The 72,089-nt window shown below is 42.2% G+C and overlaps 1 protein-coding gene across 4 annotated transcripts; it reads right to left on the bottom strand.

Annotated features, from left to right (window-relative positions):
• Positions 1 to 27,035: 27,035 nt before the first annotated feature.
• ATP5MC2 (ATP synthase membrane subunit c locus 2) lies at positions 27,036 to 57,251 on the bottom strand. Of its 4 annotated transcripts, none has more exons than XM_030198343.1 (5): positions 57,166 to 57,251; positions 51,469 to 51,544; positions 44,257 to 44,334; positions 35,707 to 35,897; positions 27,036 to 27,298 (listed from the first exon to the last, which is right to left on the bottom strand). In XM_030198343.1, the coding sequence occupies exons 1-5, from the start codon at positions 57,207 to 57,209 to the stop codon at positions 27,184 to 27,186; spliced, it is 504 nt and encodes a 167-aa protein (XP_030054203.1). In that variant the 5' UTR covers positions 57,210 to 57,251; the 3' UTR covers positions 27,036 to 27,183. The 4 variants fall into 4 exon arrangements, with proteins under 4 accessions (XP_030054203.1, XP_030054207.1, XP_030054204.1 ...); XM_030198347.1 differs by lacking the exon at positions 57,166 to 57,251 and adding an exon at positions 56,956 to 57,159; XM_030198344.1 differs by lacking the exon at positions 57,166 to 57,251 and adding an exon at positions 53,997 to 54,034.
• Positions 57,252 to 72,089: the final 14,838 nt, after the last annotated feature.

Genomic DNA, 72,089 nt, shown 5'->3' with positions numbered 1-72,089 from the left:
ATTTCTGTCAGAAACGGGCTTTTTTTACTAGTATAGAAATAAAGGTTATGATTCACTTATAATTATTAGTATTCAAATAAATGCCAATTATTGTATTTATTAATTTATTTATGCATTTTTGCATCCCACTGTTATTCAAAAACAAGTTTCAGTTCAAAGTGGCTAACAATTGACATTTTGATTGACAGTTACGTTTGTATTTAACTGTTATGACATGGAGAGGATATTGATATTCTTTAGAATTTCCTGAGGGGCTATTTTGAAGGAGGTAGAACTACGGTTTATGTAGTTTTCTAAAGAATTTTGATGAGGTAGGTTTGAGGAGGTGGGACGTTGACAGAGGTAGGACAATAGTTTGTATGGATTTCTGAAGGGTTTTGATGAGGTAGATTTGTAGAAGTGGGATGTTGTTAGCTTTTGTAGCTTTGTAGAAGTAGATTTGTAGAGGTGGGACGTTCTTAGCTTATGTAGTTAGTTATAGAATTTTTTTTAAAGGTAGTTTTTAATTTCTTTCCTGAATTGGAGGTACTTACAGACTTATTTTCAATAGAAATCAAACAAAATAAAACAAGGAAAAGAAAATAAGATGATACCTTTTTTATTGGACATAACTTAATACATTTCTTGATTAGCTTTCTAAGGTTGCACTTCTTCGTCAGATCGGAAAAAAAAAAGAAAGGGGTATTAGCTCTCAAAAGCTACTAAAAAAATTATATTGGTCCAATAAAAAGGTACCATCTTCAATTAAAAAATACATTAACCTTATGAAACAGATAAATGTTGAACAACGTCCTCCTGCAGGCACTCATAACACGTTGCTGCACTAGCAGCACTCAAAAGAACATGCAATCTGACAGTTTAGTGCTCTAAACTGGATTCCAGCTTCAGTTCCAAGGTGGCAGTACCTTCAGCAAATTACTCTTTGGTGGCACCTTGTGGCTGCTGTTGATAGAGCAGCACTGGAGCTTGTTCAGAAACATCCTGTCATCAGAGGCCTTAGTTACTGCAGAGAAAACTTCAGAGGATATGAAGGATACATTTTGGCAGGGAAGGCATAAGGAATGAGGCCTTACAAGAGAAGAAAAACAGAAATAAGAAATGTGTAAAACTGCTACAACTGCCAAGGCAAACACAGTTATACTCCATCTGTGGCCTGAAAACAAAGGCCTGTTCTTCATACTCAGGATCCTGTTGCCTAGAAACCTGCATAAAGATTGCATTCCTGTTCTTGTGCTAGTTGATCATACCTGTGCTCTGTGTTTGCTGGGACGAATCAGTAGCTAATTAAAGAAAAGAGCCTGAGAAGTGCTGAGATTGGCAGATAGCTGAGAAGAACATTAGCATCTTGACCTTAAAGACGGGAAGTGAAGGGCAGTATGAAAGAGATGTACATGGAATAGATTTCCTAACTGGATTGTGCATAAACAGGAAGCATGGGATAGAGCAGGCACCTTGGCTATTGTTTATGATTGTCAAGATGTACTTTAGCTGCTCAAGTGTGTTTTAGATACATCTGGTTGTGCTCGTTGGTTGCACTAGTGGAAGCTCTGGACTTGATTGAGGAGTCCTTGTGTTTTAGATCTCCCTTGATGTGCTTTATGAATATCAAGGTGTGTTTAAAGTGCCCCAGATGTACTTTAGGCCTGTGTGGTTGCATATGAAACACTGCACTTTACATAGTTTTGGATGCTTTTATTATAAATTTGTCTTGTAAGAAAAATATTGCAATGTATTTGCTGAATCTGAATGCCAGTTGGTTACAAAGCCAGAAGTCTCGGAGAATACATTTTTTCTTAAAATTAGATAATCTTTTCCAGAAGTTCTCTGATTCAGCCTATCTGGGAGCTAACAAAGGGAGCATCCAGAAGAGCTAAACATGAGGTTTCTGGCCTTTAATAGATGGACAGTGAGCACATTTTGCTGTTGGGCCAGCCTGGTGTGTGACCATGGTTGCCAATAGTTTCTAAATGTATGGCCAATCACTAAAAAAGAAGTAAAATATTACATCTACACTGCATGGAAGTCATGGCCTAAGCCTAGAATGCTGCATGCATAGTTATAGTGTTCTGCCTTCACCCATCTGCATCTCTCAAGCATTGTGTGTAGGCTGTATCTGTCAGCAGGTACTATGCCACAGGAAACTAGAGGAGGGAGATCCTTCAGAAGCACTCATCAGCTGGAACATAGGATAGGACTCCTGAACACTCTCAGAAATCATCCAGGCAGCCACTACTGAGTTTACAGCTGCTTGATCTTCTGCATCTCTCTCCGCCTTCCTTTCCCCTGCAGTTTTCCCTCCCTTCCCCTTATCTACTTTATCCTCTGCTTTGCACTACTGCTATTATGTTGTACTTTTCTCCTAACATTGTACGCCATATAGAGCCTGTCTTTGTGGGAAATGTGGGATATAAATGTTCACAATAAATAAATAATTTCATTTTAATTGAATTTATTTAAATTTATAAATCACTTTTTTATAGGTTATAGCAATGTAAACGAAGCAGTGTACATATTTTTAACAAGGTATAAACAACGTAAAAACATATGCATCCCTATCAGGCTGCATATAAATATGTAATTAAAACCAAAGTCCAATATCCTGACACATAAATATATATAATTGATAACTCGACACTTTTGGAGCCATCCAGCAGCCCAGGGGAGAACTTTAAACATAGAAACACAGAAAAATAAAAGCAGATAAGGACCATATGGTCCAGGGGCAGTGGAACACCTTTTTGTTTGAGGGGGCCAAGTTCCACCCCCATCCCTACCTATGCTGTTCCCCTACCTCCAGCATCTCCCCTTACCTACCATCCCACAGTCACCTCCTTCCCACAGGATTCAGCATCCTTCCATATCTTTGAACTCCTCCACCATAATGCCCAGCATTCCTCTCCTCCCCTCTCTTCCCCCATAGTCTCCAGCACTTCTGTCCAGCTGCCCCCCCCCCGTGACATGTTTAGTGCCTTACATCCTTTCCGTGGGGTGTCAATACTCCAACTGGCACAGCACCAAAAGCACAGAGAGCCAGCGGGTGTGGGTCCTTCAGCATCTCTGCATGCTCAAAGCCTGCCAGTGCCCTCCCCCCTCCAAACTTTCTATTTCATGCTCAAGGTCCCGTGTCTCAAGAAAGATATAGTGGAATTGGAAAAGGTGCAGCGAAGGGCGACTAAAATGATAGCGGGGATAGGACGACTTCCCTATGAAGAAAGACTAAGGAGGGTAGGGCTTTTCAGCTTGGAGAAGAGACGACTGAGGGGAGACATGATAGAGGTATATAAAATAACGAGTGGAGTTGAACAGGTGGATGTGAAGCGTCTGTTCACGCTTTCCAAAAATACTAGGACTAGGGGGCATGCGATGAAACTACAGTGTAGTAAATTTAAAACAAATCGGAGAAAATATTTCTTCACCCAATGTGTAATTAAACTCTGGAATTCGTTGCCCGAGAACGTGGGGAAGGCGGTTAGCTTGGCAGAGTTTAAAAAGGGGTTAGACGGTTTCCTAAAGGACAAGTCCATAAACCGCTACTAAATGGACTTGGGAAAAATCCACAATTCCAGGAATAACATGTATAGAATGTTTGTACGTTTGGGAAGCTTGCCAGGTGCCCTTAGCCTGGATTGGCCGTTGTCGTGGACAGAATGCTGGGCTCGATGGACCCTTGGTCTTTTCCCAGTGTGGCATTACTTATGTACTTATGCCAGCCTCAATTCTTTTGGTTCTATGCCAGTTGGAGTATCACCACCCTGGAGGAGGGAGGTAAAGTACTAAACTCATTGCGGGGGATGAAGAAGATGCAGAGAAGGAGAAGCTGGAGCAATGTTCTTTCTAAGGACTGAGCAACAGTTTCAGTTACATTACATTGTGAGCACTTCTTACAGATAACACAACACATACATAAAACATTCACAGGGAGGCTGGAAGAAAGTCCATGAGCCATGCCCTGCATGCTTTCCCTCCTTGTTTGCCTTTAGTTTAACTATGTTTATAGCTACTCTGAATTTGACTCAGATGTAGAGTGCAGTTTAGAGGGAACACTGCTCCCTCTGTACAAGCAGTACATTAAAAAAAAAAGGGACAGTAGGGGCACTTTTGAACACAGCAGGGAAGGATCCCTTCACTGTCCACCAGCTGCCTCCCCAATACCTCTGTTATTGATGGTATTATGCACACTGTAATACACTGCAGGGAATTATGTACCAAAAAAATCAAAATAATGCATGGCAAAACAATGCAGCACATTAAACAGAAAAGTATTTGCAGTAATCTGGAAATATATGCAGGTACTTTGATACTTGGCTCTCTGTTATCACTAGTTTACCCATCCAGCATTTTCCCATTGGCCATGTGATGTTCAGCAGCACTATAATAGAAATCCTGAAGTTACTGGCAACCATATAATAATTTACCTATCAATGTTTTTGATAGGTTGCCAAATGGCCACCAGCCTTCAGCTCAGCTAGCCTTTAGTAAGCGGCTGAGTTACCAAAGATTAGGTACAGCTAATATAGATAATATGTGCTATCTGTATTAGCTGTACCTAATTGAGCTGCAGGCTGAGAAACAGGGAGGCCACTGCTGCTCCTTGAAATCTTGGACGTCATTAAACCCTCCATTGAATCAAGTACAAAACTTAAATTGCAAGCCCTCCAGGGACAGGAAAATATCTACTGTACCTGAGTGTAACTTTCCTTGAGCTATTACTGAGAAAGCTGCGATCTAAATTTAAATCTAAAATCCAATCATGAGTGGTGGAGTGTGTCTCGTGCTCTACAAAGCTCTACTTATGCTAATCACAAGTGCATCTCCCACTTGTGAAAATAGGTAGGTCTGCTTGTCCTTAGAGAACCCACTAACACCCCAAAAGTGTGTTATCTGTATTGTGCCTACACACAGATGTTGACAAAGTCTAGGACCCAGTAGCAACTCCAAGCTGGGGGTGATGAAGGTCAGGACTGGCCACAGACAAACAAGGACTGGAGCAGACCCAATGTCTAGGCAGACAGCAGGCAAAGTCAGGAACAGGCCAGAAGTCTAGACAGGCAGTGAACAGGCAAGGTCAGGAACAAGACTAATGTCTAGGCAGGCAGCGAGCAGGCAAGGTCAAGAACAAGACTAAGGTCTAGGCAGGCAGCAAGCAGGCAAAGTCAGGAACAAGGCAGAGATCTAGGCAGGTAGCAACCAAGCAAATTCATGAACAAGGCAGAGGTCTAGGCAGGTAGCAAGCAAGCAGGCAAAGTCAGAAACAAGGCAGAGGTCTAGGCAGGCAGCAAGCAGGCAAGGTCAGGAACAAGCAGGGCAGGACCAAACAGGCATGAATACTGGAACAAGGCAACACATACTGATGCCTGTATGTCGGGACTCAGATGATTGCATTAACACTATAACCCAGGTCCTGGCACATAGGAGCAGGAGAGTGACAGTCCAGGGGAAGAGCAGATGCAGGAAGGTAAGGGGGCAGCAGCGGCCCAAGTAAGGGGGCGGGGAGCAGCGACAGCCTGAACGGGGGGAGGCAGAGGACGGCTGTGGTGGCCCTGCTCCAAGCCTGGCTCTGTCTCTCTGCAGCCCTGCACGAAGCCTGTTGCTGAGGCACTGGTTGAATGGATAGAACTTCCTTATATACTTTGGCAAGATGTGATGGTCATCAGTCAGCGCCATCTCGCAGGGCTTTAAAAAGGAAGTGCAGCATTCCAGGAAGTAGAAAAGATTCTTCAGGCTTGGGAGGCTGCCGGACCCTAGAAGACTTCTGGCACAGGTGAGGGGCATGACATCACCCCCTCATCTAAACCCCCTCCCCGGCTCCTTAGGCTTGGACTTAAGGGGATAGAGGTGATAAAAGCATCTGATAAGTGTAGGGGCATGAACACTGTCAACAGGTTCCCATGTATTATCCTCGGATCTAAAGTCCTTCCTAGCAAGCAAATAATGTAGTTTTCCCCTAATCCTCTCAGTATCCAGTGTGTCTTGTATCTTGAATTCCCATGTATTATCCTCAGGTCCAAAGTCCTTCCAAGGAAGCAGATAATGTAGTTTCCCCCTAATCCTCTTAACGTCCAGTATGTCTTGTAGCTCAAATTTGGAGTCGTGCAACTGCTGGTGTGGGTGGTGGAGGGTGAGTATGCATGGGCTTATTTCTAGCACAGTTGACAAAAGACTTGACATAGTTTTGCACATTACGAGAGTTTTTTTTATTAATGGGCACCTTGCAAGGTTGGTAACTGCATGTTGGTAACAGGCTGGAAAGCCTCACTTTGGTTATTGGAAAAGTAATGGAACCAATGTTGAAGGAAAGGATAGTGAATTTCCTAGAATCCAATAGGTTACAAGATCCGAGACAGCATGGTTTTACCAATGATAAATCATGTCAAATTAATCTGATTGAATTATTTGGGTGACCAGAGAATTGGATTGAGAATGGAAAAAGGACCCAAATGGAGAAAATAAGAAGCAACATAAGCACTGGTAAGTCAGATGCAAAGCATTAATAAAGAAGGCTAAAAGAGAATATGAAGAGAAACTTGCTACAGAGGCTAAAACTCACAGTAACAACTTTTTCAGGTACATCAGAAGCAGAAAGCCTGCGAGGGAATCCGTGGGACCGTTGGATCACGAAGGAATAAAAGGGGCACTCAGGGAGGACAAGGCCATAGCGGAGAAACTGGATGAATTCTTTGCTTCTTTCTTTACGGAAGAAGATGTAAGAGATCTGCCTGTACCGGAAATAGTTTTCAAGGGTGATGATGTGGAGGAACTGAAAGAAATCGTGGTAAACCTGGAAGACGTACTGAGCCAAACTGACAAATTAAAGCGTAGTAAATCACCTGGACCAGATGGCATACATCCAAGGGTTCTCAGAGAACTCAAGCATGAAATTGCTGATCTGCTGTTAGTAATATATAACCTGTCATTAAAATTGTCCTTAGTACCTGAAGATTGGAGGGTGGCCAATGTGTTGCTGATTTTTTAAAAAGTGTTGTAGGGGTGAACCGGGAAATTATAGACCAGTAAGCCTGATGTTGGTGCCAGTCAAAATAGTAGAAACTATTATAAAGAATAAAATTACAGAACACGTAGACAAACATGGTTTAAAGAGACAAAGTCAGCATGGGTTCAGCCGAGGGAAGTCTTGCCTCACCAATTTTCTTCATTTCTTTGAAGGCGTGAATAAACATGTGGATAAAGGTGAGCCAGTTGATGTAGTTTATCTAGATTTTCAAAAAGCTTTTGATAAAGTTCTTCATGAGAGACTCCTGAGAAAATTAAAGAGTCATGTGATAGGAGGCAAGGCTCTAGTGTGGATTAGGAATTGGTTTTTGGACAGAAAACAAGAGGGCAGGGTTAAATGATCATTTCTCTCAATGGAAGAGGGTGAACAGTGGAGTACCACAGGGATCTATACTGGGACTGGTGCTATTTAACATATTTATAAATGATATGGAAATCAGAACGACGAGTGAGGTGATGAAATTTGCAGATCATACAAAACTATTCAAGGTTGTTAAAACATGTGCGGACTGTGAAGTATTGCAGGAAGACCTTTGGAAATTGGAAGACTGGGCATCCAAATGGCAGATGAAATTTAATGTGGACAAATGCAAGGTGTTGCACATTGGAAAGAATAATCCAAATTATAGTTACCTGATGCTAGGGTCCACCTTGGAAGGTCAGCACTCAAGAAAAAGATCTGGGTGGTGTTGTAGATAATACGCTGAAATGTGCTCAGTGTGCAACGGCAGCCAAAAATGCAAACAGGATGCTAGGCATTATTAGAAAAGGGATGGTGAATAGGACCAAAAATACTATAATGCTTTTGTATCGTTCCATTATGCGTCCACACCTTGAGTATTGCGTTCAGTTCTGCTTGCCATATCTCACAAAAGATATAGCGGAATTAGAAAAGGTTCAAAGAAGAGCAACGAAAATGATAAAGGGGATGGAACTCCTCTCGTATGAGGAAAGGCTAAAGAGGTTAGGGCTCTTCAGCTTGGAAAAGAGATGGATGAGGGGAGATATGATTGAGGTCGACAAAATCTTGAGTGATGTAGAATGAGTAGAAGTAAATTGATTTTTTACTTGTTCCAAAAGTACAAAGACTAGGGGACACTCGAGGAAGTTACATGGAAATACTTTAAAAACAAATAGGAGGAAATATTTTTTGACTCAATGAATAGTTAAGCTCTGGAACTCTTTGCCGGAGGAGGTGGTAAAGTCCATAGTTTGCTGTTGAGACAGACATGGGAAGCAGCTGCTTGCCCTGGGATTTGTAGTATGGAGTATTGCTACGATTTGGGTTTTTGCCAGGTACTTGTGACCTGGCTTGGCCACTGTTTGGAAAACAGGATACTGGCTAGATGGACCATTGTCTTATTACTCTTATGCTCTGTATGACATGTGCTAGATGTAATCTACTTAGATTTCAGCAAAGCCTTTGACACGGTTCCTCATAGGAGGCTCTTGAATAAACTTGACAGGCTGAAGTTAGGACCAAAGTGGTGAACTGAATTAGGAACTGGTTGACAGACACCAGAGGGTGGTGGTTAATGGAATTCACTCGGAGGAAGGTAAGGTGAGTAGTGGAGTGCCTCAATGATCGGTGCTGGGGCTGATAAGTACATAAGTGTTACCATACTGGGACAGTCCGAAGGTCCATCAAGCCCAGCATCCTGTTTCCAACAGTGGCCAATCCAGGTAACAAGAAACTGGCAAGATCCCCAAACAGTACAATACATCCTATGCTGCCTGTCCTAGAAACAAGCAGCGGATTTTCCCCAAGTCTATCCTAATAATGGCCTATGTTAAATATATTTGTGAGTAATATTGCCAAAGGGTTAGAAGGTAAGGTTTTCCTTTTTGCAGATGATACCAAGATTTGTAACACTTGCTAAGGATGTAAAATGTCTTGACGTGGTCCAGAAGAAAGTGACAAAAATGGTATGGGATTTGTGCCAAAAGACGTATGAGAAGAGATTGGAAGACCTGAATATGTCAACCCTAGAAGAGATGAGAGACAGGGGAGATATGATGCAGATGTTTAAATACTTGAAAGGTATTAATATAGAAATAAATATTTTCTGGAGAAGGGAAAATGGTAAAACTAGAGGACATGAATTGAGGTTGTGGGGTGGTAGACTTAGGAGTAATATCAGGAAATTCTTTTTCATGGAGAGGGTGGTTGATACCTGGAATGCCCTCCGGAGGGAGGTGGTAGAGAAAAAACCATGATGGAATTCAAAAAGGAATGGGATCAGCACAAAGGATCTCTAATTAGAAAATGAATGGTATAAAAAAAAACCCAAAACTTAAATGGTTGCACGTGTGTTTGCATGTTGAGTGGCGCTTTAGATGGCAACTCTAGCTGTGAAGAGCTACCGGTGCTGGACAGTCTTGTATGGTCTGAGTCCCATATATGGAAATATGGTTTAGGATAGGCTAGAGAGGTATTTGACAGAAGCTCCAGTAATTTGGAATGTTAGGACAGTGCTGGGCAGATTTTTACGGTCTGTATCCTGCAATTGATAAGACGGATTTGGATAGGCTGCAGTGGGCTTCAATGGTAACTTCAGTAAGTCTGATGTGAGCTACCTCTGGTAAAACCTGGCTGTCTCTGATCCTGCATTTTCTGCACAAGCTCCTCAAGTCTTGCCACGGTGCACACAGCAGCATATGTACAAAAAGGAACGACGCAGCTCACACAATGACAGCCATAGCAGCCTAGGCTGGTGGTTCTTAACCCGGTCCGAGCACACCCAACCAGTTGGGTTTTCATGATATCTATTCATTGTAGATATGTGATACACCAAGATACATCCCAGGTACGGGAACAAACCCCACTCAAACCCAAACCCGGATTTCGGTCTGGTTTTAGTGCCGAATCTGAAACTGAAAATCAGTTGGCCTCGAACACAGACCATGATTCGGTGCTATCATCTCCATCAAGAGTCCTTGAGTGATGCAATCTTCTTATACATTAACATGGTATTATGTGGTATTTAACAATGGACAAGGTAAACCTCAATTATATACATCAGCACAATTGTGACAAACAATAAGGGGGCAATTATATAAAGGGCACTAAAATTAGGAATCCAAAATCTTATGTTAAGAAAGTATTCTATAACGGCATCTGGGTGCCCAGATTCCATTTTAGCTTAATTTGGCATTTGGGCACCAACATTTAGGTACCAACATTTACACGATGTCTCTCCCTACACCCCCCCTCGGGTACTCCGTTCTGTTGATAAATCTCTCTTATCTGTCCCCTTCTCCTCTACTGCTAATTCCAGACTCCATTCCTTTTATCTTGCTGCACCTCACGCCTGGAATAGACTTCCCCGAGCCTGTACGTCTAGCCCCCTCTTTGGCTGTTTTGAAGTCCAAACTTAAAGTCCACCTCTTTACCACTGCTTTTGACTCCTAACCAGTGCTCACTTGCCCTGTCCTTTTATCCTCTCCTCTTTATTCCCTTACCCTTAATTGTTCTGTTTGCCTGTCTTATCAAGATTGTAAGCTCTTTGAGCAGGGATTGTCTTTTTTGTGTATGGTGTACAGCGCTGCATATGCCTTGTAGCGCTATAGAAATGATAAGTAGTAGTAGTAGGACAAGGCCAGGTGGACTTCAATGGTCTATGTTCCAGAAATGCCAAAGAGAAACAATGATCAAGTATTTTATATCACATTCATTGCTGGTTTAATTATGACTTGATAATGAGTGTGACTGTTGGGCATACTGGATGGACCATTCAGGTCTTTATCTGCCGTCTTTTACTATGTATGTTACTATGAAGCATGAGGGCAGATAGGAAAGCTTCCTTATGCTTTGAGATGGCCAGCTGCATTTCGGGCAACCACTTGTGTGTGTCTGCCCCCTTTCGAGTGAGGGCAGTAAGAAGGGCCGTAAGGCTAGAGTAATTCTGGATAAATTGTCAGTAATAATTTGCAAAGCCCAAGAATCTCTGGAGGGCCTTGAGGCCCATAGGTTGTGGCCAGTCTTGAATAGCAGCAGATTTGGCTGGGTCCATATGGAGGCCCGAAGATGAAATTATGTATCCCAAGAAGGGAAGGGCCATCAGCTCGAAGGAACACTTCTCCAGCTTAGCATATAGGCCATTCTCCCATAGGTGCTCTATCACTGTCTTGACATGGATTTGATGTCAAGGGAGTGATGTAGAATGCACTAGAATGTCATTTAGGTACACTGAAACACAGAAGTAGAGGAGATCTCGAAAAACTTCATTAACAAAGTGCTGAAATACTGGTTGAGTAGATGGAACTTCCTTATATACTTAGGCAAGATGTGATGTCATCAGTCAGTGCCCTCTTGCAGGGCTATAAAGTGAAGTGCAGAGTTCCAGGAAGCAGAAAAGATTCTTCAGGCATGGGAGGCTGCTGGGCCTTAGAAGACTTCTGGAACAGGTGAGGGGTGTGACACCCTTTCAATCAAATTCTGTCTCAAGAAAATTCACAACTTAAGAATCAAGTTCTTAAAAATGAATAAATAAGAGGGGAGGAAAGAAAAGCCTTGTGACCCAATCCTGATAACCAGGGAGCGAGTGTTAAAATCCCACTGCCACTTTGTGGGATTTTGGACAAGCCACTTTACCCTCTTTTGTCCCTGGTACAAACTTACCCCCCCCCCTCCCCCCGTTTACAAACCATAACAGCACTAACTTCAAAAAGTCATACAAATGCCTATCTAGAAAAATGCTACACCATAAAACATTGCAGTGGCCAGTACATCAATACACCTACTGGACAACTGAAGAAGCTGGATTAGTAGAGATCAATCCTACACAGACATTTGATGCTATTAGAATACCTGATCTCGCACACACGCAGAGCACAGATATAACCCATACTAAGTATAGAATAAATAACCACAAATTAAATTAGGTAAACAAAAATTAAATAGAATCCCCAAGAAGCCAGACTCTTGTATACAGTGCAATGCCAGAGAAACAATGGGCCCGATATCCATCCGGTGGCAATCAGCGTTTTGCTGACTGCCACAGGCATTAAACCCAGAAATTAAATGCTGGGCCATGTCCTGTCTCCAGCATTGAATTTCTGGGTATCAGGAGCCGGCTAAAACATAACCAATTAAGTGCAATATTTGGCACTCAAGTGGCTCCGAAGAACTGCATAAAGACAGGACTGCGTTTTATGTGATCCTGTTTATGCGATCTTAACCGCATAACATTATCCCCTGCCCTACTCAAAAGTCATCCAGTATGGATACTGGAATCCTGGATATGTTCTCTTTGAGGCTGCCAAAACGCCATCCCAAGTTTTGGTTGAGGAGCATGCTGGGGTTTTGGTTTTTCTGCTGTCTGAGACAAGAGTGAGATCCCTTCTGTACTCCTCTGGAATAAGGAGGAAGAATACACCTACACCTTTTGACAGAAGTAGGCTTTCCTTTGTTTCTACTCATGAACCTCTTAGAGGACAGAGAAAGTAACTGAATATCATGCATTTCTATAACAGCACTATATATGATAAATGGAGTGGAGTAGTGGCCTAGTGGTGACAGCACTGGTCTTGACATCCAGAGGTGCCCAGTTCAATTCCCACTGCTGCTGCTTGTGATCTTGGGCAAATCACTTAACCCTCCCATTGCCTCAGGTACAAACTTAGATTGTGAGCCCCCAAGGGACAGGGAAATATCCAGTGTACCTGAATGTAAGTCACCTTGAGCTACTACTGAAAAAGGTGTAACCAAAATCAAAATAAATAAAAGTAGGGAGAGGTTGGGTTGGAGAAGGTCTAAGAAAGGGACCTAAGTATTGTGCAGTGCTCTTTTACAAGAGAAGCTGCCTGTTTGACCATCTGCCATGCTTACATAAGAAACATATTTATTTATTAGGATTTATTTACCGCCTTCTTGAAGGAATTCACTCAAGGCAGTGTACAGTAAGAATAAATCAAACATAAACAATTGACAATTACAGCAGTAAAAATATTCAAATAACAATACAAAGTATGGCATAGTATACTATTTATAATGTCAACACAAAACATAATAAAACATTTTCATAAACAGAGTAGGGTATAAGCAAAGATGGAACATATAGATAGGTAAGAGAGCAAGAGGATTTAGAAAATAAGGGGACTATCTCAACTAGGGTAGGAATGGATAAACATGCTCTGCTCCAGTATGTGCAGCCCGTGTTACTCCTTGTGTGTGTGTGAGAGAGACTAACTAGTAGACTAAGAACATAGTAAATGACAGCAGATAAAGATCTGCATGGTTCATCTAGTCTGCCCAACAGTAACATTCATTATCAAGACATTTTTGAACCAACAATCCAGCAGTATTATTACAACCTTTTACTTGCTAAGTATCACTATACGTTGACTTCCTGTCCCCCTCTGAGAGAAATAAGACCTGCAATCATATGATATGAATGTGGTATAAAGTACATATACTTGCTCCTGATCAATCCTTGCCATTTTTAGGGCTCAGACCATAAAAAGTCTGCCTTGCACTGACCCTACTTCCCAGCTACTGGAGTTGCTGTCAAACCCACTCCAGTTCATCCTGATCTATTTTACCATAGATCCCTTTTCAAGCCCTACACAAAACCTGCTTGAATACCTCCTGCATCTTTCTGAGTCTGGTTTGAAAACCAACTCTGTAAGGGTCCATCTCAGTACAATTGGCACTTATCATTATTGTGTAAGAGGCGAGTCCATCTCTGTATAGCCTTTAGTTTGCTTCTTGAGAGGTTTGTTGTTGACAAAGAGGGGCATTTTCGAAAGGGACGTCCAAGTTGTGATTTGGATGTCCTTGCAAAACGGTGAAATCCAGGGGCGGGGAAACCCGTATTTTTGAAATAAGATGGACATCCATCTTTCGTTTAGAAAATACCATCAGGGACGTCCAAATCTTTAAATTTCGCCGTCCCTAGACATGGAAGTTTCTGACTTTCGGTGATTTTCGAAACCAAAGACGTCCATGTCAGAAACAACCAAATGCAAGCCATTTGGTTGTGGGAGGAGCCAGCATCTGTAGTGCACTGGCCCCCCTGACATGCCAGGACACCAACCGGGCACCCTAGGGGGCACTGCAGTGGACTTAATAAATTGCTCCCAGGTACATAGCTCCCTTACCTTATGTGCTGAGCCCCCCTAAAACCCACTACCCATAACTGTACACCACTACCATAGCCCTTACGGGTGAAGGGGGGCACCTAGATGTAGTTACAGTGGGTTTGTGGTGGGTTTTGGAGGGCTCGCTGTTTCCTCCACAAATGTAACAGGTAGGGGGGGATGGGGATGGGTCCGCCTGTGTGAAGTTCACTGCACCCACTAAAACTGCTCTAGGGACCTGCATGTGCTGTCATGGACCTGAGTATGACATCTGAGACTGGCATAGAGGCTGGCACGACATATTTGTAAAGATGTTTTTTTGAGGGTGGGAGGGGGTTAGTGACCACTGGGGGAGTAAGTGGAGGTCATCCCCGATTCCCTCCGGTGGTCATCTGGTCATTTTGGGCACCTTTTTGTGCCTTAGTTGTAAGAAAAACAGGTCCGGGTGAAAACGTCCAAGTGTTCGTCAGGGACGTCCTTGCTTTTTTCGGTTATGGGTCAAGGATGTCCAAGTGTTAGGCACGCCCAAGTCCCGCCTTCGCTACGCCTCTGACACGCCCCCTTGAACTTTGGCTGTCCTTGCGACGGAGTGCAGTTGGAGACGTCCTAAATCGGGTTTCGATTATACCGATTTGGACGTCCCTGGGAGAAGGACGTCCATCTTCTGATTTATGTCAAAAGATGGACGTCCTTCTCTTTCGAAAAAAAACCTGAAAGTCCCCTACCAAATCTCCCATTGTATCATAGGATCTCAATGTTGTCCTCACCCACCTGCTGAAAGCTCCATTTGAACCTCTGGATACCTGCCATTAGAAATGCTTGACCTGTAAAGTAGTGTTTCTGGTCACAGTGCTGTAACAACTAGGCCACTCTGCCACTCCTCCACTCCCTTGAAATTTGGCCATCCCTGGGGGGGGGGGGCAGTTGAGGACGTCCAAAATGTTTGAAAGAAGGACATCCACGACACATACATACCTCCCCCCCTCCAGGGACATGCATACTGCCCCCCCCCCCAGGGATGGCCAAATTTCAAGGGAGTGGAGGAGTGGCAGAGTGGCCTAGTGGTTAGAGCACTGGTCTTGCAATCTAGAGATTGCCAGTTCAAATCCCACTGCTGCTACTTGGGATCCAAAATCCAAATAAATAAAAGGGTGTCAGAGGCATAGCAAAGGCATGGCTGTCCTTCTCACAGAAACATATTGGGTATCCTCAACTGTCCTCACAGAGAAGGACATCTTCAACTGCCATCACAGGGATGGAGGCATAGCAAAACACATATTCTAAAAAAGACAAAAGTTTTTGAAGTTGTTTTTTTCGAGGTTGGAAGTGGTTAGTGACCACTGGAGAAGTCAGGGGAGGTTATCCCCGATTCCCTCCAGTGGTCATCTGGTCAGTTCAGGCACCTGTTTGATGCTTGGTCGTGAAAAAAAATGGACCAAGTCGGCCAAATGCTCGTCAGGGCCACCCTCCTTTTTTCTATTATCAGCCGAGGGCAGCTATCTCTTAACCATGCCCCCGTCCCGCCTTCGCTACCCTGTCGACACGCCCCCTTGAAATTTTGCCGTCCCCACGACGGAAAGCAGTTGAAGCCGTCCAAAATCGGCTTTCGATTATGCCGATTTGGCTGGCATTGGGAGAAGAGCGGCCATCTCCCGATTTGTGTCGGAAGATGGCCGCCCTTCTCTTTTGAAAATAAGCAGGTTAATGAAAACTCTGAGAGCACACGCAAGGCCAAACGGCAGAACACAATACTGGTAGTGGCGTTTCCTCACACAAAATCTGAGATACCTCCTGTGACTTGGAAGTAGCAAAATTTGGGTATAGGCATTCTTTAAGTTCACAGAGCATAGCCAATTGTTTTCTTGAATTAGAGAGAGCAGGGTGCCCAGGGAAATCATCCTAAACTTTTCTTTCACCAAAAATTTGTTCAGAGCCCATAGGTCTAGGATGGGGTTGAATCCCCCCCATTTTCTTGATCACAAGGAAATACTTGGAATAGAATCCCCTCCCTTCTTCCCCTGGCAGTACGGGTTTGACTGCTCGGGCCTGTAGAAGGGCAGAGAGTTCCTCTACAAGTACCTGCTTGTGCTGAGAGCTGTTGACGAAGATGCAGATGGAGAATGCCGAGAGAGAGTGTGGATGGTATCTGTATGTTTCTTAACGATGTCAGCGAGCTCTTCTACTTTCTCTCCAAATAAGTTGTCTGCTCGGCACAGCACGTCTGCTAGTCTGTAATGTGGATCCTCATTTGAGTCCCAAAAATGGTCCTAATCAGACTCCTCCTCATATTGAGGATCAGGGGATTGAGTCTGCACCATCCTCGACCTAGTGAAATGATGTCCACACTCCAAAGAGCCTCGAGGTACAGTCCTTTCCTCAAACTCCAGGGAAGCTTCCTCCCCCGATGCAGGAAGGGTAATACATGCCAGACCTCGACTCCGACACCTTGTGAGACCTGGGCACCGGCATTGATGGAGCCTCAAAGAGAGTTTGGAGCTGTTCCACTTGGGGTGCAAGCACCCTTGATGCCAAAGCTGAAGCTCCCTGCAGCAACTGCGCCAACTCTTCTCGGAGCATGCTCCCGAACTGCTCATCGAAGGGCATTGGCAAAGACACGGGAGCCGAGGCAGAGGCAGTCTGAAGGCACTGATTCTGAACCGGTGGCGGAGACCTTGCCATTCGATGACAGGCGCACTGGCACCACTTCCACGGAGGGGGAGTGGCCCTCCTGATGCTGGTGCTTCTCAGGTATTGGAGTGTCTCATGCCTCGGTGCCAGTGTCGAGGAAGACTGATACTTAAGCTTCTTGAGCTTCCCCCGATGCAGAGAACTCTGGTCCCCCAGTGCCAATGAGGCTGCTGCCGAATCAGAGCATTGTCTCAGTGTCGGGTCCGATGTTGACCGGTCCCGGAGCCTGCTAACAGTGCCCGGAGTCAGTGCACTCCCAGTTTATACCGATGTCGGAACAGCCATGGAGGTCAATGCTGCTGGTGCTGAAGATAATGGTCCGGCCTTCAAAGAGCCAAAAAGATGCTCCATTTGAACCAGTTGCACCCTCTGGGTTCTCACCTGCATATGTAAACAGAGATCACAAACAGAGGGGTCATGATTTGGTCCAAGGCACCCAATGTACCAATTGTGCGGGTCCATGAGAGAAATCACGCGCCTACACTTGGTGCAGTACTTGAATTCACTAGGGGTCTTTTGGACATCGAAAAAAAAAATTGTGGCTAAATTAAATTCCTGAAACTTGAACCGCAAAAAATGGGGAAGTTTTCAAATTGAGGTTGGGGCTGTGGCCTAATTGCGCAGTCACTCACAAAATAAAGAAAACTTTAAAATGCCAAAAATTAACTGAAATATAACAGGAAGGGGATAAACATGAAATAAAGAGAAAAAAAAGAAAAGTACCCACACGGGAAGGCACTCGCTTGAATATGTAGCAGAGCATGAGGTAGAGAACACAAAATACGTGCTCTCAGCTCTGCAGAAAAATGAAGACTGGAGGACTTGCGCTCTTGCATCGGATGGGAAGGTACCAGCGCATGTGCAGTGGGATGCCGCTAGAAAGTTCTACACTGTAAGTTGCTAGTCAGCGTCCACATCGGGAGAATAGGAAGGCCTGCTTGTCCTCAGAGAAAAGTTCATATGAGCTGGTACAACCCATGCACATTTATTGAATGTAGGGCAGGCAGTTTAATAAAAGCCCATTTTTAGAGGTTAAACATATTTTTTACCTGTGGAAATGGGTTAAAATTGCTTTGTTTAGTACCTGTTTTATACATTTTATGATGACAATCAATTGGTTTTATGTTGATTTTATTTTATTAAGAGTGCTTGATATACCACTGATTGCACAATGTTCCTAAGTGGTTTACAGTACAGCAAAATAAAAAATGACAAAAGGGAGAAGCTACAATTATAAAGGAGAGTGAGGCAATTAGAACTGTCTAAAAGGAAGGAGAATTCTAACAGAATAGAGGTAAATGGCAAAACCGGGGTAAAGAAAGATTATTTATATGCCAATTCTTTGATAACACATATGGTGGTGGTTGGGTTTTATTGAATTTCCTAAGCTCTGGTCACAGGCATTGTGCATTGGGCTGCCCATTTTTCTTGAGCTCCTTACAACTGTACAATGTCCAGTGTAGTAAAATATTCACCCAGTTAGTTATGTTTTTTTTTTGTCTTATTAGGTTATTCACTTGGGAACATGGGTCCTTATGAGTATGTGTTCAGGTTATTGATCTGATTCCAGTTAGATCATCTCCCTTTTACTTTGTACTTGGTCATTTCATGAAAATTCCTCTGGTATTCTTGCTTTCTCCGTCATATTTTGAGGTACGTTTGCATAAATTGACAAATTCTGTGTATTTTTATTGTACTGAAAAATAAAACAAGCCATATATTTATTGATTTGTGTTAAAAATGTGTAATCTATTTTGCGTAGAACTCTGGAAAACTGAGAAATGAAATACAGTAATTCTCTGCTGATTTGGTGAAAGTGGAGAATCAATGCTGGCACCCTGTGGAGAATGCTGAGTATAGCAAGGCAACTTTGTATAAGGAATGCTCTTTCCCGTTCTGAAAAGCTAGAGTAAAGCTTGAAAGAAAGCAGCTTAGCACAGTGCTTCTCAAACCTCTGCTAGAGGTAGATCTAGCTACTCAGGTTGTCAGGATTACTTTGTGTATACATGAGATCATTTACATGCAACAGTTATCCAATATAATGCTCATCATAGTAATCCTGAAAACCTACTGCCAAGTTGTACCTCTAGAAGGCTGAGAAGCATTGGCTTAGCATACCGGATATCCAAGTGCACACATTTCAAAGTCTTGGATTTACTGATATCCTCTGCTATGAAAGATGGTTAAGCAAATTGTGTAAATAAATAAAATTAAATATATGAAAACAAGGGCCAATAAAGTTGCAGTAGTACCTTTTTATTTGTCTAAAAATATAGCTAATAGGCTTTTGATAATTATCCTGTTTTTGAAGAAACAGTGCAGCTACACTGGTTTAAATAGTGCAAACTCATTTTGGTCTTAGAGTGCATATGCCATTACAGTTCAGTAATAGGGAGCAGGAGTTACACAGGGCTGAGGCGACTTTCATTTTAGTTGAAAGGCCCTATATCTGATAATAGGTGAGATGTCACTATTGCATCCTTTTGTTTTAATTTCACTGTTTGCTCATCCTAATTTTAAGTGTTGTGCATTCATAGTTTCCTTTAAGTAACTTAATTGTAGGGTCATTAAGGGAGTGATCTTTCTTTTGAAAATATTCACCTATTGAGCCGTCATCTTGTGTGTGTGTGTGTCTGTTCCCCCCCCCCCCCCCCCCCCCGAGTGTAATGGTATCTTTGTGAAAGTAAGTGTCCTTAATATGTTATTGTTCTCTGTTACACTGTAAGCCACATTGAATCAAACTCACTGTGGAAAATGTGGGATATAAGACCATAAAAATAATCTTTGGCTTGTTTCACTTATGTAGCTTATACTACTATTTACTACTACTACTATTTAGCATTTCTATAGCGCTACAAGGCGTACGCAGCGCTGCACAAACATAGAAGAAAGACAGTCCCTGCTCAAAGAGCTTACAATCTAATAACACTCCTAAATTCCTGTAGTCAATGCTATTTGAAAATGGTAGCTCTTTGTATTAGAATCGAGTTTTTGCCTTCAGAAGGTAGGATTTCTGTAATCTAATTCCTGCCTTAGAAAGAACAGGTTCAGCCCAGGAGATCTATGATAAATTCACCCTTACTATCTCACACTTGGCAGTTCTAACCACAAGTAAATATTCAGTTTACATACAGATAAACCCAGAGCAACCTAATAGTCAAAAAGGTGGGCTGAAAACCAGGGAACTCTGATCCAAATCCCACTACAGCTCCTTGTGATTTTGGGCAAGTCATTTAACCCTCCATTGCTTCAGGTACAAACTAGACTGTAAGATTTCCAGAAACCTACTGCACCTGAATATATTTTTCTGTAACACACACCTTTAGCTACAGTTGAAAGGTGTAAGCTAAATCCCTTCTCCATTTCAAACTTGCCATCTTTCTTCCAAGAGTGGCATTTGTGGAGATAACCTTTTCAATTGCTTAGGGAGAAACAGGGGCAAGGGAGGGGTGTCTTTGTAACTTGTTATGATGTTAATCATTTATTATGGAAAATTTCTTTATACAGTCTTATGAGTATGTGGAGTAATCTAATAGAGCTGGGAACTCACATGTATCACTTGACAAACTACCTTAAAACAGAAAAGCAGTTTACAATAAAATCAAATAGATGTTATTGTGTTTGATTTTTTCTTACTATAAAAAAAATAGAACAGTAGGCAGAAAAAGTTAAAATTCTGAAGAAATAGAGAAAAAAAACATGTCTTTAGGTTTGTTTTTTGTTTAAATTGGGAGGAGGTCACATTTAGTTTTATTTCCTATGGAATTAGATTGTTAGAGCTTGATAGCTGAATGCTAGCCATCTTGTAATTTGACTAGGTGGAGCAATGGGTCCAAAACCTGGTCCTGGAGGCACCCCAGCCATTCAGGTTTTCAGTCTATCCACAATGAAAATTCATGAGGTAGATTTGCATGCAGTAGCGGCAGTGCATACAAACCTTTCTCATTAATATTCATTGTGGGTGTCCTGAAACCCTGACTGGCTGGGGTGCCTCCAGGACTAGAGAGTTGCATGGGGACAGAAATCTTACCCATCCCCGCCCGTCCCTGCTGGAATCTTACCCGTCCCCACCCATCCCCACTGGAATCTTACCCATCCCCACCCATCCCCGCAAAAATTTAAACCATCCCAACCCGTCCCCACCCATCCCCGCAAGAATTTAACCCATCCCCACCCATCCCCGTAAGAATTTAATAGTACATAAAAGAAAGTTTCAGTCAGCTCCCTCAGTCTCTTTCTGGATTTGAGCCACAGCACTGTAGGCAAGGAAGGAACGGAAGTTGGAACTTGGAACTCTGGTGCGCACATGTAAGATTTGTCTCTGATTCACTGGCAGTGTGTGCTGAGAGGCCGCCACATGCACGCGCCAGTAGGTCAGGTGACATCTGATTCTCGTGCCTGTGTCAGAGCTGAGGTCTGTGCACCAGCCTGGGAGCAAAGAGGATTAATAGTAACATAGTAAGTGACAGCAAATAGACCTGAACGGTCCATCCACTCTGCCCAATAGTCACACTCATGATCAATTCATCATTAAATCAACGAGTGTGATATTATATACTTGATTATGGTTTTTCTTTCGTGTTTCTGGAACAAAGACCACAGAAGTCTATCTGGCCCCATCCTTATGTTCCAACTGCTGGAGTTGCCATCGAAGCCCACTCCAGCCTATTCCTGTTCTCATTTGTGGGACACAGACCGTAAAAGTCTGTCCAGCACTGTCCTCATGTTCCAGCCACTGAAGTTGCTGTCTAAGCCCTTTCCAGCCCATCCTACACCAGATTGCCATGTATGAGACACAGACCATACAAGTCTGCCAGGTATCAGCTATAGTTCATCACAGCCAGAGTCGCCATCTAAGTGTCACTTGACATATCCACACACATGCAGCCATTTAAGGTTAGGTTTTTATATAATTTCCATTTTCTAATTAGAGATCCTCTGTGTTCATCCCACGCCTTTTTGAATTCCGTCATCATTTGTGACTCTACCACCTCCTTAATGGAAGACTTTCCACATTTATGCTGTTAAAGCAAGGAAGAAGAGGAGGAGGAGGAGGAGGAGACAGCACTCAAATAAATTGGTATTCGGTAGATGAGAGGCTGGTGCAGATGCAGCTTACACTTTCAAGGGAAGCCCACAGAACTGGGTCCATCCCCGCGGGAACCCCGCAGGAACTGCCTCCGTCCCCGCGGGAACCCCGCAGGAACTGCCTCCGTCCCCGCGGGAACCCCGCAGGAACTGCCTCCGTCCCCGCGGGAACCCCGCAGGACTGGTTCCATCCCCGCTGGAATCCCGCGGGTTCCGCGGGATTCCCGCGGGGACGGAAACCGTGCAGCTCTCTATCCAGGACCAGGTTTGGGAACCACTGAGATGGAGGAATGTAAGGGGCTCCCCTGGGAAACCAAGGTTCAATCAAGTTCAGCTTCTCCGCTGATGCTCCTTGTGACTCTGGGAAAATCTTTACCCTACACTGCCTCAGGCAATAGGCAGGGCCATAACCACAGTACCTACGTTTTCATTCACTCTGGGCCTCTTTTATCAAACCGAGCTAGCAATTCCTGCACGGCAATGTCGGCAAAGCCCATTCAAAGTGAGTGGGCTTTGTCAGCATTACTGTGCCGGGAATCGCTAGCGTGGTTTGGTGAAAGAGGTCCTTTGAGTTTGGAAAAAGGTGAACAATTAACATAAAATCCAATTTAAAGACAATGACATACCCATCCCTGTTCATTCTTATCTGGTGTACAAAGTACGCACATCTGTACATAGAATTTGACCTACACGGGCAGAAGCAGGGGCAAAATAGCATGTTTTACTGACAAAATTCACTTTGCAAACTTTTGTGTCATCCACATGGAATACACCTTTCCCAGCTTCTCTACTCTTGGGACCTAAATCTGTTCCCCACTAATATACAGTTTAAAAAGGGGTGGTGGAAGATGTAACAGTACTATCTTCATAGCTCAGTGGCAGTGCTACACTACAGGAGAGTCTGCAGATACAGCAGAACCAGTGATCAAAGAGAGACAATGCTCCGGCAAATAAAATCCCAAACCTGAAGCTCATAGTAATTGCATAATGATGCTGTCACGGAGCCATGGTATCATGAACCCATAAGAGACAGCACATCTGCAAGAGTCATTCAATACCTTTAAAGAATTAAGGCACATGAAAACCTTTTAGTGGAAAGGAAGCGCTAGAAAAAAGTTTCCCTGGGCAGGCAAAATCTATGATTTCAACAAAGAATGGGGATAAACACACAGGATTCCTGATGCAAGGTTGCATTCTATCTAGTTTATCTTCATTTTCTTGTAACGGGAAGGCAGAGCTGTCAAGTTATCCTGTTCCAGGAAGGAGAACTTGGTCCCTGTTTTTAAACTTACACCCCAAAACAGTGTGGGGTTTGTAGTCCTTGATTCTACCAGTTGAAATCAATGCTGCAGCTTCCATAATACATCAGGAAGGGATTGGCAGAAATCCAGGTCTGGCCTAATATCTCCCTCCTGGAACTGGATAGCTTGAAAGCTCTGGGAAGGGGCAAATCAACAGACTAGTTGGGTCTAATGCTCTGTAACTATCAGTGCAATCTCTGTCTCTATTCACAAACTCAAGGACTGAGCCTCAATCACCACATAAAGGCGATTCCTAGTGTCTAGAATACACATCTCTTGGGTTCCAGGAGTCAGTCTCTGACTTCCTGCAGGAAGGGGAAGAAAGCTTAAAAAGAAGGGGAAATCCCATGTAGGTTATTTATTTATTTGAATTTATTTACTACCTTTTTGAAGGAATTCACTCAAGGCAGTGTACAGCAAAAATGAATCAAATATAAGCAATGGACAATTACAGCAGTAATAATATTCAAACAATACAAAGTATGGCATAGTATACTACATTAGTGTCAACAATAAGGGTGTAAGCAAAGATGGAACATATAGATAGATAAGATAGCGTAACATGAATAAGAAAAAGGGACCAATTTAAAGAAACTTACACATGATGTCAGAAAGGTGCTTCAATATTATCTTAGCTAGGGTAGGAGTGGATAAACATTTCCTGCTATGGTATGTACAGCCTGTGTTATTCAAGATTTTGATCCTGGTTATACACATATCAACATATCACTTTCTGATTTAGCATTGTACTCTGGCAGCTGACACAAAGCGACCCAATACCCATTTGTCAGCTGTGCCAGAAACAGATTACAATACTCTATATGTATATAAGAAACTGTTCTGTGTATTTTCCCCCCTAGCAGTTTTATTGCTGTTCTCCAGCATGTTTAAGTTTGCCTACTAGGCTGCAGGCGCAGTCTACCAGTCTTGTTTTTAGCAGCAAAAATCTGCTATGGTTATGTCCCAGCAGTGGAGTTTCCATAACACAGAGAAGATTTAATAAAGCCCCAGGACTACCAGTCTCCTAGCAATATAAACAGTCCTGCACCAATTGCCTTCTTAAAGAGGCAGGGTACACAGGAACACCCAAACCATCAATGGGAAACACAAGGCACTCCTTTCTCTCTTTGGACTTACGGAGGTGCTCGAGCAGGAACATCACTGCTTTCAGACTTTTATCAAGTCCTGGGCTGTAGTCCCTGTTTTACCCTCTAAATCTTCTTGCCTTAGCAGAAGGAAAGGAAGGCCACAAAATCCTAGCCTGCTTTGGGATGGCAAATAACAGGGAGGAAAAACAGATTTCAGGACCACTGGAATACATCACTCACAATAAAGAAGTGTATTAATACAAGCCTTACAATGAAGAAACATAGTAATACTGCTGACTTCCATGGCAGCTGCAGGCTCTTTATAAAACAATTGTAAAATATCAGCTCAACCTTACTATTCTAGTACTGAGACCACCCCAGCTACAGATCTATCAGTGCTCTACAACACCTTCCCCTATCCAAATATACACCTCTCATTACACCCCAATCCTGTCCTGCTGTAAGATCTGGAGAATGGACCTGCATAGACCACAGGACTCATGATCATCATCTCAATTTGAGTTGTATGTTTATTCAATGGAAATGAACAAAATATGTAAAGAACCCCATTTTCTTCAGGACCAATATGGCTTATGCGAGCTGTGCGTTCAGGTCAAATGAAACTGTACCGCTTAAATCAAGTCTACCCTGGGAGACACTATGCAGATAGAGTTATTCACACACTCCCAAGTTTCTATATTCTAAACTTTCATGAAAGAAAACAGCATGCTAAACGTGCATTTTGGTTTTAAATATATATATTTTTTTTTTCCAGAAAACCAGTTATTTATGCATAGGACTGCTATTCTTAGGTGTTCATTTTCCAATTGATTAGGGGTTTTGACAGTATTAAAGCAAACAAAAAATCCATGGAAATGATTCAAGCTCTCCCTAGCACTTTCCGGAGATGTATTAGAAGCCTCTTATGCTGTATGGAAGGCTCCTTTATTTACTATCCATTTGATTCTGGCAGATTTTTGGATTCCAACACTCCAAATGAGGTTATGGATTAAGAATATTATATTAGTTATGCTATACTGGGTCAAACTAAAAGTCCATCTCACTCAGCATCCTATCTCCTAGTGGTCAATCTAGGCAAGAAAGGAAAGCACAGAACAAGCAAGTCTCAATACCAGAGGGCCAATGAGGTTACTTAACTGTAGCAGGTGTTCTCCAAGGACGACAGGACTTAAATTCTCACATATGGATGATGTTATCGATGGAACCTAGTGCATGGGAGGCAGTACCCTAGCAACTTTACTAGAAGTGAATGAGTAGGCTCACCGCTTCCTGCCCACTACTGGTATGCAGAACTGCTTCAGACCATCATGAGCTAGAGGAATATAACTCCTTGGGGACAATTATAAAAGTCCTGATGTCCTTGGAGAACACCTGCTATAGGTAAGTAATCGTTTTCTCCACAGACAAGCAGAACTGCTAAATCCTCACATGGGGTACTACCTAACTACTGGCTACTTTCAACATAAGTGGCGTTGCAAAAAGCAGACATCCCCCTCCAATGTTTTTTTAATAACTAGTTATTCTTACTGTTTACTCAGCTTCAGACCCATCTTGAATCTATGCTTATCTTTCATTCCTGACAATCCAACTTTAGTACTGAACAGTTCTGATGGACCTCTTAAGTGAAATTTATTATAAATTGGACTAATTCATTGCTGTCTCATTAGATCTTTCAGCAGTCTTTGAGGTAATTGTCCATTCTCTTCTTTTACAGTGGCTTAAGGTCATATTATCTCAGGTAATGTTTATCACTGGTTTTCATTTTTCCTTCGGTGCTGCTTCTTTAAGGTTATTACATCAGGTGACTCCTTAGCCACTTATCCTCTTTCCTGGGGTATCTTGTCTCCTAATTTTTTTTCTTAATCCCTTTGTTCAGGGATAAGTGGCTACTAGGATGCTGATGATATATCACTACCTGCAATCTTTATCTGTCACTGCTACAAACCTGCCTTGAAAAAGTTGCAGGCTGGCTAAAGGAACATCAGCTAGTACTAAACTCTGATTAAACAACAGCACGCCAAATCAGTGGTCGTCGTCACCCCCCTTCCCCCCAACTTTGTCTCCTTTCTTTGGTATTCCTGTTCAACCCGTTGAGAAGTTTATGCGTATCTCTCTGAGTCTGGTTGGACTCCAGACTTTTTCCTCCCATGTTTCATCCTATATACTAATTCTCACCTCCAACAGGATGTGCCTGGGACCGTGCCTGCTGGAAGTGGTCTGCTAGGCAGGCACGCACTGACCTCAGTGACAGACAATTTGGCAAAGCAAAACAATCTGAGTGCTGGCCATTAGGACACAGGGTTGATAGGAGAGTTTTAAAAGACTGAAGGAACCGAAAGTGTTAAATGGGGGAGGGGGGAGTTCTGAAGGACTGAAAGACATGAACATTTGGGAAAGGAAAACAATCTGAATGCTGGCCATTAGGACACAGGGTAGATAGGAGAGTTTTAAAAGACTGAAGGAAACAAAAGTGTTAAACTGGAGAAGGGGGGGGGGGGGGGGCGGGAGTTGTGAATGACTGAAAGACATGCAAATTTGGGACAGGAAAACAATCTCAATGCTGGCCATTAGCACACAGGGTACTCCTAGTTCCCTTGCCCATATGCCTCCCTAAAACTGTACCAACAACACTACATCCAGCTCGGTTGTCAGGCTATCCATGGTGAATATTCTAAGGTTTGAGAAGCCCTGTGCTAGATCTAACAGCTATTCTCTGTACAGTATACACAATATACAAAATGAAAGACTACACCAAATGGGACTTTTATTACAGAATTTAATCTTCTTTCCTTCAAGGTAGGTTCTGAATCGTAGGGCTCGGACCCCTTGCAGTGATAGAACAATTGATGCCACAGCCATGGGCAAATGGTGGGTGGGTGGGGGGGGGAAGGAGGGGTAACTGTCCCTTACATGGCAAAGAGGATGAGGAAGGCGACCATCAAGCAGAACAGGCCCATGGCTTCTGAAAGGGCAAAGCCCAAAATAGCATAGGAGAAGAGCTGCTGCTTCAGTGATGGATTCCTAGGGAAGAGAAAAAATAAAGCAGTCAGTCAGTTAGTGAGGGGGCAGAATTTAGCACAGATACCAACTGAGCAAACCACCACTTTTTAACAAGTATTAATTAAGAAGCACAGATGTATATATACAGCGCTGTTCCATTCTATCATACAGATTCACATGAAGAAAGCATAGTTGCTTACTTGTAATGGGTGTCCTCTGTGGACAACAGGATAAATGCAGACACACTTGGTAGCCTCCTCTGAAGGCTGCCTGTCCAGATGCACTCTCCCTAGCTTGGTAACAAATGTTTTGTAGCTGTCCAATCATGTGCAAGTCACTGCTTCCCACCTTGAGCATGACCTGCAGTCCTTTAGGTTCTTGAGTAGATAGGATGTAACAGAAAAGTTGGAAAAATCAAGGATGTAAATCACAGTTTAGGCGAGAATGCCGAGGAAGAAGGTAGTCTTCTGTATCCTGAAGTACTGCATATGTTGTGTGCTGTAGATATATGTGGGTCTGAGCAGTTTTTTCCTGTTATCCCTCGCCTTGCAGGGATGGATGGTGGGAATGTGTGTCTGAATTATCCTGCTGTCCACAGAGAACATCAGTTACAGGTAAGCAACTATAGGTAAGAGGACATTTTGTCTTACATTTCCCTATCTGTAAGAATGTGATATATAAAACAATTCACTCTGCTAATTTCTCCTATCAAGGCACCAAAATTTGGAATTCTCTTCCTAAATCAATCAAGTTTACAGATGATTACCTAACTTTTAGAAGTCTTCTAAAACCATATTTCTTCAGTCTAGTCTATCTGAATTTTACCCACATCCTTTTCTTAATCTCATTTCCCACCTAGTCCTGCCTAATTATGCCTCCACCTAGCCACCCTGGTTACTTACTACACATGTATTAATTTGCATCTTGAACTTATTGTAATTTGTGTTGTATTCTGTACATTACTATGTTTTATTCACTTTGTTGTTTGTTTGTAAGACACATTGAACTTGAGTCTATTTCGGTCTAATGTGGGGTATAAATGTCACGAATGAATGAATAAATAAATAAACAAATAAATAAACTACGCTTTCTCCGTAGAAGAGGATAATGCAGACACACTTGGTGAGTTCCTAGCTGAAGGTTGCTTTGAAAATTTAAGTCTCCAGTTAAGTAACCTGAGAGAATTATGAGTGGGTGGAAGTAGTAAGAGAATAAAGGTTGAAGAATTGCTTGTCCAAATCTAGTGTCTGTGTGGGAAGCAAGATCTAAACAGTAATGCTGGGTGAAAGTATGAGGAGTGGCCCATGTGGCTGCCCTGCAAATGTCCAGGAATATAACTTCTTAAATGGGCTGTAGATGTACAGTGGTGGAAATAAGTATTTGATCCCTTGCTGATTTTGTAAGTTTGCCCACTGACAAAGACATGAGCAGCCCATAATTGAAGGGTAGGTTATTGGTAACAGTGAGAGATAGCACATCACAAATTAAATCCGGAAAATCACATTGTGGAAAGTATATGAATTTATTTGCATTCTGCAGAGGGAAATAAGTATTTAATCCCTCTGGCAAACAAGACCTAATACTTGGTGGCAAAACCCTTGTTGGCAAGCACAGCGGTCAGACGTCTTCTGTAGTTGATGATGAGGTTTGCACACATGTCAGGAGGAATTTTGGTCCACTCCTCTTTGCAGATCATCTCTAAATCATTAAGAGTTCTGGGCTGTTGCTTGGCAACTCGCAGCTTCAGCTCCCTCCATAAGTTTTCAATGGGATTAAGGTCTGGTGACTGGCTAGGCCACTCCATGACCCTAATGTGCTTCTTCCTGAGCCACTCCTTTGTTGCCTTGGCTGTATGTTTTGGGTCATTGTCGTGCTGGAAGACCCAGCCACGACCCATTTTTAAGGCCCTGGCGGAGGGAAGGAGGTTGTCACTCAGAATTGTACGGTACATGGCCCCATCCATTCTCCCATTGATGCGGTGAAGTAGTCCTGTGCCCTTAGCAGAGAAACACCCCCAAAACATAACATTTCCACCTCCATGCTTGACAGTGGGAACGGTGTTCTTTGGGTCATAGGCAGCATTTCTCTTCCTCCAAACATGGCGAGTTGAGTTCATGCCAAAGAGCTCAATTTTTGTCTCATCGGACCACAGCACCTTCTCCCAATCACTCTCGGCATCATCCAGGTGTTCACTGGCAAACTTCAGACGGGCCGTCACATGTGCCTTCCGGAGCAGGGGGACCTTGCGGGCACTGCAGGATTGCAATCCGTTATGTCGTAATGTGTTACCAATGGTTTTCGTGGTGACAGTGGTCCCAGCTGCCTTGAGATCATTGACAAGTTCCCCCCTTGTAGTTGTAGGCTGATTTCTAACCTTCCTCATGATCAAGGATACCCCACGAGGTGAGATTTTGCATGGAGCCCCAGATCTTTGTCGATTGACAGTCATTTTGTACTTCTTCCATTTTCTTACTATGGCACCAACAAGTTGTCTCCTTCTCGCCCAGCGTCTTACTGATGGTTTTGTAGCCCATTCCAGCCTTGTGCAGGTGTATGATCTTGTCCCTGACATCCTTAGACAGCTCCTTGCTCTTGGCCATTTTGTAGAGGTTAGAGTCTGACTGATTCACTGAGTCTGTGGACAGGTGTCTTTCATACAGGTGACCATTGCCGACAGCTGTCTGTCATGCAGGTAATGAGTTGATTTGGAGCATCTACCTGGTCTGTAGGGGCCAGATCTCTTACTGGTTGGTGGGGGATCAAATACTTATTTCCCTCTGCAGAATGCAAATAAATTCATATACTTTCCACAATGTGATTTTCCGGATTTAATTTGTGATGTGCTATCTCTCACTGTTACCAATAACCTACCCTTCAATTATGGGCTGCTCATGTCTTTGTCAGTGGGCAAACTTACAAAATCAGCAAGGGATCAAATACTTATTTCCACCACTGTAGCCACAGCTTGCACCGAGTGTGCTCTCATCTTTGTTGGTTGAGGTAGGTTCGCCTGTTGGTGGGAAAAGGCTATACAGTCTGCAATCCATGTTGATGAAGTGTGTTTGGTTACTGGTAATCCAAGAGATTTCTTCTGCAGTCTAATGTGTGAAGAGCTGCTTCTGCTGAGGATGAACGAGGCAATGAAAATAAAAAACCTGGAAACACACTGTCCTGGTTGAAGTGAAAAGAAGTTACCACTTTTGGAAGAAATTTAGGATGGATACGCAACATTACCTTGGGTGAGGAAAAAATCTGGTATATGGAGAATAGTGTACCAGTACTTAAAGTTCACTGAGTCATCTGGCTGAGGCGATTACTATTAGGAAAAGAGTATTCCATGTAAGAAATTGTAGAGAAGTCGAGGCTAAAGGTTCAAAGGAGGAATGTAATAATCTGGATAGAATGAGATTCAAATCCCATGATGGAGATGCAGGTTTGATTGATGGTTGAAGGTGAAGGAGACCTTTTAGGAATCCTTTAACCAAAGGGCAAGAGGAGAGTGGTATGGTCTGTGATATGGAGTGGTAATCTGAGATTGCGAAATGGACTCTGATGGAGGATGGTTTCAAATCCTCATTGTAGACATGAAATAAATAAGACAAGAGAGTCTATATAGAGATGGAAGTAGGACTGAAGTCATCTTGTGCACAGTAAATAGTAAATCTCTTCCATTTTAGGGAATATGAATTTCTAGGGTAGACTGTAAGCAGCATTTAGTATACCTTGGACTGTTAAGGAAGGTGGGCTGTGAGTGTTTCTTTGAGTTTCCATGCTGTGAGGGATAACTTCTTGGGACTGGGGATGTAGGAGTTTGCCATTCTGCTGAGTTAGAAGATGTGGATGCACTCTCAGGAAGATAGGTGCTGATACAGAATTTGAGGAGCCAAGGATACCATGGCTGTCGAGGCCAGCTTGGAGCTATGAGGATTATGGTTGCTGCATCTTGAATGACTTTGCATATGACTCTGGGAATTAGTGGAAAGGGAGGTAAAGTGTAGAATAGGCCCCTTGTCCACGGGAGTTGGAAAGGATCCATTTGAAGACTGAGGTTTGAAGGTAGTCTGGAACAAAACATCTGGCATTTGAAGTTGTGATCTGAAACATAAGTTGACAATTGGTGTTCCCCACTGCTAGAAAGCTTGTTGCATTTTTGTTGAATCCAGAGACCATTTGTGTGGTATAAGAATTCTGCTTGGTTTGTCTGCTAACATTGGAAGGGCCTGGAATGTAAGAAGCTTGTAGAGAAGCCTGTATATTTACAAGGGTGGTCCAAATGTCAAAGTACATGATGGCAGATAAAAACCTGAACGGTCCACCCAGTCTGCCCAACAAGATAAACTCATTTTACATGGTATGTGCTCCTTTAAATGTATACCAGAGGTTGATTTGTCCCTGCCTTTCTCAGGGCACAGACTGTAAAAGTCTGCCCAGCACTGTTCCTGTACTAAACGTTCTGAAGCTAACGTCAAAGCCCCTTAAAATTTACACTCCAGCCCATCCACTATTCAGTCACGATCAGGGCCCTGCACTGCACCGGTTTTACTCTCCAAATACCGGCGTCACCACCCAATCTCTACTAAGATTCCGTAGATCCATTCTTTCTAAACAGGATTCCTTTGTGTTTATCCCATGCATGTTTGAATTCCATTACCGTTTTCATCTCCACCACTTCCCGTGAGAGGGCATTATTTGTTCAAAGAGAATATTGTTACCTGACTATTTGGAGAAGAATGAATTTGCCTTTGGGAAGGTACGTAAATGTGAATATTGCACAGAATACTGCTCATAGTTCTAATCTAGAGACTGACGTGGAGAGAAAAGTTTCTGCTGCCAGCCATTGGCCCTAGGTGTGAAAATCCTGTAGATGAGTTCCCCAGCCATGAGTTGAAGCATCTGTAGTTAAAAAAAATCTCTGTGGATGGTGGGTGGAAAGGAGATTTGAAGGCACAAGTGGAAGCAGTGTTTCATTTGTGCTGTTAAGAAAATCTTGTGGGAGAGGTGGTGTTTGCTTTGGTCCCGTTGCATTTTTAAAGCCCGCTGGATTGGTCTCATTTTGAGTTTTGCTGTAGAGACCATTACTGTTGCTGCTGACATATGGCCTAGAAGCCTCAAATGGCACCTGGTGCTACGAGTAGTTGAACTGAGTAATTTCTCTGTTAGAATTTGAATAGCTTGAATGCGCTCTTGTGGGAGAAAAGCTTGAGCTTGTATTGTGTCCAAATGTGCTCCTATGAATTTGATAGACTAGGATGTGCTAAAGTTGGATTTTTGATGGTTGAGAATGAATCCTAGTGAAGTTAGAAGGGACATGTTTGTGCAGAGAGGTCAAAGCTGATTGTTCTTGGTTTGCCCACAGACTAACCAATCATCCAAGTAGGGAAAGACAAAAATGCCTTTCCTTCTGAGATAATGTAAAGAACAGCCCAGTGCTCACATTAATTTTTCCAACATTTTTATTAATCAAAAGTTCCCATAATTAACAGACCGACAAGACCCTGTTTCAAAACTGCATCAGGGGCGGTCCTAAATTCAAACAAAATACTTATAAGTATCATAAATACTGACAAGTTATTCATTTAAAATAAAACTTGAATCATTTACAGAGTACTCACGTCAAGCCTCCAATTTAAATCAATGCCATCTTTTCTTCAAAATGGCAGTGACTTGAGGATGCTGACATTTAATGGATCAGCTGACCACAATGGACCAATCAATATGTTCACAACAGCGAACCTTAATCCAATTCTAAGTTTAAACCTGCTGGGAACACAGTATGTAATTTGAAAATCCAGCATTGTTTTTTGTAATTCATTTATGTTATGAATTATCCATTTATCTTATTCTAGTTTTACCTGTTTTTTTATGAACCTTATTTGTAATAATATTCTGAACTTCTTATTCCGTTAATGTGATTGCCATTGCAACATAATGTAAGCCACATTGAGCCTGCAAGTGGGTGGGAAAATGTGGGATACAAGTGCAGGTGTCACACTGATACAGGGCTTTATGTTTCCTAAGTGCCTAAAAATCTCCATGCAGAACCCTGAAGCCTGATGTGGGGCAGTACAGTACCATGTACCAGTACTCTTCCCTGAGTGTCAGTCCAGTGCTCTAACCATCAGTCAGTGAAGGGAAGCATTTGCAGCCAGTAAAGCTCTCTCAATGGAAAATACCCTGAAGCTGCTCAGAAGCCATTCTTCTGCCACCCCTTCTCCCCACCAAGCTGCTGCAAGCTTTAGGGAACAGATCAAGAATACACCACCTCCCATGTGCTTCCTTTCTAAACAAGCAGCCCTCAGAAAAGGCCACAGGAATCAAGAACTTGAAGTCTCATGCTGTCCTCCTGACTTCCTCTGTGGCATTGAGGGAGAAGGAATTTCAGGGGAACTGGGTATGTATTTGCATAAAACTGAATCTTGAATCAGATATATTTGCATAATTTCAACTGAAAACCAAACTTCAAGGTCAGATGGATGGATCCATCTATACGTACATATTAATCGTCTTCCCAAATCCAAAGTTTTGTCTAAAGTGATGTACAAAAGTACAATAATGAAATCACCATCTCTGCCTGGTTCTTACAAATTTCCTCTGGCACCTAGGATCTTTAAACATTGTTCCAGCCCTGCTAAATGACATATGCAAAACATGAATACAACCTAAATGGTATCTAAAAGTGGAACATAGTGATAAATAAATGGAACATGCTACAAAATGTGAGAATACTAAAGAAAGGAACACTGCAAGACAAACAAGATTCTTATGTGTACACCCAAAACAAAGCAGCCAGGAAGCCAAAAAAAAACAAGCTCATTGGAGAAATAGGGCTAGTACTAACGTTTTATTTATTTTACAGCATGCCTCACCAAAAAAGTCCAAAGTGTGTTATGAATCAAATTAAAAAACACATCACAAAAAGTCACCCACCCATGCCCCTTTGTAAGCTCCTTCAGTTCCAGCTGCTTCTAGCAGCAGGGGTGAAAAAAAAAACCCTTTACTTCCTCCAGGGACGGTCTTATCAATTGTGGGTCCCTGTGCAGACCAGTTAGGTGGGGCCCCCCGTCCCACCTAGCCCCGCCCCTTGTTGACAAGCCGTGTTTAAAATTCAAATATGCACAATGCTATCATAGGAAACCTTTAGGTTTAAAAAGCAAAACCATGTGCATGTAAGGACCAGATAAATGAATTAAAACAAATCCCCTTAATATGTAATACTTGGTAGCAATAATGAAACAGTGATTGAATATTCACATAGCAAGCAGCCTGAACCAAATCCACTGAACATAATTAACTTTGTATGAGCTTGGCTGCTAATAGTGTGCTAAACTGGACAATTTAGGCACATTTAGATTGACTCTGGACAGTTCTGCATGAAGGAAACCTTTCCCTCATTAATCAATACCTTCTCTGTGAAATACTAGTAATAAAAAAAGGCAAGTGCATTTTTATAATATACCACAAAACAAAAAGGAGCAAGTTCCCACTTGCCATCTTTTTTTCTTTTGATGTAGGCACAGGAAAAAAAAATTAATTTAAATGCTCCCAGGTTTCAACCTAATTCATGTTTAATGTGGGATAAAAATAAGTAAGTAAATAAATAAATAGATACTCTGAATGTTGAGCACCTGATTCTCATAACATGATATCTGTTTAGAGGACCTTTACCAGGAGGAAAAAAAAAATCCCTGCACGAATATAACACGTGCTAGGGTGTCCCTATAACCAGCCCCTCCAAATGACAGACTGATTACGATTTATAACAAACTACTACTCTACCTATAAAAAGTTGCTTGTTATTATACTTCTTCTGTGTACAATCCGTATGCACAAGCTTGCATGCTTGAAAATCTAAGAGATATTAAATAAAAACAACATGGATGCAGCAGCTCATAGGTTTGCTTGATTGTTTTTGAGTGCACAGTGATCTGGCTAAAAGTTTTTTTGTTTAACAGTATCCTCTCCTCCCTCCCACCCACACACACACATATTCCAGACCTCCTTCCCCACTCCCCCAAGCCGCAGGGTGCCATCCAGCCCGCTGTCACTGACCCTCTTGCTGCCACATCACCTTTTAAAAATGGTTGCTGAGACGTCCAACGGCGGCCTCACAAGACGTCTCACGAGGCTGCCGCTGAAGTCTTGGCAGCAAGAGGGTCAGTGACGGCGGGCTGGAAAGACTGGGGATCTTTCCTGCCCCGAAAAATCCACTAGACCACCAGGGTGGCTTCAGGTATGTGCCGGGAGGGCATCCTGCAGGTCAAGGGAGGAGAGGCAAAGCAGTTAGATCGCCAGTACTAGGGAGCGGGAGGGAGATGCCAAAGCCGCGGCGGGGCCCTGTACGACCGCCCCTGTCGCTCCTGCCTAAGACTGGCCCTGACTTCCTCCACCCTCCCAACCAAGTTCCTTGTGGCAGAATAAAATCCCTTTACCTGGCATATCCAATGATAAGACTACCGAAGACAGTTCCAATCCCTGCACCGGACCCAGCCACTCCTACTGTGGCGGCACCAGCACCGATGAACTTGGCTGCAGTGTCAATGTCCCGAATGACTGCACTGGTCTGAAACTCCCGCCAAGGAACTGCAACCAAAGCATTAAGGGATGGCTGGATCGAGAAAACCTGGGACAGCCACAAGGAAATGAATATGAATATTAAGCGGCAAGTGTCTCATACATCCCCATTCTCATTTTCTCCCACTCCCGATAACTGTCTGGGCTACACAGGATCACTTTTTGGCTGACTGGTTCAGGGACCACCTGGCTGACACACTTTCTCCAGCTAATCACTCTTTTACCTAAAGCCTCACTGATCAAAAGACACAAGCTTCTGCCTCCCGCACTGTAGTACATATGTTGAACAAGAAAGGCAAGTCTGCAGTGCAAGCCTTGGGAGCAGGTGCAACTTTTCAAATTTGACCAGCCCATGAAGAATGTGACATCTCCTTAATGGAAATCTCAAACAGCCCAAGGTCAGAACTGGCAGCTCCAGAACAATGTCAAAATTCCCTCTGCTGTTTTAAAGCTGTCCTACGCTGCTGTGTCCCCCGCCTTCATGCATATCCAACTGCTAAACCCTTTGCTTATGACATAGCAAAACAGGAACTGCAAACTCTGTGGCTTTCAGTATCAGGACTTAGTCACTATAATAATCAAGATTTCTATCTGGATTAGTAGCTGTTCGAGGATTCAGGTTACTGTGGACATGAGACCTGTGGGCAGGATAACATGAAAGTGCAGACACAGTTAAGGCACAGTAAAAGCAGCATTATTACTACTACTATTTAACATTTCTAGAGCGCTACAAAGTGTACGCAGCGCTGTACAAACACAGAAGAAAGACAGTCCCTGCTCAAAGAGCTTACAATCTAATAGACAAAAAGTAAAGCATTTAAATTTAAAATATTTAAGCAGTCAAGCACAAGAGAACAGTCACAGAAGGACAGAAGATGTTGAAGGGTGGTCAGTGTGATTAGGTGTAACTCTGGTTGGAGTAGTGGGAGAAGGTGATAGGAGATATACTATAGGATGTCATTCTGAGGCCAGGCTAAGTCTAAAGCAGGAGAAGGTATTCTCTGCAGCCTATCTGTGAGATGGAAAATGCTCTCTGAAGCTGCTGCAGGGTTGCCAGGTGGAAAATTTTTTTCCAGCCCGATCGAGCCCAAAAAACAGCCCAAAACCCGCCCAAACACAAACCCCGCCCCTGACACCCCCACCCCCGCGTCATCACGCCCGCCCCCGCCGTCATCAACCCCGCCCCCGCCGTCACTGACCCCGCCTTCCACGTCACCGGCCCCGCCTCCCCGTCATCGGCCCCGCCTCCCCGTCATCGGCCCCGCCTCCTACGTCATCGGCCCCGCCTTCCACGTCACTAACCCCGCCCAAAACGTCATTAACCCCACCCAAAAACGTCACTAACCCCGCCCCCCCGCGGCCGAAAAAACCGCACTGAAGGCCAAAAACAGCCCAAAAAACCGCAACCCGCCGCGGGCAAAAATTTCCCGCGGCGGGTCGCGGAAAACCGCCCAATTGGGCGGTAAAACCGCCCACCTGGCAACACTGAGCTGCTGCTATAAGTTGTTAGTTTTCTCTCCCTGAAAGAGATCCAAGCCACACCCACGAAGTTCAAACTGTCAGTGGGGAGGGTGAGGGGAGGAAATGGCAGTGCTTGATGAAAAAGAGAGCTCAGTTTGATAGGAGATATACTATAGGATGTCATTCTGAGGCCAGGCTAAGTCTAAAGCAGGAGAAGGTATTCTCTGCAGCCTATCTGTGAGATGGAAAATGCTCTCTGAAGCTGCTGCTATAAGTTGTTAGTTTTCTCTCCCTGAAAGAGATCCAAGCCACACCCACGAAGTTCAAACTGTCAGTGGGGAGGGTGAGGGGAGGAAATGGCAGTGCTTGATGAAAAAGAGAGCTCAGTTTGATAGGAGATATACTATAGGATGTCATTCTGAGGCCAGGCTAAGTCTAAAGCAGGAGAAGGTATTCTCTGCAGCCTATCTGTGAGATGGAAAATGCTCTCTGAAGCTGCTGCTATAAGTTGTTAGTTTTCTCTCCCTGAAAGAGATCCAAGCCACACCCACGAACTTCAAACTGTCAGTGGGGAGGGTGAGGGGAGGAAATGGCAGTGCTTGATGAAAAAGAGAGCTCAGTTTGATAGGAGATATACTATAGGATGTCATTCTGAGGCCAGGCTAAGTCTAAAGCAGGAGAAGGTATTCTCTGCAGCCTATCTGTGAGATGGAAAATGCTCTCTGAAGCTGCTGCTATAAGTTGTTAGTTTTCTCTCCCTGAAAGAGATCCAAGCCACACCCACGAAGTTCAAACTGTCAGTGGGGAGGGTGAGGGGAGGAAATGGCAGTGCTTGATGAAAAAGAGAGCTCAGTTTGATAGGAGATATACTATAGGATGTCATTCTGAGGCCAGGCTAAGTCTAAAGCAGGAGAAGGTATTCTCTGCAGCCTATCTGTGAGATGGAAAATGCTCTCTGAAGCTGCTGCTATAAGTTGTTAGTTTTCTCTCCCTGAAAGAGATCCAAGCCACACCCACGAAGTTCAAACTGTCAGTTTTTCATTATTCATACACTGTCTCCCCCACCTACTTCTCCAAGTTAACAATTACAAAAATACTCTTATTAAAGGATAACAATACCTTATAGACCTTGTTAAAACATCCCTATGATGAACAAAATCCATGTTTAAGACTCAGATCATTAAGCTGCTCAGCTATTGCCGCTCTGTTGCTTGCAGTTTCAATTTGCTGAGTGTTCTGGTTAAGGCTGTCTCAAGCACTCAGTTACAGCAGAAAAACTGAACTCCAAAGCTCACTAGAGACATGCCTATAAAGGTCAAATTACTTATTTATTTATTATGATTTATTTACTGCCTTTTTGAAGGAATTCACTCAAGGCGGTGTACAGTAAGAATAGATCAAGCATGAGAAATAGGCACTTACAGACCCAAATGCTTGGCTTTCCATAGATCACTGCTTCCTTTTATAATCTAGCACTCCAGCAGTGCCAGTGTTTCCCAGAAGACATGATTTGATTGGGAAATAGGCTCCAGCACATTAAGGATTTCAACAGTGGGATAGGCCTTCAGCATTATAACAATTTAGAAGAATATGAAGGGCCACTAACAACATTTCCTGCATTGTTTATTGAACTTGCCACAGTGAACATTATATATCTATAATGTCATTTTCCTCACTCAAAGAACTATTGTGGCCAAGTTCACATGCCATCATATATATAGAAAACATACATTCTGACCATTCTATTCTCTAGATGCTAAATCTGTGAAAAAGAATTTTGATCCAATGTTACCGAGGTATGTGCAACCAAAGAGGACCTTTACACACATCTTATAACTAGGACAACTTTAAAAATTATTGAAAAATGTTTAATAGCAGGAAGGACAATATTACCATGGGAATTTGTGAAGGCTGAAATTGTATTATGGATTTTAAAATTCTAAGGATAAAGCTGAATAAATTATAGTACAGTAAGCATGCTGAAGCTTATAGTTACTTAATCCATTCAATGTGGCATTTCTCCTAAGAAGAAATTAGAGCTTACCTGCTAATTTTCTTTCCATTCCAGACTTATGGGTTGTGCTCATCTGCCAGCAGGTGCAGATCAACAGCATAAAGAGAGTTGCAAATGAGGTCAGAAAGGTGCTTCAACATTATCTTGGCTAGGGTAGGAGTGGATAAACATGTCCTGCTACAATATATGCAGCTGGTGTCATTTACTTCATCAGTTAAAGGCCTGATTGAACAGTCAAACTTTCATCTGTTTCCTGAAGTAGAGACAGTCTTGTGTTAAATGAAGCCTTTCAGGGAGTGAATTTCAGAAAGTGGGAGCTACTCCAAAGAAGGCTCGCGTACTTGGTTTAAACAGTTATTACTTATTTAGTTTTAGACCCTGCAAAATACCTATTCAGCTCATCACGAATAGCAAACCATAAAGAACTAGGACTGAAAACAACCCAAAGAATTACAACTTTTAGTACCTTTGATGAACCATAAGCAAATCCAAAGAATTACAACTTTTAATACCTTGAATGAACCATGAGCAAATCATGACCGACAACAGATACTCCCGAAATAAGACAGTTTTAACTGCTTTCCTAAACATTAAAAAGTTATTCATTTGCCTTATTGGAAGAGGCAATGCATATCGACACTGGCTGATATGAAAACGAAGTAGTAAAAGTTTTATGGGATTTAACCTTATTGATAGACGGAAATTTTAATTTTGTCCGATTCCGAAGCTGCCGACCGAGTAGTATCCCTAAAAGAGGGATGTAAGAGATCTATCAAATATCGGGGAGCCACCCCATGAATGATCTTGAATACCATCATATAAATCTTAAGTTTAATCCTAGCCTCCATTGGTAACCAGTGCACGCAAATAAAATAGTCACTGAATCAAAGTTTTGCATTGAAAATATCAAACCTCACGTCATGCAGTTGGACGAAGCAATCTGGGGATCTGTATGTAATTGAACTTTTTCCGAGTGAGGCTTTCCTTCTCTGCTTGATAGGCTGAAGACTGTCTTGGGGGGCTCTTATTCAGAGGATGCAGTCCCACTGGGTGGGGGTGGGGCTTTGTACTTAAACATTAAATTTGTTAAATTTGGAGGATTCTGGAATGTTTGATTTTCTGGATGGCTGTTGTAGTAAGTTGCTATTATTTTGTTGTATGGCCAGTAGAGGTATAATCTTTTGCTGTTTAATAAAGGCCTCCTTTAAAATAAAAAAGATAGGTTTGTTTTTAAAACCCCATCAAACCTCAGTGTTTTGAATAGTCTGCATTTTTCCACTAGAGCTTTTGTACAGCCTGCATAAATGCAATTACTATAATTTAATTTTGATAATAATAATGCTTGAACTATTAGAATAAATGTTGATAAATCAAAAATATTTCCTAACACTCATTGATTTCTTCAGCAAACAGAATGACCTTTTGACCAGAATGCTCACTTTAGATTCCATGGTTAACTGACAGTGAACCTGTATTTCTAAAATTCATGGAACTGAATCTAATTGGTAGGAATAATTCTCTATATTAAAAGCACAATTGATGCAAAGATGATTCTTCAGAGCTACCAACAAAAAGTTTGTTTTATCTCTAACTTCAATTTATGCACAGTTCTCCATTATATCTATATAGACTTTCGTTTGTGCCAAAGTAGCATCTCAAACTTGGGGTGTAGGAATCAAGATTGTAGTATCATCTGCCTATATCAAAGACTCAATACCCAATCAATCCAGCACTAGTCCTAAAGAACACAGCTCTCTGGCGCAAAGGAACTTACTAGCTGAAGAGGAGAGACATTCCCCAGAAATTTAAAGCTTTTTTTTGTTGTTGTTAAAGAAGGCAGGAGAAAACTTCAGGGGTTTACCTGGCACCACCAGGTTTATACCATAAAAGGCTTTCCTTAATATGCCTATGCCCCAGCTTCAATGAAGGCCTTAAAGGCCAGAAGACCACTACCAGATTACATCAGAGATGCAGCGTGAGCTGCTATCCACCTGCTGGAGATAGAGAGTTACTAATTGAGAATGGATGCACAGTACACTATGAGGCACAGCCCAGTTCTGCTATTTTTCTCCACTTGCTGGCAGATGGGCATAACCACAAGTCTGGGCAGATCCTTTGGTGACAAGAAAAAGTATTGATTTAATTTGACTGTGTTAATCTGTACTCAATCAAATGTTAATGGCTTAAAAAAATTAGACCACCCACACAGTACGTAAAGTCCAAAGATGCCATCAGTATCCACTGCATGGCCCTCCTGGAACTCATCACAATCCCAATCCATTTAAGATTAAGGGAGTTCTACCATTATTCTTTTAAGTACAACTGTAAATACTGTAAGTCCATAAACCGCTACTAAACGGACTTGGAAAAATCCAAAATCCCAGGAATAACATGTATAGAATGTTTGTACGTTGGGAAGCTTGCCAGGTGCCCTTGGCCTGGATTGGCCGCTGTCGTGGACAAGATGCTGGGCTCAATGGACCCTTGGTCTTTTCCCAGTATGGCATTACTTATGTACTTATGTACATAGCAGTTAATCATCATAATAAATGATTTTGGAAACGTTATTCTAAGTACTCAATGCATACATGCATATAGTAGACCCAGAATAGGCTTTATTTGTGGCTAGTCATAATCAGGGCTTAATTTCTGCAAGAACAGCCTGGAATACAGTTCTACCACTTTCCAGGCTCCAGCTCCTCATCTGTACAGCGGGGGGGGGGGGGGGGGGGGTGAGCTCCCTAATTCAGCACCTCTTCAATGTTTCTTACCCTGACCCACCTGTCCACTCCTTAGCTCCACAGTTCTGTTTACTTTTTGTCTACAAGTTAAGGCCTGCCATAATTCAACCCATCTTTAAACAAATCACATTCATTCACCCCTTGCTTACAAACAGGGGCATGAGATAATTGAAGAGACAGAACATAAGAGTAACCATACTGGGTCAGACCAATGGTCCATCGTGCCCAATATCCTGTTTTCCAAACAGTGGCCAAGCCAGGTCACAAGTATCTGGCAGAAACCCAAATCATGGCAACACTCCATACTACAAATCCCAGGGCAAGAAGTAGCTTCCCATGTCTGCCTCAATAGCAGACTATGGACTTTTCCTCTAGAAAAGGGAATGAATGCTGTTTATGGGCTTTTAAAGACTACACTACATGCCAGTCAACATTTTTCATTTTTGGCTCTGACACTCTGGAACTCATTACCCATGGACCTTTCTGCTAAATCATCACTTCCTTACATGAGTGGAGGAGTGGCCTAGTGGTTAGCGTGGTGGACTTTGGTCCTGGGGAACTGGGTTCGATTCCCACTGCAGGCACAGGCAGCTCCTTGTGACTCTGGGCAAGTCACTTAACCCTCCATTGCCCCAGGTACAAATAAGTACCTGTATATAATATGTAAGCCGCATTGAGCCTGCTATGAGTGGGAAAGCGCGGGGTACAAACGTAACAAAAATAAATAAATAAAATATCCTAAAGTTGCACTCAAGACACGCCTATTCAGCCTTGTATTTCCTTCCTGAACAATACAGCTTGGCTGATCCATTGGTAAGAAAGTGGTATTTATTTGTCCTCTGGTGGGTTCTAATTGAAATTTTTTAAATTATTCTTAAATTTTGTTTACACTTTTCCTTTCCTTTGTCGTGTATGATTATAGTGTTCCTTTCTTAACGTGTATTTTTGGCCTGTCCACAGCTTTGATGTACATTACCAAAGGTGGTACAGTAAATACAAACCAACCATAAAGTAGGACATTTACATATTGGTGGTGAAGGTAGATAAGGGGTTTGGGAGCAATGTATATAAAAGCCTATATCTCTAGCAGCTAGGAAGCTGACCTGGAGAGGGCACTACAAACACAAAAATACAGGAAGAATCATATATGTGTGTTTTAGACCATCTCTCCAGTTCAGCTTTCTATCTGCTGCAATCATGGGCTTTCCCCATTTCTGTGAACTCCCAAATCAAGTTTATTTAATTTTTGATATACCAACCCAGGGCAACAGGCCTTCAGAGCAGTTTACATAACAATAATAAATAGGTTCAGTAAACTGGAGGGGTGGGGGGGGGGGGGAGCCAGGGGTTGAAGAAACAAGAGGAACTCCGTTAGTCATAGGATAGAGAAGAACAGAGCTGAATAAGAAAAGGCACTAAATGCTGAATACCAGCAAAATGCTGGCTGCACCACGGTACATCCTCCATCAGGCCCAGGAGAGGGTAACTGACAGGGAAAAACAGAGAAATTAGTGGATATAGGCCTCCTTGAAAAGGAAGGTTTTAAGGGCAGAGCAGAAATCTATATATGCAGGCATGAGTTTTTTTTTTTTTTTTTTTTGGGGGGGGGGGGGGGGGGGTAACACATTAAAAAGAGAGGGGCCAACCACACAAAGCTTTTGAGTGAACATCATTATGATGTATTTGCCCCCTCTTCCCTTAACCTCCACTCACCTATATTTAAATCCCTTTGTGAAATCCTCAAAAAAGTAACAGGACTACTACATTCTGACCCTGTTTACAAAGACTCCTGCTCTAAGCATAAAATAAATGAATGCAGTTACAAAACTGCACAAAAGGCCAGTAGCTACAGTTGAAGCCTTTTCTACTGCCACTACATGCCAAATATGGTTAATTTGGTTTGTTTGTTGCTAAACATACATCTGCAATAACAGGAGCTTCACTCTGAATGTTACTGCAGGCATGAAATTTCTGCAACCAAATTCCAACCGTCATAGGACTATGTTAAAAAATATAAAAAGGATGAATGGATCATGAAAACAGAGGTCACTTGCAAAGTCACAGCTTTATATGATTAAGTTGCGATAGGGTTTATTCACAGCAATACTGCCTGATGGTCCCTCTTTAAGCGATGGTATACATAAGCTACATCTGAAATGCAACTAAATCTTGGGTGCGATACAACATTTTACCTCTTGTGTCACAGCATCTGGTCGTCTGACTAGAGCAGCAGACACAGGTTGGGCCAGGACCCTGGAGCTGCTCCTCACCTAGGGAAAGAGAGAGAACCAGCTCAGAAAACTATAAAACCACACTGCTTCAGAAATGATCTTCAAATAACTAAAGCTAAACCAGCCCAAATTCAACAGAGAACACAATATTATGTGCAACAAAGGAACTCAAATTTTTATCCTAACCAGAACATACTTAAGCTGATCTCTCATCCATGTGGGTTCTTTCTTGCCTTATATTTTTATTTTATTTATTCATGCTTGTATCCCACAATTATCCAAAAACAAGTTTTGGTTCAAATGTGGCTTACATTAACAGTTATTTGAGGTTACATTGATGCATTATGATTACACGTTTGTGTGGTACAGTGTTATTACAGAGTGATAGCGGGTTATTATTTGTGCGCATAAATAGAATTTCTTGAAAAGAAAAGATAGGTCTTTAGTACTTTTCTGAACTGGAGGTAATCTGTGATGCTTCTTATGATCTTGGGAATCAAGTTCCACCATTTGCAGCCCAGGTAGCTCAATCCTAGTGTGGTGGATCTGTAGATTGTGTTTGTGCAGCTGGGCAGGTGAAGTAGTAAGTAACCCTTGGTTTCTGAGTTTGCATTTCTTGATGGTGATAGTGTAATTACGTCTAGCATGTAGTCTGGAGACATACCAAACAGTAGTTTGAAAATAACTGTGCTTGTTTTGAAAAATAGTCTGACCTTGACTGGGAGCCAGTGTAGCAGTATAAGCAATGGGGTTGCTCTGTCATATTTTGATTTTTTGAATTGTCAGTCTCACTGCCATTTTTTGGATGGTCTGCAGCAATTGTAGTAGGTTTTCTTTGCAACCTATGCATGCTACATTCCAGTAGTCTAGTTGGGACAGTATCAGTGCCTATACTATAAGATGGAATGATTGTCTGGGGAAGTAATCTTGAATCCTTCTCAGTTTCCAAAGTGTTTTGAAGCTGGTTTTCAAGAGACAGGTGTTTGTTGAGAATTATTCCCTAGTATTTTTAATTGTGCTTTGTAAAAGCAGCCCTAATGTTTCTGTGAGAAAATCTGCACCTTTTGTTCTTTTTAAACAGTATGTATATACTGTATCATGTAAAGCTGACATGCAATGCAAGCTTAAAAGCGCAACTCTCTGGAAAACCTTCTTGCCCAAATGGTTAATTTGGGGGTCTTTTCCCAAAAGGGTTATTAGAAAACTCCTTGCACGTTTTGACTTTTTACATAGCAACTTCAACAAATTCCACAGAACAAGTGAACTGGACCTTTGTTGAAACCAAGTCTTGGTTGGACCTCATATTTCACATTCATATTTATGGAAACTATTTATATGATAAGTGAAGTCTGCCATCTTTTAAGTTGTTGATCTTGAAAGTGGCCATATATAGGGACTGCCACAGTGTCCTTTGAGGCTTCTATACACTTCAGGGGGCCAACGATGCCAGAATGTGGTTCCATGTCTTCTTGTAGAGGAAAATTCATTTTTATCATATGCTACCTGACACATATATCCATCAGCACTGAATTAAGCTAAGAGATGTGTTCCTAGTTTTCAGCTTGTAACTTTCCCTTTCTATATGTCTGCAATATTTTGACCAATTGGCCTATGCAGAAGGAATATATTCCACAGTAAACTAACATCTGTGGTTGGGTTGGCTTGACTGATTGTGATAATGACATCACCTTATTGTTCAAGTTTTAGTGCCATATATGAACACTGAATAATTGTGTTAAAAAAGTCTGAAACTAAGTGCAAAGGGGAAGTGTATTATGTAATGTGGACATCACATAGTTTAAAACAGAAGGTGAGAAAAGGTCAGGCGATATGGAAAGAAAATATGAAAGGTAAATCTGTCTGGAAAAAAATTCAGTGATATGGAAACTAACAAAGGCTATGTGTATTCAGGTGGGCCATGTGTAGTGACTGTTACGACTGCATAATGTACAAAATCCAAGTGTGAATATGGCTCAGTAAAACTATATGGAGCAAAGAATAATGCAGATCATATGAAGTTTTGTTTCATCAGTTTCAGTAAGCAACCAACAATGGCTAGTTTTGTGACTGAGTTACTGACAAGAATGTCAGAGAATCGGAGAGCATAAGAACTTAAGAATACCCATACCGGGTCAGACCAATAGTCCATCTAGTCCAGTATCCTGCTTCCCAGTGGCCAATCCAGGTGACAAGTGCCTGGCAGAATCCAAATTAGTAACAACATTCCATGTTACCAATCCCGGGGCATGCAGTGACTTCCCCCATGTCTCTCTCAATAACAGACTCTGGACTTTTCCTCCAGGAAATTGCCCAAACCTTTTTTAAAGCCAGATACTAACCGCTGTTGCCACATCCTCTGGCAATGAGTTCCAGAACTTAACTATTCTTTGAGTGAAAAAAATATTTCCTCCTATTTGTTTTAAACGTATTTCTTTTTTTTCCCAACTCTTTTTTATTAGTATAATTTTATCTTACATTGCAATGACACTTCACATTACAGCTTGCCATCTCATTTAACATCTTACGCTAAACCTAATCCTTCCCATCCCATCCTCCCATCCAACCCTCCCCCCCGTATCATGGTGGTGCTACTTTCTGTTCCTGAAATTGTTCATAAGGTTGCCATAGTTTGCCAAAGGCTCCCACTCACCCTCTTCTGATGGCTGTCAATTTAGCCATTTGATACATAATGTCCAGTCTCTGCAGCACTCTTTGTATATCCGGCGGTTGCTGCTGTTTCCAGTTTCTTGCTATTGCTATTTTGGCGACAACCAGATACTGCGTCGCTAGCCTATGCTGCAGACCTGTCGTTGATGCTGGCTTGATGTGTAGCAAACAATTTTCCGGCTTGCAGGGATAGGGCCGCTGAATCACTTTAGTTATCAGTGAGGTAATTGCCCTCCAGTAGTCTGTTATTTTGGGGCATTCCCACCAAATGTGCATAAATGTCCCCCTAGCTCCACAAGTCCGCCAGCATTCTGCTGATACCTCTGGGTAAATGCGATGCAATCTCTCTGGCGTATAATACCACCAGTAATAGATTTTATAGCCATTCTCAATTGCACTCTGAGCCAGAGATGGTTTGAAGAGATAACGATATCCGCTCTTCCAGCTCTCTTTAGGTATTGTAATGCTGCCTCCCATCTATTGACATACATTGTCTGAGGGTCAGCATGACTTAACAAGGCTAGGTACAGACGTGATATACTTCCTCTCCCCCCTCCCTTTCCTAACGCAATTTCCAGAACTGTCTCCCCCAATTCCAATTCCTCTCGTGCCTTGCTAAGCATATAGCTACGAATACAACAGTAAAATACTTGATCTCTAGCCTGTAGCCCATACTCCTCCTGCAATACTGGAAATTCTACCATTTTGTCCTCATCCCATAATTGACCCAGTGTGTGAAGCCCTGCACGTGCCCAATGTTTGTAACTAATCTCCGTCCCTCCTAACGGAAATCCGGGAGCCCTACCTATCCCTGTCTTAAGAAAGTATATTCTTTCTGGGAACCAGATCCTCCTAATTTGGTTTTAAACGTATTTCCATGTAATTTCGAGTGTCCCCTGGACTTTGTACTTTCTGAAAGAGTAAAAAAAAATCAATTTACTTTTACCTGTTCTATATCACTCAGAACTTTGAAAAAGAAGCTGAGGTGTGGTTTGTCTTAATGACTGGTAGCTCCTTCGCTATCATTAACAATCTAGGATTTTGTTCCTTTGCTCAGTTCGATTCATACTGATAGAACACATGGCAACATAAATGTTGATGACGACGGCACAGGCAGCTCCTTCTGACTCTGGGCAAGTCACTTAACCCTCCATTGCCCGCCGCATTGAGCCTGCCATGAGTGGGAAAGCGCTGGGTACAAATGTAACAAAAAAAAAATATGGGCTTCTCATCATTAGAATTGCTGTACTGGATATGAAAGAATGCCAAGAGACGAAAAAACAAGTTTCTCTAACAGCAATCTGTTTAGCTGCACCTTTCTGCACTATGATATGATAACTAATGACATTAATAAGAACTCATGTAATGATTTCAGTTTTCTAGATTCAAAACATGCCATGCACACTTGTGAATACTTTCTGGAAAGAGACATTGCAAAAGATACAGAATTTTGATGATGAAAGGTTAAATGAACTGGGTTGAGTTTGGTTGATACGCCATGCACAACCAATAAAGGTTCCAACACTGCCACAGTCTCAAAGACCCATGTGTACTGCTCCTGTCATCGCCTAAACACTTTCACAAATTGACCAGGCCAAAGCTATCAAGCTGATCTTCATCAGCTTGATAGCTTTGGCCATGAGCTTGTCAAATATGTAAACTAAACATCTAAAATACAATCATTTCTACCTACATTGCGAAACAAGGCCATGGCGGACGTTAAGTGGATGTGTGATTCTGTTTACCAGAGACATGAAACTCTTCTATGTGTCCTAAGAAAAAGGAAACATACTAAGAAAAAAAAAAAAAAAGACATATACTAGCTTGAATCATTTTGGTCTGCTATACAAAGATTGTTTTTAAATGTGTTTTCGCTCTCTTTGATATTCTGGAATGTTCCAGCATTCCTACTCTGGAAAATGCCTTGCCTGTGATTTACATTTTTCAGAAAGTATGGTAGCCAGGATCTTCAGATAGTGCTCAGATTTCTCTGCTAAAGAAATTTCTAGCAGCCTTGAACAGCAAGTAATAGCAGAGTTTAAATATGCTGCATTTTGTTAGAAATGTTCCTTGATATCATTTTACAAGATTATCTTTCTACACACCTGTTACATTTGTGACAGTTTTCTCAAACAAGACAGGGAAAGTGCAATGTCACTAGCGAGTGAAGCAAACATCAAGTGCACCAAACACTTGATGTTACACATTCTGTTTCCATGTCAGGAAGCGTTAAAAAGATATAAAGCAATCCATTTGACTGGTTTCAAACTGCTACACTCAAAAGCAATAGGGCCACTGGTGATGCACAAGCTAAGCATGTTGTACCACTGGCCGACAGGACTCACAACGAGAAAAAATACACTCTGGAACAGATTCCACGTACTGTCTCTCCTGGAGAATTCAATCCACTTTGATGGTGAGGGTAGCAGAGTGACAGAATCCCCATACTTTCAGACATTACCAGGAGGGTACCTGCAATTACCATTTTGTCTGCTGAATGTGAAAGGCATTTCAGTGCCTTCAATGCTCAGAATAATTATCTCAAATTCAAATTTATTTATAGCATTTATACCCTGCTCTTTCCCGCTTGATAGCAGGCTCAGTGCGGCTTACAAGCTATGGTACAAAGTATGGTACAAAATATCACATAGATACACAAAGTATGATACAAAGTATCAAGAGATGTTCAAGTTAAAAGAGTAGAAACATTGGGGAGAGATGTGGGGGGGGGGGGGGAGGATTGGAGTATGGGTAGTGCTGGTGGTGTGGAATTAGGTTCGAGAATTAAGTTGGGTTGTTTGGGTAAGCTTGTTTGAAGAGGTAAGTCTTCAGCAGCTTTCGGAAGGGTAGGTGTTCATTGGTTGTTCGGATGTGTCGTGGTATTGCGTTCCAGAGTTGGCTGCCTATAACGGAGAAGTTGGAAGCATAGTAGGTTTTGTATTTGAGGCATTTGCAGTTGGGAAGATGAAGATTGAGATATGTTTGGGAAGATTTGGACCTATTTCTGGCTGGAAGATCGATCAAGTTGGTCATGTAGCTTGGAGATTCGCCATGGAGGATCTTGTGGATCATTGTGTGGACTTTTGAAATTTATGTGTTCCTTGATAGGGAGCCAAGCAGGCTGATATTTTGGCCTGGATTCCTGCTAAGATTTCTGGTGTGGAGAGGTAGATCTGGGAGTCGTCAGTGTAAAGATGATACTGGAAACCATGGAATGAGATCAGAGTACCAAGGGAAGAAGTATAGATGGAGAAAAGAAGAGGTCCCAGGACAGATCCCTGAGGTACACCAACTGACAGTGGGATAGAAGTAGAGGAGGATCCACTAGGATCCACCAATCAATTCTCCCAGCAATAAATACTCTCATCCAGCAGTTCAAACCTTACCAAACTTAAAACGATTCTTCATACTTAAAACTTAAGTAGATTTTTATAGCGGGATCCTCAGATATCACAGCACAGATGCTGCATTATAAGCATTTAAAAACATTTTATTTCAAAAATTCAAAAGCCACTTAGCTTAGAAAAAAATTTTGGAGCCTGGTTCCGAAATCTTCTTTGCGGTACAGTTCCAAAATAGCACGATTTCAAAACCTGGTCATGTTGGCAGAGGCTCCAGTTTTTTTTGTAAGCTAAGTGGCTTTTGAATTTTTGCCAGTAACTAAAGCTAATATAGCCACTAGTGGCCAATAAATTTAACAAACATAAAGAAAACTGAAATCTTAAGGCACAAATAGGCCATATGCTCGAAAGCTTTCTGACCCCAATCTATAATTCATGGAGCTACCTTTGTTACCCCAGGTACTTAAGTTTACGAACACAATTTGATTAAAAAAATACTTTTAATGAAAGCTCAAAACAAAAAAGTTTTGAGTGTTGGATTCTTTAAGTTAAGATCTAAGATGTTTAATGAATATTCTACCTTTAGTGGACTATTGTTCAGTCTTGCAAGCAATGGTCACCTCATCTACAGCAAAGCCGTGTACTTGGGTTTACCAGTTAATTACCTGTGTGCTTTGCAAATTGCACAAACTTCAGCAGGTTAATTGCTTACTGGTGTGGAATTAGAGCTCATGTGTCACAAACAGTGAGACTTCACATTGGTCAATCCACATTCACTTAGAAAAACTGAGGACAAAAAAGGGAATGCCAAGGCCCACCTTTTAATAATAGTATTCTTCCACCATAATGAGGGCTCCCTCTCAACTTCATCATGCACTGCTCCGAAAAAGTCCTCTCTTTCTAGCCCTCCACAGAATGTAAGGTATACAGAATTGAGCAGAGGAGTAGCCTAGTGGTTAGTGCAGCGGACTTTGATCCTGGGGAACTGGGTTCAATTCCCACTGCAGTATACTATGTAAACTGCTTTGAATATAGTTACAAAAATCACAGAAAGGCGGTATATCAAGTCTCATTCCCTGCCACAAAAGTTGCCTACTGAAGGTAATTTATTGCCTTTTATGTTTCTCAGCATCAGGGTAGATATGGAGGGAAAAAAATTACTCACCAGGGCAGAAGTGGAGACAAACTTTGCACACGCATACATTTTCAGAATCTGCTTGGGATGGTCACGTTCACAACAGCTTTAAAGAAAAAAAATAAACAGCAGCATATCAGCAGTGTAATTATTTGAATCAAACAAATCCCAATATGCTCTATAACATGTTCAGAAAGATTATACTCTGTATGATGATGCTCAAGAAAAGGAAATTGTAACTTGGTAAACTGAGGCAAAGAGTAATAATCAGACTCGCTCACAACCTCAGGAAATCAACGGGGGCGAACTAAATATCTGGGTTACAGAAAAGTGAATTAACCAAGTTCAAATAGTCAGTAGCTGGGCTCAGGGATTATAACTGGGGCAGAGAAAAATCACCAGAACTAGTAGAAGAACAGGACTAGAGTTCAAATCCCAGCTTTCCTGACTCAAAGGCTTTGGCTCTAAATCATAGAAACATGACAGCAGATAAAGGCCATATGACCCATCCAGTCTGCCCATCCTCTATAACCCTAATTCTTCCTGTTCCTAAGCGATCCCACAGGCTTACCCCATGCCTTTTTAAATTCTGGAACAGTCCTCGACTGCACCACCTCCACCGGGAGGCCATTCCACGCCTCCACCACCCTTTCTGTGAAATACTTCCTTAGGTTACTCCTAAGCCTATTCCCTCTTAACTTTGTCATATGCCCCCTCATTCCACAGCTCTTCTTCATTTGAAAAAGGCTCTCTTCCTGTACATAAATGCCCTTGAGATATTTAAACGTTTCTATCATGTCTCCTCTCTCCCAGCGTATGCATGTTGAGGTTCATAAGCCTGTCCCTATAATTTTTGCATTCAAGACCGCTTACTAATTTCGTAGCCGCCCTCTGGACCGACTCCATCCTGTTTATATCTTTCCGTAGGTGCGGTCTCCAGAACTGCACGCAGTACTCCAAATGAGGCCTCACCAGAGACTTATACAACGGCACTATCACCTCCTTTTTCCTGCTGGTCATGCCTCTTTATGCACCCAAGCATCCTTCTGGCTTTGGCCGTCACTTTTTCTACCTCTTTGAAAGCTTTAAGGTCGTCAGACACAAACACCCCCAAGTCCCGCTCTTCCTTCGCACACTGAAGCACTACACCCCCTATACTGTACCGTTGCCTCGGATTTTTGTGACCCAAGTGCATGACCCTGCATTTTTTGGGATTAAACCTTAGTTGCCAAATATCGGTCCATTCCTCTATCTTCGCTAGGTCCTTCCTCATGTCATTCACACCCTCCAGGATGTCCACCCAGTTGCAGAGTTTAGTATCATCCGCAAAGAGACACACCTTACCAGACAGCCCTTCAGCAATATCGCTCACAAAGATGTTAAAAAGAGCCAGCCCTAGGACTGATCCCTGTGGTACTCCACTGACGACATCCTTTTCTTCAGCGCATGCTCCATTTACCACCACCATCTGTGTCCTACCATTCAACAAATTTTTAGCCAATCAGTTACTCTAGGTCCCACACCGAGGGCACTCAATTTATTTATCAGTTGCCTGTGCGGAACCGTGTCAAAGGATTTGCTGAAATCCAAGTATAACACATCAAGTGCCCCTCCCACATCCAACAGTTTGGTCACCCAGTCGAAGAAGACAGTCAGATTCGTCTGACATGACCTGCCACCAGTGAAGCCATAATGCCTCGGGTCCCGCATTCCATGTAGTTCAAGAAATCTCACAATCCTCCTCTTTAGAAGCGTTTCCATTAGCTTACTCACCACCGAGGTCAGACTGACAGGTCTGTAATTCCCTACCCCCTCCTTACTTCCACTCTTGTGCAAAGGAACCACATCCGCCCTTCTCCAGTCCACCAGGACCACTCCAGTTTCTAAGGAAGCATTGAAGAGGTCCATCAGTGGAGCCGACAGAACTTCTCAGAGTTCCTTAAGCACCCTCGGGTGTATCCCATCAGGCCCCATCGCTCTGTCTACTTTTAGTTTGGCAAGCTCCTCACGAACACAGTCCTCTGTAAATGGGTCTTGATCTACCATACATCCATCCCCTTTAGCCTTTGTTTTCTGCAGCCCTACCCCTGTTTTTTTCATTCGTGAACACAGAGCTAAAATAATCGTTAAGCAGTTCAGCTTTATCCTTATCTTCCACATATTTCTCTCCCTCAGCTTTCAGCCTCACAATGCTATTATGGCACTTCCTCTTGTCACTTACATATCTGAAAAAGGTCTTGTCCCCAAATTTTATCGTATTAGCGATTTTTTCCTCCATTTGCCGCTTCGCTTTCCTGATAGGTTAAGGTTGCGCTTTTCTGTACATCTTTTCCCTGGTGTCATCTTAGGCCAGAAAGACATTTGGTCTTTCTGTCCTAAGATGACACCAGGGAAAAGATGTACAGAAAAGCACAACCTTAACCACCTTCCTAGGTATAATAGGTGGGCCATTTTTGGTGTCTATCTGCTATCATTTTTTATATTACTATAATGTCACACCATCATTTCCTCAACAAATTCTGTGAGCTTTTTAAGTCGAATTAAAACTTCTCACCCACTTATCTTTCGGATATAATTGCATCTTCACCAGCACATTTGCCACTCTGTAAAACCTTTGGTATTGTTACTGTTATTTTGTCACTTTGGAAAATCAATAAAAAGATTTGGGAAAAAAAGTATGATAAAGATTTTTTTTTTCTGACATTAAGGAAGATTTGCACACTCAAACATACTTTTTTGGTTCAATATTTCTGAACACTGGTTCAGGCATTATTGCTAAAATCATTTAAAGTGGCTTAGTAATGTATTAAAAAAGTTACAGACATTGAAAAACATAGCTGCTTGCCTATTATGTTCTGCAAGATGATATAACAAAGCTCCCCACTCCACCTTTACTTGTTAAATTTCACTAGCACTCAATGCGGAACATGTAATTTTTAAATTAAGTACTATAGTTTTTAAACTTTTACAAGCACAAGTACCAACTTATATGTTTCAAGTACTACTATTATCGTTGGGTAATAGCAGAAGATCTTCCTGTAATACGTTTAAATTCCATTTTCCTGTATGTAAAGGAATTATATGTACAAAGATATGTGAACAAACTCCTCCATTTCAAATAGCAAAAGTGTGGAACACCCTTCCACTCTGTTTAAAACTATGTGGCAAACGTGTTTTTGCCGACAATTAAAAACATTTATTTTGAAAAGCTTTTAATACGTGACAATATTATAGTTTGTGATTATATCACTAATTCCTAGTAATGACTAGTTCCCACGATGTTATCCGCAATGAATCTAAAGGTATCTAGGACTATAAGTGATGCTATTGTATTGTATTAAACAGTCTGTAGCAGCATTTCAATTAAGAGCCTTAGAACTGAGGCCAATCGAAACTGCAACTAACAGTGTCTACACATTTTTGGCCGAAACTGAAACTGCTGAAGCCGAAAACTAAAGTTTGGTTGTGTGAATATCAACCAATGAGGCCCAACGGGAGTTGTCAGAGCTTGCAGCTGGCAGTCCTCTGCTAAACCCATAGATTATTACCCTCCAGTCCCAGGAACTGCAAGCACAGGCTAACAACTGGGAAAGCAGTTTTAACAAAGACTCTCCACAAGTCTGGCATATTTAGGTTCCCAAAACAATGCAGATGTAGTAAAATATCCTCTGAGACAGAATCTTTCTGAGAACGTGTTAAAGAAAAATCATGATTAACAGTTTTTTATTCTTACCCAAATTTCCTGTTTTGAGTATAGTTAAAGGAAAAGAATGATATAGATTCTTATTAAAATAAGGTAAAGGAGACCAGACACTGGTCTAAACTGTGGACATTATACCAGCCTATTGAACAATCCAGAATTTAAAGAAAAGCACATTGATGTTACTGAATTCGAGGACTATATACTCAGAAAAATTATAATTAAGGGCGATACAATTCTCAAATGTTTTTGTAATATATAAACTTAATTTTGTTGTAATATCATTTTCCTACTAACACTATAAGCTGACTGGTGCTTGTGCTTGAAAACAATCACTGCAGGTTACTTTCTCATAGAGTCTAGCTTCTGCACGCCACAAGTTTGATTAAAACGCTGCATCTTCAACACACTAAACAGAGCCTGGAAATTCTTTAGAATCACCCAAATAATATCCAAGTCAGAATATATATGATAATTTAAATAATGAAAGACTATATTGTACCTCCAAGCAAAATAGCATCCGCACACATGGACCTCTGAAAACTAAAACTAAAGCACAGTGCCTTTACAATGGCTGACTTTGCACCACATTTGGAGTGACAGCTGATGTCCTATCTCCACAGAGAGACTAATTCCTAAGGAGCTTATCATGTCAAATTTACAGACTTAAATTCCTGCTGCAATTTTGTATCAAAAGCATTTATTTGGAGCACCCTATTTACCATAGAAACTAATGCAAGATCATAACTGCATTACTTGAGTCACATATCACACTCACACAAACACACCAAAAGAATGCACAGAGTAACTCCACCCCCCCATACTACCTTACAATCCCTTGTGGTCTAGTTGTGTAGTCAGGGCAGGATCCCGCTACTACTGCTCTTCCCCATGTCAGATTTACTATCAAAATGGCTGTCGTGACCTCTTGCTACTATATCTGCTCAGCTACCTGCCGCCAATAAACCTACTTGATCTGAAACCATCGCCTTCCCTTTTATCACCACATTGTATCTGTCCTCATTGTCCTTGACATATGTAAGTTTTGGTTGCAACTTTCTTTGCCAAAAGGAAATTCCAGGTATCAATCTCTTACTCTAAGCATGTCATGATCAAATGTCCTTGTACATCACATGCAAAAAAGCTCTTTGTGCTTTCCAGCCTACTAGATCCCTCATGTTTAAATCTATAGGAGCAAACTTTTCAAAATGATTGGGGGATGCTAAACACAAAAATGACCCCTCCCAGGACACAGTCAAGGAGTTTGCTCAATATTGGGAGTCCTCAAGCACCCACAGGGTTGACGCCTATGTTTGGAATCAGTTTCAAGACAAACCTTTTATGATAAATGTATTCATTGGATTATCCCAAAGGTGAGAAAGAATCTTTCATTTCTTTTCTAATGGAATTACTGGGTACACAACCAAGAACAGTGTAGCCCATCTTAAGACCAGTAGGGGAAATCAACAGTGACCTGTCTGCCCTGGCCAGGAACACAGAAAGCTATGCACACAAATGGCTTGAATTCATACAGCCCTACACTGAGCAAAAAGTGGCGGTACAAGACAACCAAAGACCAGGAGGAACTGGTTGCGCCGCGGGGAGCGCAAGCCTTTATTTGCAACGATGTGCGGAATCGGAGGGCTCAACTTAACAGCAGGAAGCCCCCGCCAGCCAGAGGAACATTTCCCGGAAACTCCAAGGTCAAAAAAAAATCACAGCGCGCACTTCTGACAACATTCTTCCCACCTTTGCTATTGGGTTGCCTGTGAATAACTTAAAAAAAAATGTATTGAATCGTTATAAGCATAACAGACAATGTAAAACGAAGGTTTCCAGTTTTTAATATCTCATCCGCTTCTTCTCCCACTCTGCAGCACCGATTGCCCTCGCTCTGCAGTTTCACCCTACCAGCACCCTATTGGAGATTCGCTCCAGGTCACAACATTGAGAGAAGACACCTGTTCTGGTGGGAGGAGGTAAAAGAAGGGTCCCACAACCACAAGGGTATACCACAACCCCCCTACCTAAAATGAGAGAGAACAGACAGAGAGAAAAAGGAAGCGCGCATGCGCCACTACATCGACAATACGCAGGCGCCCAGGCAGAGTGGTCGCAAAAAGGGCAAAATACGCATGCGTCCGACAAAACGCGGCATACGCTAGCGCGCGGTCCTCCTTGAAGATGAAGAAGTTTGATTGAAAATCAAGGAAGTTAGATGGAGGCCGGCATGACGACAAAACGTTGAAGTCAATTAGTTCTGGCTCTGTTTTCTCTCCCCCGCGCTGCTGTCCTTCTTCCATGTTCACTCAAAATAAAGCAAACAAACCTCTGAGCTTCTGCATCCACGTTGTCATTCTTTATTGTTGGTAGCATTTTTAAATTTAATCTCGCTTATATTTTCAAACATGGCAGCTTGTGCAGCATACTGATGTACACAGAGGAAGTATAATAACGGAATGACTTTTCATAGGTAGAAGGATGCTATATTGGAGAAACAGGCCACATGCTTAAGACAAGATTAAATTACATAGCCACAACATGAAGAAAACTGGTGCCAGTCAGATTCCCACCCCTGTGGGCCAACACTTTACAGGACCAGGACACTGCACCAGTGATTTCACAGTAAGAATCCTGAAAGGTAACTTTAAAACAATACAGGAACATAAGACCTTTGAAGTCAGAATGATTGAATATTTTGACACCCAACAGACAGGACTTAACAAGGATCTGGGTTTTCTAGCCCATTATAAACCATAAAGTTGTATTTATCTGTTTATCACTCTCCTCTCAACTACCCACCACACCCATCTTGTTAAGACTATCAATGAAATGAAATGCTTTGATGTACCCAACCCCCACCTCACTAGACTGTCATTGAAATGCTTTGAAGCTTCACTTATGTATACTATCAACTAACACATTTGCTTATTTCCGATCTGACGAAGAAGGGCAACCTTCGAAAGCTAATCAAGAAATGTATTAAGTTATGTCCAATAAAAAAGGTATCATCTCATTTTCTTTTACATGTTTTATTTTGTTTGATTTCTATTGATAACCTTTAAGAGTGGACTGACACGGCTACCACGCCTCTCTACATAGGAAGAGTAGTGCTTTGTTATAAATTGAAATCAGTGTGTCATTTGGAGGGGCTGGTAATAGCGGAGCCCTAGCATGTGTCATTGCCATCATAAGCAAAAATAAAGGCATAAAGCACAGCAGCACTGAAATCCACAATACAACATATTGCAAATAGCAAAACAAGTTCTTGAACACTGACAAATACATTTTGATTATAACCCTCCCCCTTTCACAGACTCCTCCAAAGCTCCCGTTGCATCCCCTCTTAACAGGAAAATCAAAATCTGTGCACGAATATAGCACATGCCCTAGCATGTGTTATATTCGTGCAGAGATTGTTTTTCTCCTGACAAAGGACCACTAAAACAGACATCATGTTATGAGAATCAAATATCCCACATTAAATAGGAATTAGGTTGAAACCTGGGAGCATTTAAAATCTTTTATTTTCCTGTGTCTAGATCAAAAAAGAAATCTGGTTCATGGGAACTTGCTCCTTTTGTTTTGTCATACAGAATACAGAAGACTACATCAAAGAGGGTTTACGACAACTTGAAAATAAAGGTTCATATAAGAGATTGCTTCTTAATCCCACCAAACGCCTGCAATCACAGATCCGGAAGATCACCAATAAAGGATTACAAGAAGGCTTCATTATCATGAGAGATAAAAGATTTTTAGATCGGTATGATCCAGTTACTCCAGTTATGTATTTTCTTCCAAAAATACACAAGAATGCAGATAAACCCCCTGGCAGACCAATTCTGTCGTCCAGACAATCAATGTTGGAACCATTGTCTATGTTTGTAGATGCTTTTCTCAAACCAGAAGTACACAAAAGTCCCTCGTACATTAAGGATACCACCCACTTTCTACAAAAATTGGCAAATGTTGATTGGGAGTGTGATAATTACATTATGGTCACATTACAGTGGTGGAAATAAGTATTTGATCCCTTGCTGATTTTGTAAGTTTGCCCACTGACAAAGACATGAGCAGCCCATAATTGAAGGGTAGGTTATTGGTAACAGTGAGAGATAGCACATCACAAATTAAATCCGGAAAATCACATTGTGGAAAGTATATGAATTTATTTGCATTCTGCAGAGGGAAATAAGTATTTAATCCCTCTGGCAAACAAGACCTAATACTTGGTGGCAAAACCCTTGTTGGCAAGCACAGCGGTCAGACGTCTTCTGTAGTTGATGATGAGGTTTGCACACATGTCAGGAGGAATTTTGGTCCACTCCTCTTTGCAGATCATCTCTAAATCATTAAGAGTTCTGGGCTGTCGCTTGGCAACTCGCAGCTTCAGCTCCCTCCATAAGTTTTCAATGGGATTAAGGTCTGGTGACTGGCTAGGCCACTCCATGACCCTAATGTGCTTCTTCCTGAGCCACTCCTTTGTTGCCTTGGCTGTATGTTTTGGGTCATTGTCGTGCTGGAAGACCCAGCCACGACCCATTTTTAAGGCCCTGGCGGAGGGAAGGAGGTTGTCACTCAGAATTGTACGGTACATGGCCCCATCCATTCTCCCATTGATGCGGTGAAGTAGTCCTGTGCCCTTAGCAGAGAAACACCCCCAAAACATAACATTTCCACCTCCATGCTTGACAGTGGGGACGGTGTTCTTTGGGTCATAGGCAGCATTTCTCTTCCTCCAAACACGGCGAGTTGAGTTCATGCCAAAGAGCTCAATTTTTGTCTCATCTGACCACAGCACCTTCTCCCAATCACTCTCGGCATCATCCAGGTGTTCACTGGCAAACTTCAGACGGGCCGTCACATGTGCCTTCCGGAGCAGGGGGACCTTGCGGGCACTGCAGGATTGCAATCCGTTATGTCGTAATGTGTTACCAATGGTTTTCGTGGTGACAGTGGTCCCAGCTGCCTTGAGATCATTGACAAGTTCCCCCCTTGTAGTTGTAGGCTGATTTCTAACCTTCCTCATGATCAAGGATACCCCACGAGGTGAGATTTTGCATGGAGCCCCAGATCTTTGTCGATTGACAGTCATTTTGTACTTCTTCCATTTTCTTACTATGGCACCAACAGTTGTCTCCTTCTCGCCCAGCGTCTTACTGATGGTTTTGTAGCCCATTCCAGCCTTGTGCAGGTGTATGATCTTGTCCCTGACATCCTTAGACAGCTCCTTGCTCTTGGCCATTTTGTAGAGGTTAGAGTCTGACTGATTCACTGAGTCTGTGGACAGGTGTCTTTCATACAGGTGACCATTGCCGACAGCTGTCTGTCATGCAGGTAACGAGTTGATTTGGAGCATCTACCTGGTCTGTAGGGGCCAGATCTCTTACTGGTTGGTGGGGGATCAAATACTTATTTCCCTCTGCAGAATGCAAATAAATTCATATACTTTCCACAATGTGATTTTCCGGATTTAATTTGTGATGTGCTATCTCTCACTGTTACCAATAACCTACCCTTCAATTATGGGCTGCTCATGTCTTTGTCAGTGGGCAAACTTACAAAATCAGCAAGGGATCAAATACTTATTTCCACCACTGTATATATTTATTTCTTCTTCAAGTCTGTTTGGTTGTAAATGGCATTTTTTTTTTGGGGGGGGGGGGGGGTTAATCATTGTTTCCATCTCTGTTTGTATATAGAGGAGTCCCAGGAATAATGATGGCTAAGGGAAAGCCAGCAGTAGAACAGATGGAGCTGAATGACATTTATGTTTTCCAAATGGTGATGCATAGCTTCATGGGATGTCCTTGTTGAAAGACCAGAATAAATAATTTCTTAGCTTCTTGTTTAAAATTAACCAAGGCGGAACAAATCTGGTGGAGGGGAAAATGAGTCAGCATGAGTTCAGTAAACAAAATCTAGTCTTAAAACTATTAGCTGGTTGAAATTCAGCAGAAGTTAACCAAGTCCATGTCAAGCTTCCTAATATGATTTGGTAACAGCATTTTCTTAGTTATTACCCAAATGAGAACACAATTATGTAAATTAATAAGTTTTGGATGTTACTGAATTCTTTTATTCTCTCTCACTGTATTCCTAGTTTTGGCATGGGATAAGTCATCACAAGGACAAAATATAAGAAAACCAATGGACTGCATTAGGGGCTTATAGCCCATTTAGTTATGTTTAAACAAATAGAGATCTGCATGAGAAAAAATATTTACTTTTATTATTTTGAGTTATGAATATCACTTATCCCTGAAACATGCTCAAAACAGAATAATCCATTTGTATAAAAGAGATGAGGTGAAGATGTGATTCCATGTGCCCCAATGAAAGGAAAGTTTAATTTTACTTCCAATCTTTATAACACTAGGATTCCCAAGGCAGATTACAACAACAATTAAGATGAACCTATCAGTAAACAGGATATCCTCACCAAAATTTGGCCATGTATTACTGTATTGTATAGAACAGTGTAGAAAAATGAGCACAAAATACAGCCTTTATTAGTGCTGTTTCCACTAGCTACAATAATTTTTGAAGCTGTTTTAGTGAAATGCAGTTTTTATTTTATGATATTTATATCTACATATGTGAAGATTTCAAAATAAATTAACAAGGTGTAAAATACATTAAAAAAAAATCTTTTGTCCTCCATCTTTTAAGGCACTGCCTATCTAACTGGAACAGCTTTTGACTTTTTACAGGTGGCCCACGCATAGGCAGTCCATTATCCTATATAATAAACTCCAACGTTCTAAATTAGCTGCCTGTGTCTTTGGCTCCTGGAGTTGCTGAGCTAGGCTCCGTAGCCAGGCTGACGTCACTCACAGCTGATTCCCAGGCAGGGGGAGGAGTAGGGAAACGCGAGGAGCAAGTTGCTCCGCGTGTTTCCCTACTCCTCCCCCTGCCTGGGAATCAGCTGTGAGTGCGCCGCTCAAACACCCCCTCCGCACATCACCCAAGTCCCCCCCCCCCCCCCGGCACATCAAACCCCCCCCCCCCCCCCCCCCCCCGAAGCACATCAACCCCCTCACCACCCGCAGCTGCCACTGGTAATGCTGTCCGGCTGCTGCTGCTTTTCCTGTTGAGCAGCAGCGGCCACTACAAAAAGAAAAGAAGCCATAAATGTTTTTAAACCTGAAACGCGGCACCGTAGACAGCCATCAGGCATTGGCTGTCGGCTCTGCAGCTGCTACTCCTCTCGCCTCCATGTCACTGCCCCTGGAGTGAGACCCTGGAGGAGCGCAGTGATGTGAGAGGTGAGAGGAGGAGCGGCTGCAGAGCCGACAGCCAATGCCTGATGGCTGTCTACGGTGCCATGTTTCAGGTTTAAAAACATTTATTGCTTTTTTTCTTTTTGTAGTGGCCGCTGCTGCTCAACAGGAGAAGCAGCAGCGGCCGGACAGCGTTACCAGTGGCAGCTGCGGGTGGCGAGGGGGTTTGATGCGCCGGGGGGGGGGGGGGGGGTCGCTGGACATGGGTGGTTGGAGGGGGGAGGGGAGGGTCGCTGGACATGGGTGGCTGCAGGGGGGGCAGAGGGAGAGGAGGGTCGATGGATATGGATGGCTGGAGGGGGGGCAGGGGAGAGGGAGGTGGGGAGGGGGTCCTGAGACCAGAGAGGTGGGGGTGGGGAGGGGGACCCTGCGAGAGGGGTGGTGGGGGACCCTGCTAGAGCGGGGTGGGGCACACACTCACTCACTCTCTCACATAAACTCTCTGACACACTCTCTATCACACTCTATCTCTCTGTCACACACACACACAGTCTCACACACACACAGACACTCTGTCTCTCACACACTCTCTCACACAAACACACACACACTCTGTCTCTTTCTCTCTCTCATTCTGTCTCTGACACACACACTCCATCTCTTACACACACTCTCTCTCAAACATACACACTCTGAGGAAAACCTTGCTAGCGCCCGTTTCATTAGTGTCAGAAACGGGCCTTTTTTTTACTAGTTTCTATTAATCTTTTGCTATTGTTTTCAATAGCATTTGCTATTGTTTCAGGTGAACTGGTTTGGTAGCAATCTCCACCTACTGCCAGCAAGCTCCACCAACTGGCTTCAACCCATATAATGGGCTAGATAGCCTTGTACTGTCTCCTGTTCTCAATCTAACCTCCTAACACAGGGAGAGGGCACATAAGCTCACCCCTCCACCACTCAGTCACTTAAGAAGGTTTATTAATGTTAGTACAATTGTACAATCACTTGTCTTTGGATATTCTGATTTCATCAATATTTTGCTATATTTTACAAACCAAAAAAAAAAAAAAAAACTTCCTTGCAATTGCTGCTCCTGTCATTAGGCACCTAGAGATGGCATGAGCCTATCTGGCCCATTCTGTTGGCTGAAACCAGTGGGCAGAGCTTGCTGCCATATTCACAGATGCTATTGAAAACAATAGCAGACTTGTTAGGTTTATATTGTTTTAGTAAATCTCATTGGTTTCACATTCTTTCTGTTAGGAGGGGATGCAAGGGGAGTTTTTGAGGAGTCTGTGAAAAGGGGAGGGGTTATAATCAAAATATTTTTGTCAGTGTTCAAGAACTTGTTTTGCTATTTGCAATATGTTGTATTGTGGATTTCAGTGCTGCTGTGCTATATGCTTTTATTTTTGCTTATGATGACAATAAAGATATTTCTACATAAAAACAATAGAAAATGCTTATGACTCCCTATGTGTGGAATTTTTTTTATTTGACAGCGTTTTTATTTATTTAAAAGCCTCCCATATGTAGATATATATAAAATTGGAAATCATCAAAACAGTGTAGAAAGTAAATAAATTTGAGAAAATAAAATATATTGTCCCACACAGGATCAGTAAAATTGTTTCTTAAAGATACTACTGTCTTTCTGCAATGTATACAATCCATATAGTTCTCAGATATTGCCATTTTTGTAACTATGGATGTAACTTCATTGTACATTCAGCACGAGGCACTGGAAATTGTGTCACAAGTGTTGGCAAAAAGAACTCAACCACAAAGTATTGGGAAGGAGTTTCTGTTGGAATTGGCATAGTTAGTGATAACAACATGTTTTTTTTCTGGTCCCAGCACAATTTCTATGAACAACTACAAGAAGTAGCTATGGGAGCATCTTTGGCACCCTCCATAGCTACCCTTTATCTAGCTGCATTTGAGGAGCAATATTTGTGTACATCAGAACGGTTCAATTTGATATCAGTATGGAAGAGATATTTGGATGATATTTTTTCCATTTGGAATGGAACAGAACACGGCTTCATGAATTTTCTCATTAGCTGAATTCTTTACAGTCTAATATACAGTTTACTATGCATTTTGACCATCAAGGGTTAGAATTCTTGGATGTGTGGCTATACCACTACTATTACTACTACTACTTGACATTTCTAAAGTGCTACTAGGGGCCATGAAATTCAAACCATGTTGTATCAGAAACCTATGGCACGCAATACTTTATTGCACTTTTCTAGTTTCCACCCCTACCACTTGAGGGCAATTAGTCAGTTTTTGTGAATAAGGTAGATTTATTCTTCATAAGAACATAAGAGTAGCCATACTGGGTCAGACCAATGGTCCATCTAGCCCAGTATCCTATTTTCCAAACAGTGGCCAAGCCACAAGAACCTGGCAGAGACCCAAATTGTAGCAACATTCCATACTACAAATCCCAGGGCAAGCAGCTGCTTCCCATGTCTGCCTCAATAGCAGACTATGGACTTTTCCTCTAGGAATTGTCTAAACCTTTTTAAAATCCAGATATGCTAACCACTGTTACCACATCTGCTGGCAAAGAGTTCCAGAACTTAACTATTCTTTGAATGAAAAACTATTCCCTCCTATTTGTTTTAAAATTATTTCCATGTAATTTCATTGAGTGTCCCCTGGTCTTTGTACTTTTTGAAACAGTGAAAAATCAATTCACTTTTACCCATTCTACACTACTCGGAATTTTGTAGACCTCAATCATATCCCTCCTCAGCCATCTTTTTTTCCAAACTGAAGAGCCCTAATCTCATTAGCCTTTCCTCATATGAGAGGTGTTCCATCCCCTCTATCATTTTTGTTCGCTCTTCTTTAGACCTTTTCTAATTCTGCTACATCGTTTTTGAGATACAGCAACCAGAATTGAATGCAATACTCAAGGTGAGGTCGCACCATGGAGTGATGCAGAGGCATTATAATATTCTTGGCCTTATTCACCATCCCTTTTCTAATAATTCCTAGCAAAGAATTATTAGGAAAGCTTTTTTGGCTGCCGCCGCACACTGAGCACAAGATTTCAGTGTTTTATCTACAGCAACACCTAGATTTTTTTCTTGGTTGATTTTGAAATACAAGCTACAGTAATACTGTCTCATTCTTTGGAGAGTGGGTATCACTATAAAATTATTTAAGTGTACAGCGCTGCGTACATCTAGTAGCGCTATAGAAATGATAAGTAGTAGTAGTAGTAAAAAGCATAGTTTAAGAGCAAAATATGCTCAAAGGGATCTGGTACTCCAATATAATCAAGCTACAGAAGAAGACAGATTAATTGCTGTTCTGCCATATACTTCTGGTGGTTCTTTTGCTGTTCACTTGCTTCATACATATTGGAATGTGTGGCAAGTTCATGAATGCTTTAAAGAACATCTGATTTGTGCATTCCACTGTGGTCATACACTTGGTGAAGCATTGTCTTATAAAAGTCTGGGCTATGCCAGTATATCTACTGAAGAATTGGGGCACTTTAAATGTGGACAATGCCAATAGTGTTCCTTAACTATCGAAGGAGCTGATTGGGTGCGTCCTGTTACTTCAAGGCAGATAACATCTCGATCACACACTACCTGCAATTCTAAGAATGTAATATATTTGATTGTGTGTCCTTGTTCATTAATAAACATTGGACGTTCTAGTCGCCTGATTAAGACAAGGTTGACTGAACATAAGTCTCGTATAAAAAAATAAATATTTTTCAGCCCCACTGGTAAAACTAGGGAGGGAAGGTGAAAATGTTGAACAACTTTTGAATTATAAAGAGCAATGCTAGATCTTTCTTTTACAAACTGTGCAGCCTACAGGGCTAAAATGCTGAGTTGGAGAGGTGGATGCTAATCTGACTGGCTGAGGCTTCTTGGTTTTAGTCAATTATTGCTGTGTTTCTCAGTCAGCTGTTTAGTATTTTAGCAGTGGCAAAAGACACTGCCACCATCTTACCCGATGTTGAGAAGGAAGTTAGATGACGTTAATTGAACCTGTTCCCTGAAGAAGACACCGAAACCTAACCATGTTGGCAGAGGTTCCAATAGCTATTGAAGCTAAATAGCTTTATTTTCACTGCAATTTAATTTAAAAAGAAAATTCTTAAAAATTAGTTTGGATCAATGACCATTTACACTTTGCTCTTAAGAAAAGTTGATTCTGCAGCATTTGTGTTGTTACATCTAAAGATCCATCTTTCAAAACAATATGTTCTGACATTAGTGGATGTGTAAAGTTATGTGAGCTGTGTATTCTTTAAGGTCCCTGCACATGAAAATCTAGTCCTATCTACTTGAATAAAAGAAAAGTGGTCATCAGTTGGTGCCAAATATAAAGAAAATAATCAAGAGATTTCCTTCCTTCACAGTAATTGGGAATTTCATCAGGGATCTGGCAAACAGGTTTAATGATCCCAGTTTCATGTTTGATGTACCTGAAGCAATCAAGTCAGGATGTACCTGAAGCAATCAGTTTATGGACTTCTTGAGTGAAAGGCCGGTACAAAAGTATCACAATACAAGGAAACCTATAGCTGTACACATGACAGATGTGTCATCTACTGCTACACCACCAACTGATTGTCCCTTAAAGGACATGGCCCCGAGTACTTGAAGAACAGGATGACCCTCTACACACCTCCAAGGACAGTAAGGTCCTCCCAAGGGGTATTCCTAACCACACCCTCTCAAAAAAAATTACTTGATGTGATACCTGCAAGCGAGCCTTCTCTGGAGTAGACACCACACTCTGGAATGCACTCCCTGAAAGGCTGCGCTTAACACAATCACATGGCTAAAGATTGTAATGTAGCCATCAAGTGTATAGAGTGCAATAGTGACCGGTATGTCAGTGCCTTGCACCCTGACAAGAGTAAACCTACTATTACAGGAGCCCCAGCTTCGGAGTAAAGGCACGGTGGGAAGCAGGAAGTAAAGCAAGCGTTATCACCGACTGCTGCTCCAAACTGTTCACAAATGTGTGGAGGAAGCTGTAATGGACAGTCATGCACCAAGATATGTGTAGCCAAAGTATTTCCAAAAGAGCAACCAGACAACACAGAGATGTACATTATCATAGATGAGCAAAGTAACCAGTCCCTGGCAAGGACAGAGTTCTTTGACCTATCAAAAGGAGCTCACTATCCCTACCACCTCAAGACCTACACAGAGATGAGAAAGAGGGCGGGGGGGGGGGGGGGGGAGGAAGAGCAAGTGGATATGCGATAGAGGCAATGTATAGTAGCATCAAGACCCATCTACCTACTCTACAAAAGTACATGTATATAAGTATTGCCATACTGGGACAGACCGAAGATCCATCAAGCCCAGTATCCTGTTTCTAACAGTGGCCAATCCAGGTTACAAGTACCTGGCAAGATCCCAAAACAGTACAATACATTTTAGGCTGCTTAAGTAGTGGATTTTCACCAAGTCCATCTTAATAACAGTTTATGGACTTTTCTTTTAGGAAGTTATCCAATCCTTTTAAACCCAGCTAAGCTAACTGCTTTTACTACATTCTCTGGCAATGAATTCCATAGTTTAATTACACATTGAGTGAAGAAATATTTTCTCCGATTCATTTTAAATTTACTACTTTGTAGCTTCATTGCGTGCCCCCTAGTCCTAGTATTTTTGGAAAGAGTAAAGCGATTCACATCTACCCATTCCACTCCACTCATAAGTACATACATAAGTATTGCCATACTGGGAAAGACCAAAGGTCCATCAAGCCCAGCATCCTGTTTCCAACAGTTGCCAATCCAGGTCACAAATACCTGGCAAGATCCCCAAAAAGTACAAAATATTTTATACTGCTTATCCTAGAAATAGTGGATTTTCCCCAAGTCCATTTAATAACGGTCTATGAACTTTTCCTTTAGGAAGCCGTCCAAACCTTTTTAAAACTCCACTAAGCTAACTGCCTTTACCACATTCTCTGGCAACGAATTCCAGAGTTTAATTACACTTTGAGTGAAGAAACATTTTCTCCGATTTGTTTTAAATTTACTACATTGTAGCTTCATCACTTGCCCCCTTGCCCTAGTATTTTTTTAAAAGTGTAAACAGACGCTTCACATCTACCCATTCAACTCCACTCATTATTTTATAGACCTCTATCATATCTCTCCTCAACCGCCTTTTCTCCAAGATGAAGAGCCCTAGCTGCTATCATATCATCTTTCCTTCCTCCTTCTTCACCCTGCCTTTCCTCTTGCTTTTTTCCATCACATCCCTCCACTTTCTCTCCCTTCTTTATCTCTTTCCTTCTCACTCCTCACATCCTCCCCACTTATATCTCTTCCGTCTCTCAGCTTCCCACTTCCCAGTACACACTGCTCTCTCTTCTTTGCCTTCGTCTTTTCTCCCTTTCTCTTTTCCTTCGCCATCCTGGAACTCTTATTCTGGGGCAGCAGAACATCTTTTTACTTGGAAGAGCCAAACAAGCCAAGCTCTATCCCTACCCCTTTGCACTCCCAGTGGTGTTGATGCTGTATGGGACAAAAAAATTGGAAGGGCCATGATCCCTGTGACCCACTCCATTCTTCTGCCTATGCTCGCCCTCCCTTCCCCTCCCCCAGCATACTCTTCTCTTCCCACCTGCCAAATACTTTGTGAAGTAACATAAAACCCTCCAAATGGACACTTAAGATCATATCATACCAGCAGAATCCTTTACCGCAGTTGCAAGATAGAGAGCATGACTCTCACCTGATACAAAATAGAGAACCACAAAAAACATGCAGACAAAAACTAAAAGCAGAGATGCAGGATTTTGCAGGTTGTGCCACACTAGAGAAACTAAAAGAAATACATGTTCTCCAGTACAGTACAAAATACAGCTGACAGATGTAAATTAAATCACTAAACTGAAAATAAAATCACTAAACTGAAAATACAATCATATTTCCTACCTTTATAGTCTGGTGATTTTATTAGTCCAATCGTCTTGTTCCCAATCTTTGGCTCTGCTTTCCTTTGTCTGTGCTCCTAATTCTATTTCCAGGGCCTCCTTCCCATTTGCAATTTCTTTTCTCACCTCCTGCCCTATGTCTGGTACTGATCTTTCATTTTCAGCTTTCTTTGATTTCTCTTCCTCCTTCTTAAATCTATCTTGTTTTCCCCTCTCTCTTTTCTTCATGGAGGAATAGCCTAGTAGTTAGTGCTGTGGACTTTGATCCTGGGGAATTGGGTTTGATTACTACTGCATCTCCTTGTGACTCTGGCAAAGCCACTTAACCCTCCACTGTCCCAAGTAGAAATAAGTACCTGTATATACTATGTAAACCCAGTGCTTTTTTTGTAGGAAAAAAGGTACCGGTACTCATTATGGGTAACCTTAGGGGCGGGGTCAATCTATGGCTCCACCCCTATGGTAGCAACACCCACAGTAGCCACACCCCTTTTACCAGCCATGGCGCATATAAACAGGATTATTGAAAATATTACACCAGTATAGGAGAAGAAAAATAACTTGTGATTTTTTTCATTATAATTTCTGTAAACTGTTACAGCTCCAATATACCCAAAATGACACAAATGAAATTAGCACACAAACCAGGAATTAGAACAGTCTTGCCAAATCTGAAACACAATGAGGCTTATTTTCGAAAGAGAAAAACGCCCAAATACCAACCTAAATCGGGAGATGGACGTCTTTCTCTTGTGGGTGCCCAAATCGGTATAATCGAAAGCCGATTTTGGGCGTTTCCAACTGCACTCCGTCGCGGGAACGCATAAAGTTGACGGGGGCGTGTCGGAGGCGTGGTGAAGGCGGGACTGAGGCATGGTTATCGGCTGAGCAGAGATGTGCGTGCTCGGCCGATAATGGAAAAAAAAAAAAGGCATTTTCAGAGAGAATTTAGGTCACTTTTGTTGGACCCGTTTTTTTCACGAACAGGTCCCAAAAAAGTGCCCTAAATGACCAGATGACCACCGGAGGGAACCAGGGATGACCTCCCCTGACTCCCCCAGTGGTCACTAACCCCCTCCCACCAAAAAAAAAACGAATGTTAAACACTTTTTTTCCAACTTGTAAGCCAGCCTCAAATGTCATTCCCAGCTCCATGACAGCAGTATGCAGGTCCCCGAAGTAATTTTAGTTTAGTTAGTGCTGTGCGGGACCCATGCAGAGAGGAAAAATCGGAAGAAAAAAAAAAAAACAAGCAAGTGCAGTCAGGGACGTCTAAATTACCAGGATAGTAAAAGGGGGAATTGAACCAGCAACCTTCTGATTACAAGCTCAGTGCTCTAGACAGTGAACCACATTATTCAGGTGCTTAGATATCCTTCCCTTTCCATTAAGTCCCTCCAAGTTTCTGTCAGCCAATCATCGCTGTTTAGGTGATGTCAGCTAAATGAGCTGTGATTGGCTGACAGAAATTTGGAGAGACTTAATGGAAAGGGAAGAATATCTAAGCACCTAAATAATGTGGTTCACTGTCTAGAGCACTGAGCTTGTAATCAGAAGGTTGCTGGTTTGATTCCCCCTTTTACTATCTTTTAATTTGGACGTCCCTGACTGCACTTGCTTGCTTGTTTTTTTTTTTCTTCCGATTTTTCCTCTCTGCATGGGTCCCGCGCAGCACCAACTAAAGTAAAATTGCTCTGGGGACCTGCATACTACTGTCATGGAGCTAGGTATGATATTTGAGGCTGGCATAGAAGCATCTCAGGAGGACCAGTGCACTACGAATGCTGGCCCCTCCCATGACCAAATGCCTTGGATTTGGTAGTTTTTGAGCTGGGACGCTTCGGTTTCGATTATCGCAAAAAAAAAAAAAAACGCCCAGCTCAAAAAACACCCTAATCCAATGTATTTTCGAAAAAAAAGATGGACGTCCATTTTTTTCGAAAATACAGTTCGGCCCGCCCCTTCACGGACCCGTTCTCGGAGATGGACGTTTTTACAAATGGGCGTTCGCGTTCGATTATGCCCCTCAATATGTTCTCAAAATCTCAGAACCACAAATAGATCCCTATTCAGTCACTGCCTTGCAGTCACACATGCAGAACAGAGATAGCCTCTCTTCAAATTCTTCAAAATCTAACCTGAAATCCTAAGAAGCTAGACTCTGCATGCAACACAATTCCAGGAAAGCAAAAAGAAACATGATTCCTCCTATATAGTACAAAATAAAACAGCAGATGTAAATTCTCAAATTGGACATAATCCAAACACTAAAATGAAAATAAAATGATTTTGTCTACCTTTGTTGTCTGGTGACTTTGTTTTTTTTTTATCATGTTGGTCTCAGTCTCTGATTCTGCTGCTCTCTATCTGTTCTCTTAACTGTACTTCCAGGGCTTCCTGTCGATTTATTTCTTTACTTTCCTCCTTTCTTCTTAATTTCTTGTCCTACATTTATAAGTAAAGGTTGTGTCCTCTGCAGACTTGATTGGAGGAGGCAGTGGTGTTCCTTGGTTGGCTGACACCCGGGGTGCATCGCCGCTGCGCGCACCCCCCCCCCCCCGGGTGCAGTGCAACACGGTGCCCCCCTCCGGCGTGACACGGCACCCCCACTGGCGTGGACCCCCCCAGCGCAGCGCCTCTCACTCCCCCCCCCGACAGTCCCCACCTGCCTACCAGCTGAGCTCCGTGCACCCGGCACCTCGAATCTGCAGCGCTGCTGACTGTAAAAGAAGAAAATTGTCTCGTCGTTGGCCCTTCCCTCACACTGTGTCCCGCCC

The sequence above is a fragment of the Microcaecilia unicolor genome, chromosome 3 (assembly GCF_901765095.1).
Source record: "Microcaecilia unicolor chromosome 3, aMicUni1.1, whole genome shotgun sequence".
NCBI lineage: Eukaryota > Metazoa > Chordata > Amphibia > Gymnophiona > Siphonopidae > Microcaecilia > Microcaecilia unicolor.
This window is presented reverse-complemented; position numbering and strand designations above follow the sequence as displayed.

What these genes read in the sequence shown, in the direction of transcription:
- ATP5MC2 (XM_030198343.1), bottom strand. Translation starts at nt 57,209, where the DNA reads ATGCGCGCTTCCTTTTTCTCTCTGTCTGTTCTCTCTCATTTTAG. An exon ending in TTGTCTCCACTTCTGCCCTG is followed by an intron (nt 44,335 to 51,468) that starts GTGAGTAATTTT and finishes CTCTTTCCCTAG; the next exon opens with GTGAGGAGCAGCTCCAGGGT. An exon ending in CAGATGCTGTGACACAAGAG is followed by an intron (nt 35,898 to 44,256) that starts GTAAAATGTTGT and finishes TGGCTGTCCCAG; the next exon opens with GTTTTCTCGATCCAGCCATC.